Source organism: Trematomus bernacchii, unplaced genomic scaffold (genome assembly GCF_902827165.1).
Source record: "Trematomus bernacchii unplaced genomic scaffold, fTreBer1.1, whole genome shotgun sequence".
NCBI classification, from domain to species: Eukaryota; Metazoa; Chordata; class Actinopteri; order Perciformes; family Nototheniidae; genus Trematomus; species Trematomus bernacchii.
This window is the reverse complement of record NW_022987910.1, coordinates 4,207,170-4,279,258: the sequence shown is the minus strand read 5'-3', so window position 1 is coordinate 4,279,258 and position 72,089 is coordinate 4,207,170. Positions and strand designations below refer to the sequence as shown.

At 41.9% G+C, this 72,089-nt stretch overlaps 4 protein-coding genes across 4 annotated transcripts in view; 2 read left to right on the top strand and 2 right to left on the bottom strand.

The window, feature by feature from the left end:
- mlf1 (myeloid leukemia factor 1) overlaps positions 1-969 on the top strand; it is a 10,257-nt gene extending 9,288 nt beyond the window's left edge. The window contains exon 7 of the mRNA XM_034115080.1: positions 1-969. This exon is cut by the window's left edge and continues 128 nt beyond it. The gene's annotated coding sequence lies outside the window, so the exon portion shown is untranslated.
- A 967-nt stretch (positions 970-1,936) lies between these two features.
- On the bottom strand, positions 1,937-4,198 carry med29 (mediator complex subunit 29). Its single transcript, XM_034115079.1, has 4 exons — positions 3,832-4,198; positions 3,630-3,688; positions 3,439-3,523; positions 1,937-2,448 (listed from the first exon to the last, which is right to left on the bottom strand). Exons 1-4 carry the CDS (start codon positions 4,192-4,194, stop codon positions 2,221-2,223), a joined length of 735 nt encoding a protein of 244 aa, XP_033970970.1. The 5' UTR covers positions 4,195-4,198; the 3' UTR covers positions 1,937-2,220.
- A 1,839-nt stretch (positions 4,199-6,037) lies between these two features.
- On the top strand, positions 6,038-22,850 carry ppp2r1bb (protein phosphatase 2, regulatory subunit A, beta b). Its single transcript, XM_034115078.1, has 15 exons — positions 6,038-6,217; positions 6,866-6,956; positions 7,175-7,275; positions 7,682-7,914; positions 8,101-8,248; positions 8,354-8,509; positions 11,342-11,456; positions 11,592-11,662; positions 12,984-13,118; positions 16,247-16,420; positions 16,579-16,639; positions 20,545-20,699; positions 20,871-21,013; positions 21,115-21,206; positions 21,302-22,850. Exons 1-15 carry the CDS (start codon positions 6,140-6,142, stop codon positions 21,316-21,318), a joined length of 1,770 nt encoding a protein of 589 aa, XP_033970969.1. The 5' UTR covers positions 6,038-6,139; the 3' UTR covers positions 21,319-22,850.
- A 7,053-nt stretch (positions 22,851-29,903) lies between these two features.
- sik2b (salt-inducible kinase 2b) lies at positions 29,904-71,760 on the bottom strand. Its single transcript, XM_034115077.1, has 15 exons — positions 71,276-71,760; positions 67,927-68,043; positions 62,860-62,923; positions 53,665-53,839; positions 45,001-45,124; positions 44,428-44,551; positions 40,842-41,068; positions 39,824-39,976; positions 39,242-39,400; positions 37,271-37,502; positions 36,883-37,176; positions 33,796-33,953; positions 32,928-33,035; positions 32,586-32,671; positions 29,904-31,820 (listed from the first exon to the last, which is right to left on the bottom strand). Exons 1-15 carry the CDS (start codon positions 71,411-71,413, stop codon positions 31,220-31,222), a joined length of 2,760 nt encoding a protein of 919 aa, XP_033970968.1. The 5' UTR covers positions 71,414-71,760; the 3' UTR covers positions 29,904-31,219.
- Between the last annotated feature and the right edge of the window lie 329 nt (positions 71,761-72,089).

The window sequence follows — 72,089 nt, the reverse complement described above, 5'->3', positions numbered from 1 at the left end:
TGTACCCCCCCCCCCCCCCCCCCCCACACACACACACACACACTGGTTTCATCATATGGACAGAATCAGAAGGCACTGATCAAGATTTTAAAATCTTAAAGCCAATACATGTATGACCTTAATGCTGCCATATGAATGGCTGCCACCATTGCAGAGGACATGTACTCTGCTTTTTAATGGGTCAGATTTCTCCTTCCATGTCGCTGTAATATTTTTGAAGCACATCTCACACTTGAATTGTAAAACAAAGATGGCTAGACATATGACAAAATCAGGAATTGGTTGCGTGTTATCTCTGGAGCAGAAGAACTTAGTAATGTTATTCTTTACTAGTACTAATACTCTTCTATGCTTATAGAACATTTAAAAAACTTCCTTCCTCTTTCACAACATCCAGGAAACGAAAAGGCTAATTAGTATGTCATTACATGTTGCATTGTGGAAACAGATTAAGATAAACTCATACAATGTAAGAAACACATTAACATTTAATTAAGGGTAGAAGGCGCTAATCAAATCATAACAAATTAACAATGAACATTTAATTCATAAGATTTGGCATCAGATTAATAGAATTTGCTCTATGATTGATATTGTAATGATGCCATCTGTTCGAATGATGTCATTATCATAATGCAACGAGACACAATGCAGTGACTTCTTTACTGTTTGAAGTCCTCTAATGCACGTCTTAGACAATCTCTGAATTGTCTTTTTGTAATTATATTGTCTTTATCTGCTGTAATCTTTGTAAAAAAGAAAATAATACTCTTCCCTTTTTATATGTCACTTTGATTTCTCTTGTTGTTCATCTGATGAACTCTGTGCTGCGTAGCACGATATCTTGACAGCGTCGGGATTATTCTCAATAATTCTAGCTTTGTTCTTGTATATTTTTTCAAGCTTTGAAAACAAATGATGTGACAATGCAGACTATTGTCTGAAAATAAAAATATGACGATAACTCTTGTGGTTTGTCTTTTGTCAGTCCCATACACATCGTGAATATATGTGATTCTTATCTCTGTTTGTATGTGACTGTAGGCCTGCAGAGGGTCCGAGTGTGTATTGTGATGAAGCTTCGCTATGACTGTTGGTAGTGACCCACGGTAGTATTTTTGGATCCAAGCACTTGTCAGTAGCTCAGATTGGTCTGAGATGTTCCACAGCTGCAAGCCCACTAGGCTCCCCTCTCACATGCTTATGTATCAGACTTCATTAATATCTTAGCTTCAACATACAGAAAGGAGTGGGCTGAAGACCAATGTATAGTTCCTCAAGGATCCATGTGTCCTCCGTGTTTTTTCTTCTTAGTATGTTTATATAATATGGAAGGTTAACCAACTACTTTTTAGATTACGTAATATTCAAACTGGCGGATGGAGCATACTTTGTAATTGGTTAAAATAGGCAACATTTTAATTTGTAAGTAATTTATAAATGTAATGTAAGCTTGGGAAATAGTTTGCAATCCCTCATAACTAAATGTCCACCCTGAAAATTCCCCAGTGTGTTACCAGGTTACCATTTTGTTGCACCACTATATCAACACTGCTGCTTCAATAGTTAAATCAGATGCTTCTTTTTGTGAATGCTCCATGGACAAAGAGCCCAGCTATTACTCAATGCATGACTGCTTTTATTGGACTCTTAATTCTAATGCCTCTGTAAATTTCAAGTCTGACATGTTATTCCCTTGGGCCAGTGTAAATGTTTTGAAATGCACTGCAGACACATGCGATGAAATGGTAGAGTTAAACTATGTGTGGTATTTCACCTGCATAGTTGAACAAATCATTCTTTACTCATTTCACAACAGCTGATTTTGGTTTTTGATCGCATGAATGGAGCTCCAACAGTACACCCTCCTGATTGGTTGAACATGTTATTGACAGACAGGACTTTTTGTGCATGTTGAATAATGAGAAAACATTAGTTTCAGTACAAATGTTTTAATAGTCAGTACAAATAAGCTACAAAAGAGATGTGGATATTGAGTTGGAAGATACAACTCTGCCACCACCTGGTGGTCATATCAGAGCATGACATTTTGTTGGAAATATTTACAAGAAACATAAAATAAAATAACTATACAGGATGTTGAGAAATGAGACCGCACCTTAGGCCAAAACTGAGTTCTGAGACATTCCCATTATATGAAATTCTTCCACCTTCTGAAAAATGTCACCAGATGTAGAAAAGGATAGTTATTCCAGGTCATTACATGATTCCCTGAGGCTGTCCCTTCCCAGCTATCTTCTTGGAGCACTCCAGCAGAGCGTTGTGGATATCTTTGGCGCAGGAGATCTGAGACTTGATCATGCCGAGGTACTGGGAATAAGACATGGACTCCGTCTGCACCGTGTCCGGCTTGGTGGCTGTGGGGACCAGGTTGGGTGAATGTTTGGCGCTGTCAATGCTCTGGGAGAGACACTCATACGCCAGCCGCTGCAGAGAGGAGACAAATGTGAGTTTGTGGGGTATATTTTAGGTTTAGATACAGTACAGTAGCATGTTAAAAGAAGACTACTAAAGCCTTTGATGGCCCATTTAATCATACATTTATAATAGTTTATTCATATATTTAATTTGCCCTTAGTTTTCCTAGGCCCACACCTTTGACCCAGTTTGCCTGCAACCTTGGGCTGCTGTGCTCTCAGTGTTTTGTCTCCCTATTCCTGCCTGAAGGCGTCAGCTGATAGAGGTGTTATAGTTCTTATCTTGTTATGCACAATGTTGAACATACTCTCAGAACAAGTTAAATACAGGGGTCTGGGGTAGAGATCTTCAGAATTGGTTTGGCAACCACTGTGTCAACTCGTGGCACAGCACTTCTTGTGAATTCTCCGGCCAAAGCTCCAAATAAACCATCAGTGTTTGCCATCAAAGTTCCTGCTCTCCCCGTGTCTCTCCAAGTCCTGTCTCCATTGCTTCAGAAGATTCCATCACACTTAGTAAAGATTGTCATGATGTTTGGTATTCAGGTGTTTTTCTATATATCTTTTTTAAATGTGAGAACATTTTAATGATTAAAAAAAACAGGAACAGGGGCACGATAACTGGATTAAAAGTGTTCAAACTCCTTGCTAATTACATTTTTCCAAGCACTATCTTACTTAAACTGTATATTACGTGTATGTTAAACAAAGCTCTATTTCACGGCAGTCATGTTTTCTTTATACATGACAAACCCGCAGAGATGTCAGGTAAATGCTTAGATTTTGGCTGGCAGTTCCTAATATATTGTGACTCACTCCTACCATCTACTATAAAAGGGTATTCAACATACATAAACAATATATTGAACAGTTAAATTAATACAGAAAATGTAGAAGTTGTAGTGACCGGTGAACGCAGACATTAGTACTTAGTACATTAGTACACAAGTAGGCCTACTTCATCAATATTGTGGTTATGTATATTGAATTGAAGTCTTACCAAACACAGCTCCAGTTGATCGCAAAGAGCATAAAACTCCTCCAGGCTCTTGTCAAAGCGCTGAACTGTGGTGTCGCTGCTTTTGCTAGATCATTGGAAACAAAAAGAAAACGTAAACATGTGAAACATGGCTGACACTAACATCTATAAGCACTTTAGCTTTACGTATGACCCCCGACCAATTAACTTACATGCCGTTGTCAATTGTCGTGTTATGGGCCAAATTCAGGGATGCTATCTTCATAACATTCTGAAAATATAAAACACAAATAAAGCGGCATGTTTATTGGTGAAACACAAAAGTATAACGAGGATGAATTCAAATCAGGGTAAGTCATTGGATGTTTTGGGCATTTTTCCATTTCAGTTTTTAGCTCCATGCCGCAGAATTACCTGCAGACTCTCCTTCAGCTGAGGAATGAGCATCTTAAATCTGTGGACTGGGTCAAAGTCTTGCTGTTGGCTCAGGAGCTGTTGCTGCTGCTGCTGTTGTAATGAAGCTTGCTGCTGTAACCCGGGCTGAGACATTGGCCCGCCGGGCTGAGACATTGGCCCGCCGGGCTGAGACATTGGCCCGCCGGGCTGAGACATCGGCCCGCCGGGCTGAGACATCGGTCCGCCGGGCTGCGACATCGGCCCGCCGGGCTGAGACATCGGCCCGCCGGGCTGAGACATCGGTCCGCCGGGCTGAGACATCGGTCCGCCGGGCTGCGACATCGGTCCGCCGGGCTGCTGCTGCTGCTGAGACGCCATCATAATCCAATGAGATGATACCGCCGGAAGAAGAGTTAAATATCCGGTTCACTGTTTTTCAAAATAAAAGGGATTCTTTATCCTGGAACAATTTTTCATGGAGAAAACATTTGTTAATTGTAAAAGGTGCAGTAAATACATTTGATAGTATAAATAGTATAAAATTATAATAAAGTGTACAGCAATTAATAAACTGTAGGAAAAGTAAAGAAGGAGCATATTTATTGGGGTCTACTAAACTACTATACTAACTAAATAATGTAATAGTTGTAGCTATTTTCTCAGTTTTAAAGTGTTCTATAATAAACAAATACGTTTTGTAATATCCATAACAAATATTAGAGGAGGGTAGTCTTTTAATAATCTACACAGCTTTCAAAATGAACATTGATTCCAGTGAGCACCGCCCTCTTTCTGTGATGCACATAATCATCATTACATGTCACTTGTTAGACGCTTTTATCCAAAGCGACTTACATACTCAATACTGTGGAGTGTGGACAATCCCCACAGGAGCAATTTGGGGTGAAGTGTCTTGCCCAGGGATACAACGACATGCTGACTGCAGTGGGGTTTGAACCTGTGACCCCCTGATCCGGTCATCAGCACATCATTCCCACTATACCTGTTCATTGTACTACAAGGCTCCTTTGGAAATACATTGTACATACTACATAAGATGTGTGTTTTTATCCAGGTTATTTTGATGGTTAAAGGTAGGGAAGGTAATTCACTGACTTCAGAAACACTTTTTGTTATATTCCATGGAATGCTCTTAACATCCCGATAGCAATGAATATATTAAATGCTTTGACAATAAATACATAAAAACATTTCATCTGTGGAAGCCGTGGCGCTGTAAAAAGCACGACCAATTACTAGGATATAACTGGATGGCCTACCTGCCTGTCAGCCTTCCATCTGTGCACAAACTTATCTCGTGCCCTCATTGGTCATGTGCGCGTTCGTGTGTGTTGGAGGAGGGGCTGATTTTTTTCGGCTGCGTACTTTCAAATTCTAACGCACTCGAGCTGGTTTCTCCATTCTTACCTACCCTACCTTTAATATCTTATTCTCAGTTTTCTATATGTTGTGTTTTTCATTGTACACAGTACACACGTTGCAATTGCAATAACAGTGAGGCAATTGTGTCCGAACAATTGAAGACAACATAATGTAAAAATGTTATTTTGTAATTAAAATATTATAGTATTCAAATCAAGAAAGCATGTCACGCTGTAAATTAATATTAAACAAGTGGGTCTACTTTTCATGTAATGTTGATAATAAAATGTGTTAATATTATAATTGTTTTAATGTGGCTGTTAATAGATTATTTGAGTATTTTACTTCTGTAACAATTGGTACTACTTTATTTACGAAACAGTTAGCAATTTATTATACTTTCCAACATGTATAAAAGATTATTGTTTTTAAATATTAGCCCATTTGTGAATACTACTAATTTAAGCATTAATTTAACTTATTCAATTCATATATTTTGCTGCCCTTAGTAAAGAGTGTCATGATGTTTGGTATTTGTGGGATTTCTTTGTAAGAACATTTAAATGGGGGCATGACAATTGGTTTCAAAGTTTTCAAACCAACCCCTTGTTAATCAAATATTTTATAGCACTATCTTACTTGAATGTGTCATACGTCTCAATGCTCTATTTCGCTGCAGTCGTTTTTTAAAACATATAACAAACCCACAGAGATAAAGAAAATAAATCAACGTAATTATTCTTGTTTATTGGGCTGGAAGTTCTTTGCTATTTCATTTATTTTGAGTGATCTTTGTTAAATCAGGATTGTTCCTTTGCGGTTTTCTCGGCGGTGTCTTGAAGGCAGCAGCAGCGCAGTATCGGAGGAGGGAGGCCCTGCAGTCGCTCAGCTCAGAAACAGAAACCCCGTAGCACAGCAGCGCCATTCAGAAACAGTATCCAAAATGGCAGGAGCTGATGGAGACGACTCTCTCTACCCTATCGCCGTTCTCATTGATGAACTGCGAAATGAGGATGTGCAGGTAAAAACACTAGCTTTGACTTAAATCGTAATATGTATTGTTCTGCAAAATTGGCCCATTTTAACGTATTCCAGGCGCGCATTTGATTAGCTGCAAGCTAACGTCCCCGGGCCTATCATTGGATCCACTGGGCGCACCCAGCTTTGCTAACCTAGCTAGTTTGCGGTCATCATTTACTGCGTACATTGTCAATCTGGTAATGTAATTGTCGGTGATTGTATTAACTGAAATGTGAAGATAACAACATAGGTGTGACAGAAAAGCTAGCTAAGTCATTGGTTTAGCTGCTAGCGTTGAAGCCTCGTATCCCGGGATGCTAGCTAATTGACTACAGTTTGCAATCACAACAACTGGGCGTTCAAGGCCGCAGTGGGTAGAGCCGACTATATTCAGTCGGGCTATTCCTTGTCAATGGACGTTAAGCTATCATAGATTGTTAAAATGCTGTTTGCTAGCTAACTAGCTATTTGTTTTGATGACGCTAACCGTCACTGAGATTGGACGCTACCTGATGTACTTTTCTTGTGAGTCATAATACTTGAGCTAGCTGGGAATAGTACATGTGAAGCTTAAGAATGTACACAGTTCATTAAACGCGCTCAACCTTATTGTGAACGCCTCACTCACGATTGTCGTTTTTATGTACAGCTTCGTCTGAACAGCATCAAGAAGCTGTCCACCATTGCTCTGGCCCTTGGTGTCGAGAGGACTCGCACTGAACTCCTTCCTTTCCTCACAGGTAATAAAGTGCTTCATCTTGCCCATACAAATCACCTGATGTTCGACAAACAGAGGTTATGACCTCAATGTTATTTTACAAAGGGTCGTCACATGGAGAACGTCTGAGTGTGTTGTACTTTAAATCCTTCCAAGCTGCTGCCAAAAGTCCTCGTTTTATATTTTTGTTCAGACCTAAATTGATATGCTCACTCGTTTTTCCTTTCTGTAATCTCTTAGACACCATCTACGATGAAGATGAGGTGCTCTTGGCCTTGGCTGAGCAGCTTGGCAATTTCACCATGTTGGTGGGAGGGCCAGAGTATGTCCACTGTCTCCTGGTAAGTCACTGAAGAGTGGATTTTGTTTAATGCTATGGCAACATAGACGTAACATGTATATCATGCTGAATCATTTCATGTCATAGCATTCCTAGATTGTTGGTCTCTTCGGAGGAATAATTGATGAAACCTTTTAGCTTAGTGAAGTTGAGCAATCGATTTAAAAGCTTGCTTATTAGTTTTTTTTGTATACGATACTCGTGTTTTCACCTCTACATAGCCCACAATGCCTTTTTATAGATGACCTAAATCTGTAATATTGTCTATAAAGAGTATAAGCTATTGGTGTTATTGATGCTATATGTATAACATATTACATATACATACTCTTTAATGTCTTGTACTTGCTAATAGTTGAAAACATTTACCCTCGCTAACCTTTTTATGCTTCTTTTTTAATGCACAGCCTCCTCTGGAGAGCCTGGCTACAGTGGAGGAGACAGTAGTCAGAGACAAGGCTGTGGAGTCTCTGAGGAAGATCTCTCAGGAGCACTCTCCAGTTGACCTGGAGGTCCACTTCGAGCCTTTGGTCAAGCGGCTGGCCAGTGGTGACTGGTTCACTTCTCGCACATCTGCCTGCGGCCTCTTTAGCGTCTGTTATCCCCGTGTGTCCAGCACCGTCAAAGCTGAGATCCGCCAGTAAGTGGATTCTCACCAAAGACAAACACTTTTTACAGTGCTCTTATTTCAAATGTGTACATTATGGTTAAAAATTAGGCTTCTAACTAAATATTAAAGCCTACCCTTTGTGATTGTTTTGGTCATATAATTAGGTTTGGTCAGTCAGTTTTCAGTGATGTAATCTCTGTTTGTGGTTGTCTCTAGGCATTTCCGCACCTTGTGCTCAGATGACACTCCTATGGTGCGTCGTGCTGCAGCATCTAAACTGGGGGAGTTTGCCAAAGTCCTGGAGCTTGACTATGTAAAAAGTGACATCATTTCCCTCTTCACTGCTCTGGCCTCTGATGAGCAGGTACGTTTCCTTAATGTCAAATTAAACGGCTGTTGTATTCTGCTTCCTGCAGTCATCTGTTAAGCGTGATGAACAAAAACTGATCCCACTGCCTCTCTTTATCAGGACTCTGTGCGGCTCCTCGCTGTGGAGGCTTGTGTCAGCATTGCCACTCTGCTGCCTCAGGAGGACCTTGAGACCCTGGTGATGCCAACCCTGCGCCAGGCTGCAGAAGACAAATCCTGGAGGGTCCGCTACATGGTTGCTGACAAGTTCTCTGAGGTAAGCAGCAGACTCCTTCCTCCTTTCTAAGGGTGCTCCAATCTGTATTTTAATGCCTGATACCTGGAAACTGTATCAGCCTCACAAATATCGGGGGCTATTTGAAGCAGACAGCTGGACACAACTGACACGTTTTTGGAATAAGTACTTTATCAAAAAAACACAATTACAAAGAGAAGGGATACTAGGCTGTGGGAAGAAAAGGTGCCAAACAAATGCTGAAAGAAATGAGGTGCATAGTTAGAAAGTGTTGGCACATTTTGCTGTCGAAGTATTTACACTTTAGTGAGAAATATTTCTTATGAAACACATTAGGTGTGGGCTTTTGCCTCTAGTCAGTACAACTGTATCTGTGGTCAAAGTAAACGATAACATCTGTTACTAGTGAAGAAAGGAAGACGATGAAAGATTCTTTAATATCAGTGCCTATTTTGAAGCATTTTTAGGCTTTTATAAATGGAGAACATGCATCAAACAATCAATATGTAAACGTGTCTTTAAAGCTGTAATCTTTCTTCTTTGACGCATCAGGGCTTCTGGTTAGTAATCATTTCTTTTATAATCATATGCTAGGCTGTACAAATCCTGTCACAGACTAGGGCTGCACGATATTGGAAAAAACTGACATTGCGATTTCCCCCCCCCTGCGATATGAAAACATACAGGAATTGAAGAAAAGACCGTTTTTTCCCCCGCAAACCATCCTTTCTTGAACTTTAATGCTATACAATTGGTATTTTTTAACTATATTTAACCGGATGAAGGATTTTAGTCACGGACGTCTGGATCTTAAGTTATCAGAGCAACAAGCTGAGCTAGCTCGGTTAGCAGCGCCGAACTGCCCTGGAGAAACACATGAAACTACTTTATTCAGTGTTTTTACCTTTAATCACCGGGTCCGTTTTGCTTTGGAGATTTGATTGTGATTGGTGGTTTGCTGTGCATGCAGAGCCTGCATGTCACTCACTAAAGTACCCCTGACATGAGAGCCGCGCAAGTTTTCCTTTTGTAGCAAGCAGCAAAATAATTGTAACATGACGTGTTTGAGTTAATTTGCCTACTTAATATCGCAAGCCCTAAAAAATAAATTAAATCGCACGTCCACGCGATGTGAATATCGCACATGCGCATATCGCGATTATCGTCACGACAATCGTCACGACACATCGTGCAGCCCTATCACAGACCCAGTGGCGTTTTTATATGTACAAAAGTGGTGGGGCACAAAAAACGTAGATGTCTATATATAAGCTTCTGCAGTGCAGTGAGGTTCATGGCTGGTGAGGCACTGGCACTGACTCTTCAGGTTTACAAATATTATATTTTGACCTAAACCAAAATATAATATTATTTTCAAAAGCTTTTTTTGTCTGATGCTTCGATTAATTTTAAACAGACAGTTCAACAAAAGGATACCCAAAAAATGTAATTTTATCATTTAAATATTGAATTGTTCTCTCTTAGTAAGATCCCATTTTCAATAAAATTGCGGTCTTACCTTGACTTGAAGATGAAGTCCATTTGCCTATCCTTCTGGACAAACATGTCTATAACTTTTTTGTAAAAGTCCTCCTTATGTTCTTGTAGTTTCAAAAGTCTATCATAAATCTAATCCATAGATTTATGATAAAAAAAATTATAAAAGTAGGGTAGACATGTGGATGTTATCCGGCTGATCAAAACGTGCATTTATCTAACAGGTACGTTTCCCACAGATCTTATTTCCAGCTATTTTCTAAAATCCTCTGGAGAAATCTCATTGCTTTTTTGTCGAGGGAAGCCATGCGCAGCTTACTTCCTGGTTTTAGGACGCGTCACTGCAGCTCTCTCGTCTCCTCTTCACACACCACACTTTTCGCGGCACACGTACTTACAGCCAATCAGCTCTGAATGATTTGAGATGACGTATGGTGGGGATGGTAGCTCCATGCCCCTCTGGTCATTATTTTTTTGCCACACACATTTCATTACAAAATACTCTGAGCATGCGCAGTGTAGTTTTTACAGTCACCGTTCACTTCACAGCGAGAGGGAGGGGCATAATCAGGTTTTGTCCCACATGGCTCTAAACAGCTCAATAGGCACACACTGTGACTGTAGACACACTAATTAGAAGAACACAGACTAAAACAGCAATGTACAGACGAATCAGATGATTAAACATGATCTTAAAATATATTTTATATATATATTTTTTTTTTTTTTTTGCATTTTTGTAATCATTATTTGTAATACTTTCTGCTGACACTAGGTGGGGCTGTGCCCCACCTGCCCCTAATGACCAGTCGCCACTGCACAGACCCAACTCTGAACTCATTCCACAGAGATTCAATGTATTTATTAAATCAGTAATTTGACTGTTGGTATGACCAAAAAACATTTCCCAGAAGTCACTTGAGTTTTAAGGAACTACGTTTCATTTGTTTGTATCTTTCATGTCTGACGCAGGAAATTAAGTATCGTGTGATGTGGAGGGCATTTCAAAGATATTAGGAATGTTTAGCTGAATGAGTGTTCAGTCGTAAAATAATGTCTTTTTAAATGTTGTTCCCATCAAGCATTTAATGTGAATTTTTTGAATGAATTGTCTCAACATTAGTTTGTATTAAACCTGACTTGGGCAAGATGGTTAACCCCAAATTGCTCCCGATTGGATGTGTGGCACCTTTTGATATGATTTTTTTTATGAATGGGGACTTTATTGTTTATGTGCTTTGAGGGGTTGTCAAGACAGAATGTAGTCCATTTACCTTTTTTTCTGACTTTTTGAATTGAAATGTTCACCTCATGTTTATTTGGATACTGACTCGTGTTGATTCTCTCCAAATGTAGCTCCAGAAAGCAGTGGGACCAGAGATCACCAAGAACGATCTGGTGCCGGCCTTCCAGAACCTTCTGAAGGATTGTGAAGCTGAGGTCCGCGCTGCTGCAGCAAACAAAGTCAAAGGTCAGCAAATAAAGCCTGAATACCAGAAAAATACTTCTGAAAATTGCATGAATTGAAGGGTTAAAAATGAACTGGCTTTAGCTTCTTGTCCTGTCCGTTTTATATTTTATTGACGGTTTCCTTTTCCTTTGATAGAGTTCTGTGAGAACCTCCCAGAGGACAGCCGTGAGCAAATCATCATGACTCACATTCTGCCCTGTGTCAAGGTAAAAACAAAATCGCATTGTGACATTTTTTTGCTGCTTCATCTCAGGTTAACAAACTCTTCGCTATTAAGCATGGAAGAGGACTGGAGGCGTGTCTTTTGATAGTGTTCCCCAAAGGGTTTCTGTAGACATGTGGGGGTGTAATATCCGCTCAAAAGAAAACTGGTTTTTGTTTTACAATTTGGCTATTCTTTTTTTTCTTTTTTATGTTGTCCATTTTCACTGATAATTTAGTAACTTAATAGCTGATATGAGTCCAACAGGTTTTCAAAATGATGATACAAACACAGTTAAACAATATTACATATACCATTCATTCGGATATAAGAACAATTGTGTAAAAATGGTAAAACTTGGCTTTGTTTACAAGCTGTTTTTTCCCACTAGACTTAAATGCCCAAGATGTCCAGATTTAGCAGTAAAGTAAAATATCAGTATAACTAAAAAAGCAAGTATCACGTTTTTAACTGAAATCTTTTAACAAGATATTGGATGAAATGGAATATGGGCACATTTCTAGGATTATAAATATGTGTGCTGCTCTTCAGTGATGACCTGTGCCTTTGCTTTGATGGCTCACTACCACCTGTAGAGACTGCAGACACTGAAACACCCTAAGATGCCCTCTAAGATAACCCTAGCTATAAAATGTTGGCACTTGTATGTAGCACAAGACAGTAAAAACACTTTCTGTGCCAGTGTCTGTCAGATTTTGAACAGCAGGTGGCACTGTTGTGTTTTCTTCCACAATGAGTTCAGTCGTGGAGTCTCTTATTGAACATTCTTATCATTGCAAGCTTTTTTATTTACTTAAAGTGGCAAGGGTTAACATTCAGTACAATTCTTGGATTTACAGACTTGTTTGTTATAGGTAGACAGTGTCACATAGGGTCATTTTGTTTATCCTCTTAACATATCAACAGTTGAACAAAGTAGTACTGGCGGCAACAGACTGACACACAACCTTTAGAAAGCTGTACAAATAAAAGGTCCTACAAATCTATAGTGCATATTTCTTTTAATAAAATCTTACATTATTTTGATATAATCACTGAACATGTTTGAACTTACATTATGCTATTCCTGTCTTCATCGTACTGTAAGTGATTCCACCTTCAGCACTGAACTGCATGACTGTTTGTCTGCGCTAGTATCACTGCTCCCACTTTGCTGCATATTTACACACAAGGGGATTATAGCCTCCCTCTCAGCAGTGTGTTGTGATTATAACCAATAACAGTGTTCTGGATGTTTGTTTACGTACTTTGTGTCTTAACCATTTGTTTGTGCTGACCTCTGTCTCCTCTGTGTGTCTGAACAGGAACTGGTCTCAGACACCAACCAGCATGTGAAGTCGGCCCTGGCCTCCGTCATCATGGGCCTCTCCACCATCCTGGGCAAGGACAACACAATCGAGCACTTACTACCTCTGTTCCTGGCTCAGCTCAAGGACGAGGTAAACCAAACGCACACTTGTAATAGTAGGCCTCCATGTCTCTTCAGGGTGTCCGCGGGGTCTTAAAAAGTATTAAACGTTGATAAATCAATTTAGCGAAAATGGGGATGGGGGAAATGCAAGTTTGCGTCCAAATGGTTGGAAGATAAGGAGGAAGGACAATCAATACTGTATAATGTGAGGTAAAGTGTGTCGCCAATGTAACCGGTTAAAACTCCAAGTGGCGATGAGGTCTTAAAATGTATGAAAAGGGTCTTAAAAAAGGTCTGTCCGGCAGTGGCTCAGTCAGTAGGGGCTTGGACTGGGAGCCGTAGGGTCGCTGGTTCAAGTCCCCGACCAGACCTAAATATGGAGTGTGGACTTCTACTTGGAGAGGTCCCAGTTCACCTCCTGCCCTGCCGTGGTGCCCTTGAGCAAGGCACCGGACACCCCCCTTCCCCCCCACTCCCATTGCTCCCCGGGCGCTGTACAATAGCTGCCCACTGCTCCTAGTACTAGACTCCTTGTACTAGGATGGGTTAAAAGCAGAGGCCAAATTTCACTGTGTGTGCTGTGTGCTCTGCATGTGTGACCATTAAAGAGGGTTTCATCCCTCCCTATTCTATTCTTCTTCTTGAAATGTCTTACATTTGACTACAGGATTCCTGCATATACCCTGCTCTTATATATTGTTCACTCCAGGCAGTGATTGGTTGGGTAACATTCACAGCTAAAACTTAATGTGAAGCTCCGAGTTTGTCCAACTTTTTTGGATGGTAGTGATCCTTCTCAGTCAGTGTAGAGCCACTTAGGTGTAGCCACCACATGTACCTGGCTGAGTGGGAGGGTGAGTCATTGGGTTGGCAGCCAGACTGCGACTTTACAATTAGAAGATTGAATTGTTGTCTAGAGGGAAGCATAATGAAAAGCTGGACACCCTGCAACTAGATACGTCTTTGCTAGATACATTTTAATTGTATTTACCTTTTTAAGTAAGTAGTACATTTAATCAGAAAAAGGTCTTAAAAGGTCTTACATTTGACTTCAGGATTCCTGCATATATATTTCCCAGCTGACCATGTAGCACATACAATAGTTTTGAAGAGTAATCTGATACATGCTTTCATGCATTTCAGATATGTTGTCATTATTTTAATGATGTGTTTCTGGATCAGTTGATTTAGTTAGTCTGCATGAAGTTACAATGGGCTGGGTTTTAGGAGAAGAATGTACAAGAACATTCATCAGCTGACGTAACAGGTTCATCTAGAACAACAATGGCTCGGTCACATCTTGTCCTATGAATACATTTCCACGACATGCATTTACATATTGAGATAAGGCAAGAGTTTGGCAGGTTGGACACAAATGTATATCCATGTTTAGGGAGGCTTAAGGCTGTCGGTCCTTTCTCTGCCTGCTTTAGTCCTATTTAAAGATGGCCCCATTTCCTCACAGCTCCAACGCAACACTAAGAGTGTCTAATTAGATTTATGTCCGGACTGACAGCTTTGACTTGCACGTTTCGATAATTCAACGTGCGTAGGACAGCTTAAAGAGAGCAAGATGGAGACATTTGCAGATGTGCTATTCATTTAAAAGTTCAATTATTTTAATTCTTACCGTGCCTTCTTGGCTACTTCTCAGTTCCCACTCTAACAACCCTGACTGAGTATTTCAAATCATTGTGCACTTTAGGGCTTCTGTTTTAGGAATATCAATTGTTTTGTTAAGCTATTCCAGTTGTTAACATGTTCAAACTTTAACTAAAGCAGATGTCCTTTTAAGGATCTTTTATAGAAACCTGGGTTCATATTTCTAGATGAAACTTCTTGGACGTCTAGTTTGTTGATAAAGACTCGAGTGGCTTCGCTGGAGACAAGAAAATGATAGAGTAGAACACAGTGCGAGTTGTTCATATTAAGCTCAAACACTAATTAATTTCGATAACCTGTTTGAGATCGAAATATTAGTTGGAGTCGGGGGTGTAAACGCTCAGATAGCAAATGTCCCTACAATGATTGGAGTAGTTCCATAGTCAAAAGTGGATGGTTTGAAGAAAAGTGAAGTTTCTAAGGAAGCGCAAGGGCCCATCATATAAGACATTACTTTGAATGAAAAGCAGGAGTTGAAGGACCTTCAAAACAACTGCTACAGTTGTTTGGGATTCAGTGAATAAACATCAACTCCTACAGGTTCCTCTAGTGCAGGGGTCGGCAACCCGCGGCTCCAGAACCGCATGCGGCTCTTTAAGCCCTCTGCTCTGGCTCCCTTGAGCTTAGACAAAAATAAGAAGGAAATAAAATAAAGATATTTGTAGGACTATTTCTATTTTGTTGCACGGTTGAAAATGTTTCGTATCTTGTATTTTGAGGTGATACTGTGACACATAAAAAAAGAAAACGGTTTTAATTAGGTCAACTAAAATATGCGTCATATCCTCTGCGTGGACAGAGTTATATGCTTTCACAGCAAACAATGCTGGCTTGCCGATGTGTTTGATATGTAGAGAGAAGTTGTTAAAGGTGCTGCAGCCTTTACGTATTGGAGGGAAAACACGGAAGAGGAAGACAGCTGACGATCTTCAGTCATAATTCAATCAGTTAACTCTTTTTAGGGTGCAGCTATATGTTTTATTTATTTCAAAGTGGGCCCATTTTAATTATATTAATTTTCTTCAAATGTGCAGAGGACTCCCCAAGTGCTGTGTTAATTTATTTTAAAGTGGGCCTGTGTATTTTTGTTATTCTCCTTATAAGAGTTCTTTGTTTATTATTAAGGTAAATGGTAAATTGTTGGTAAACAGTTTTCTACAATGTAATAAATGCATAAAAACTGTAGTTTTTGTCAATGATATATACAACTTTATAAGCTATCAAATATGTTTTGCGGCTCCAGACAAAAAACATTGGTGGAAAAGGGGGGAAAATGGCTCTTTTGGTCAAAAAGGTTGCAGACCCCTGCTCTAGTGTGATCCTTAGAATGTGAATTTGACTTTATTCAGCTTCCATATCCTCTATTACCTGTAGTATAAGGATTGTAATAACCCTCATTTTAAACCAATCATCTTGAGTAAATCTACTTGGACAGCAGACAGTTTGTTTTTTACCTAAATACTTTGCTGTGATTAATGCGTGTTTGTGCCACAGTGCCCCGAGGTGCGCCTCAACATCATCTCCAACCTGGACTGTGTGAACGAGGTGATCGGCATCCGTCAGCTCTCCCAGTCTCTGCTGCCGGCCATCGTGGAGCTGGCAGAGGACGCCAAGTGGAGGGTCCGCCTCGCCATCATCGAGTACATGCCCCTGTTGGCAGGACAGCTGGTGAGTCTAGGAGTCTCGGAGCACAGATGACACCGTTTAGTCAATATGTTTTAACGGTCTTTCTTAACTACTTCCATGTATAGAACCAGAGCTTTTAGCAATGTGCAGACAACAGACTGACATCCAGGAAGTGCTCTAACTCCACTGTGTTTTCTCAGGGAGTGGAATTCTTTGATGAGAAGCTCAACACCCTTTGTATGGCCTGGCTGATTGATCACGGTAAGGCACTTTTGTTGTAAGACATATAGGCTATCTTTTTCAGATATAACAAAGTGGACAAAAACCCACTTTCTTTTTGGCACTTGACAAAAATGTTTGCATAAACTGGGCTGCTTGCATAAGCGACTTTTATGGCAATAATTTGTTCGGTCAATTACAAATAAGTCCAAGTATTTTCCATTTTATTTCCTTTATGTTCTCAAAGCACAATAACCTCTGAAACATCCCCAAACCGACTTCCTGGAGAAGGATTCCCAAAGCAGCTGCTCCTTTATTTTCCTGTTGGGATCCTTTCATTTGTCTTTGCCCTCTGTACTCTGCAGCAGCCTGATGCTCGAAGTCAAGACTGTTCAATTTGACTATCAATGATTTGCCTGTCCTGCCTTAACCTGTTAAGCCCGAGAGCCCCCTGTACAGGGGGCTGCGGGATGTTTTTTCACGAAACTGTGTCTCAGGGCTTCTTAATATTTAAAAACCTATTAATGTGTCATTTAAACTCAGCTAACTGACTATATGAAAACAAATTACCGAAACAAAAGACAAGTCTCACAAGAAGCGTCTAAATGAGCCCTGAGCGAAAAAATGCTAACGCACTTAGCTCAGAACTCAAGGTAAAAAATACCCTTATTACTTATCGTAACTGCACATACAGATATCAGATTAAAGCTGAGATTCCACAGATTCTATAGGTATTGGTATCATCACTGAGCGATCAGAACTCGCGACAGGGGAAGCAAACACAGACGTCACAACACGTAGCACTACGGAGCATTCACGGGAGATCGTCTCACCTTAGCTGTTATTCTGATCAAAAGTCGTGTTCAATGGCATTAAAACTATAAAAACGCTGCTGAAGGTTAATCCATAGGTTAATCCAATGTGTCTGTGTCACTTTGAAATGATTACTGATAATCCATCATTCCATTTTTATGTCAAAAACGGAGATTTAATATTAGCTGCTAATGATAGCCACCAGAGTGTATCGCAGCTTCGGGTTCCGGGGCAATCTGGCTGCGCATCACTCATTCACCAATGGGTAATGTTTAGATGGATTTTAGGAACTTCCCCTCGATTCTATTGGCTAACGGTTAAAAAGAGATGTCAATCATCAAAATCGAACGAGGGGGGTCAGAGATATGAAAAATGCACCCAAATGACCCCAGAAGTGAGTTTCTTTTTCTTCTAAATCTCTCTAAAAAGGTCAAATTTCCCTTGTTTTGCATCAATCTTGATACAGGGTACTTATTATATGTTATAGTTTGGATTCCTAAAGCTTTTAGTCTACTATCCCATCATTCAAGGGTGGTTTTCACTATAAGTAATGTTTTACTATGTTCAATCTGAATTTACTTTAAAATTTAAAAAATCTATATTGATTCTGACTTTTCTACATCCAACTCACAGGTTTATCATTGCTTTGAGAAAAAAGATTATTAATTTACCCCTTTTAGAAGTGAAGATATAGTCATTTGTTCTGGGAATGTCATTTTCGAGCCTGAGACCTGAAAAACAGGCTCAGGGCTCAACAGGTTTTAAGAGCATCAGTGCCCTTATGGCGCATTTCCACTACAACGCGGAGCTCGCTTTAAGCGTGCCGAGCCGTGCGGGGCCCGTTTTTGGTTGCGTTTCCACTTAGCGTAGTACCGGCTAGCGGGTACTATTTCACAGTTTTTCTGGCCCCATAAAATCGAGGTTCTTTCCGGGCCAACAACCAGGCTGAGTCGAGCTGAGTATGCTAAACTAGAGAGAGAATCGCTGGCAAGGGGGCTACAACTACAACAAGATGAACATATTTGACCGTGATTTAATTGTAATACACGTTTCAAAATGATGCCGAAGTAACAACATACTGATACCGGTTAGTAAAAACCATGAATTAATGCTTTGACAAGTCTGCAGACAGACGGCAGGGGAAAAGCCTTTTAAAATGCTTGTTGTCTAAATGGAGATCGGCTAAGCTAACGTTGTATATGCTCCGACCGTCCACTCACAACAACGGCCTATACAGACATAAATAAAGCAGCGACTGTATTCACCATGACACAGACAGTCTGTGGTTTGTACTTGTTTAACTTTTGTCTAGTTTCTGAACAGATATGAGGAGCTGTGAGCTCTGAGTGCTAACAGCTAACGGCTGATGTTGTTTTTCTGGGGTTCTCATTGAAGATGACGTCACGGCTCCGCCTACACTGCGTTACTATAGATACTACCCCAGCTACTAAACTGTAATGGAAATGCGCCATAAAGTGAGCCAGTCCTAACGAGGCCTAGCCATGCCGAGCGAGGCCGTGTAGTGGAAATGCGCCATTAGTCACCTGAGCCCGTCCACTTGGCAGACAGCTGTCCTCTTCTGAAGGTGAAAGACCCCTACAAACTGTACTACAATGTTTTTGACATCAGAATGATATAACCAGGGCACAGCTGCTTCATAACTTCTATATGCATTACTGAACATACTTCATTCAACCCTTTTGTTGTAGGTCACAATCTGCCGTTCATGTTGTGGCTCTAGCTGTGTTTAATGGAGTTATAGATCCCAGTTGGGTCACTCTGAGTGAGTTCATAACTGAGCTGGTTTATCCTGGGCCCTTCTCTCTACTTTGCACTTTGAACGGGTCTGTTGGACGTCACACCCTGTTCCACCTGAGAACCTGGAGCACTGTCTTTTGCATGAATTTTCACTCTGGGTGTTTCTCAATGTCAAGGAAGGATGCTTCAGAGCCACTATTTCAAGGATGCTACGTCATCGAGTCCCGCCGAAGGACTGTTCCAATGTCCAGGCTGCTTGGAATGCTACCGAGCCCGGCGTCCTTCGTAGCGAGAAATTTCGAGGCTGTGTATCCTCCGCGGTCTTAAAATCCCCACAATGCTTTGCGCACGGACCAATTTCCAAAATCTGTGGCGGAAAATGTAAGGCGGGGCCTCTCATATGACGCACACTTGCTCGCCTGTTCCATTCTTCGTTCTCCGAATGCCAGGAAGGATTCTTGTCGAGCTTCTGAAGGACCTGACTCGGAAGACTTGTCCTACCAAGGAAGCGTCCTCGACATTGAGAAACACCCTCTGAGTGTATATAGTGTTCTCTGCACATCAAGTTCCAATTACACACACACACACACACACACACACACACACACACACACACACACACACACACACACACACACACACACACACACACTCACCATTGAGAACAAAGGGCCATCTGGGTTACATCATTGGAAGTGTGTGTGTGTCTTTAGCTGGGGTTAAAGCTGTGACACCCTTACAGCTCTTCAGTGAAGGACTTAACCTTCCCTCACTTTATTAAAGACATCTTAAATCTTATATTTCACATGTCAATATAATCGTGACTTCTGTCTGCTCTTTCATCTTAATGACTTCTCAGTTTTTACCCAGTATACGGAGTAAGGTCTTTTTTAGATTTGTCAGACTTTTCATCATAGGAATATTGTACAGTCTACGCAAACTGTCAATGTATATATTTTCCTTTATGATCTGTAAAGCATACAAAGAGTACATGAATACATAGGAAAGCACATTTAGGGATAATCCGCTTATATGGATCAAAATGCTTGAAACATAATTTTCACACAATGTCTGGAAAAATCATCCACTTAAAGCAATCCATCGGTCGGCTTACAGTGTTCGGGGAAAAGGCAGAAGTAGCAGCGAGCCAGTAAAAGCAGAGCTATGAGTTTAAATACTTTTATATCTATGTAACAAATGCAAATGAGATGTTAATCTGCATGAGAAGTAAATAAAACAGCAGGGATTTCCACTGTTTATGAAGCGAATAGCAGACAGGAAGTGAGCGGTGTGAGGTCCTCTGTGCCATGGAGACTTGGAGAAAGATAAACCCGAGCACACCGTTAACCCAGATTGTTGTCTCTCTCATGTTCCAGTGTACGCCATCCGGGAGGCAGCCACCTGTAACCTCATGAAGCTGGTGGAGAAGTTTGGAGCCGAGTGGGCTCAGAACACCATCGTGCCCAAAGTGCTGGGCATGGCCAACGACCCCAACTACCTGCACAGGATGACCACTCTGTTCTGCATCAACGTGAGTCTCAGCTGACTTTGACCTGCTCTCATGTTCAGAGCTTTGGAGGGACTTCATTGTTCAATAATGAGACACATTTGATCTGTTTTTATCAGCTGCTAAAGCTATATTGGACTGATTCATTATATGCCAATGTTCACTGTGAGTGACCCTCTGTATGCTGTGTCCCAGGCTCTGTCAGAGGCATGTGGTCAGGACATCACCACGAAGCAGATGCTGCCGGTGGTCCTGAAGATGTCCACTGACCAGGTGGCCAACGTGCGCTTCAACGTGGCCAAATCCCTCCAGAAGATCGGCCCCGTCATCGATAGCAGGTATGTGATTTCGGCATCGGGCGTTTTTTAATGGATCATCTCACTCGACTCAAGAACCAGAAGGACAGTTGGTCTGATACTCCCCCCTCTCCCCCCCACAGTGCCCTTCAAACAGAAGTGAAGCCGGTGCTGGAGAAGCTGGCCACAGACACAGACATGGATGTCAAGTACTTTGCCCAGGAGGCCATCAGTGGTAAGCTGTTCTCTCTGCTATCATTATAAATGTATATGGAATTTACATTATATTGAGTAGCAAGAAATCTTATTCTCGTTCTCTCCCTTCAACAGTTCTGGTCCTAGCATAACCACCCCACCATGGCTAAACCAGACAAACTCCCAAGACAACAACGCTTTTACGATATATTTATTGATGTTCAGGAACAACTGGTAAATGTATAGAGAAAGCTGTTAACAATTGTTTTATTCTTTTTCTTTTTACTGTCCAATAGTAGACCATGTCAGCGCATAGCACAGGCTTCTTTCTTAACCTTCCGCTTTGCTGTAGATGGGTGCTTTATCAAAGGCAAAGTGTCAAATAAATTGCATTAAGTGGTGCATGCTGACGAATGCGCTACTGTACTAGCAAGACATCGCTAACCAGACCCCCCCCCTCACACATTCCTCGCCCGATGTTGTACCTCCACGACCGCTTACCAAGTGTCCGTTTTCGCTACCTAGCGCTATGCTAGTTCTCTGTGCTGCTGTGCTTTTCTCACAATGCTAGACACACACTTTGAGCAGCAGATGGTGCAGCAAGCTGTTTATTTTGCTACGCTTCCTCCCAAGTCAGGCCTTTGATCGCGCTCTCTCTTCCCTGAGACACTCCTGTGGCCCTCTGCAGAAGAAATGTAAAAGTCTGTGCCGGTCTACTAAGCTCTCTTTTTTTCCCACCAGAGCAAACCTGTGTCTCCTCAGTGCTTCACAGGATTGTTCTGTAATAAGCTCTGACAAAGTATTAATAGGGTGTCCATTACTGCAGGAAATCTGATGAACTCAATAATAGCATGTACTTCCAATGTACGGCCAGACAATGAATTACCCTGGCCCACCGTAATGGGGACCATCTTAGCAAAGTGTTGCTGGTAATTATCCCTTTTACAATTCCTCAGTGATGTTGATGTACTAGGGTGGGAAGTGGTTGTGATTTTCTGCAATATGTTCTCGGCATTGCTCTTAATCTTTGTGCCAATTACTTTGATAAACTGTGGTGTTTTATTTGAGTCTGCCTGGGTAAACCGTTTTCTCCTGTTCTGTAAAAAGACAACAGTGTGCTTTCTCTGTAAGGGACACTTTATTACGTGGACGTTAGTGTGATGGTAAAACTAAATTGACTACATCAATAAGGGCCGTTAACCAAACACGTCACTCTGTGTGTCCTGGAGCCCCCCCCCAGGCCCCCTTTAAATCCAGGCCAAGTCCTCCACTCTACATGAGATTGTAAAAGCATAGGGTCAACAAACAAAGGCCCACCCAAGGATTCCTGCTATGAAGTATCTGCAGGATGGAGAACAAGTGCGTGCTTTCAAAGAACGAGTGACCGGGGACAGGAGAATGTGTACGTAAGGGTGCATAATGTTTTATTATGGGGTGGGGGCTGGGGTGGTTATGGGCGGGTTGAATAAATGTGTCTTCTGTGCTGATAAAAGAAACTTTTGTTTTTCCCTGAACTACTCCCGCTGTTCCCTTCCCCCCCCCCCCCATTCTGTTCTTGAATAAACCCTGATTGTTGATTGTCCTGTATCACGAAGACTGCTTTTATTTTTACTTTACATTTTCTCCACATTGGGATGCTGTACTACTGTATCTTGATCTGAATAAAGTAACACAAACAAACTGATGTAGTCTGCTATTTTATTATTAGTTGACTCCAAACATTTAATGTGAAATAGAAAAATATAATTTGTATAGTTTGACATGAGAAGAATTTCTGACAATAACATTTGACTTGATCATTATGTGAAAAGACTAAATTGTTTTATTTGCTTATTTTTTTCAAGCAATTCCAGTTAAGCTTTGGTTGTGTCATTTCCTTCCTGGGAAATACCAAGTCACTGTTCTCCTGCAGACGTTCCTTAAGGATTTATCTATACCTGCATTTGTGATGTGCTTTCCAAAACATGTTCATGCAATTTTTAAAATAAAGTATTTTAGTCTCAGTAGACCATCACGTATCAAAGTAATTCACTATTAAAAATGTCCTAATTATCCCCTCTGCCTTTTGCGGTGTAAAACGTGAAGTTCCAGAGTGGTAAGTACTCTGTTGGCTTTGTAACATATCCCTTCAAAGTGAGGAGTATAGCTTCTCAGTCCGTGAATGACGCAAGAAAATGTGGGATTAATTTCACACGTTCCTGGTCTGTTATTTGGTCAGCTCTGACTGAGTGGGCGTCTGCTGTGGAGATGAAAGCGCAGGGGCAGGGTCTGCAGCTGACCCCTGCCATCACCCCGACTTCTGCTGGGGAGTGGAACGCCGTGAAATAAGGGCTGGGCTGAGAAAGATTTGTACTTCTCGAACATGTGAAGTTGGGTGTATGTACGCTCTACTACCGGCAGCAGACATTGTTCCGTTAATTCCAAATGTGTAATTAACAGAAGATAAAGGTAATAAATCACATGACGGAGATCTTTATGAGAACCTTCCTTTTTTTAATCTCCTCAAATCCCGTCAGCCCTCCTTGGAGCCATGTGTCCTCCCAGCCCTTTGACTGTATAAACCTCAGCACCATTAAGCACTTATTCTGTAATATACATGTAATTCACAGGTGCGGGCGCAGCTGCTGTGTCAGCACATTCTGCTACAGCGAGACCACCTTGAGAGCCATTGCTATACATGAGGTGGGAGGAGGATGGATTGTTAACCTCAGAGACGCATAACCAAAACATACTTTTCACTTTTTTCACAAGAAAATATGTTTTACTGTAATTTTTCCTTCAACTGGAAATCTTCATTAAAACACGATTAGTTGAGGGCGAGGGCTAATCCGCCCCCCCACCCGCCTAAATCTACTTGGGTTCACAAGGCCGTAATGAAACAGCAGCAACCTATTTCTTTCTATTTCCTTCCCGTTATTTGGGGGGGGATTTTCAGCAGCCAGAGCCCTTGACAGCGCTGAGAGCCCTGACGTCAATGCAGCTGCCTCCCAGGACTGTGTCATATATAATGAAAGGAGTCATGCAAAGCCCCCACACAGCATGGTACACACACACACACACACACAGAGTGAGGTCAGATGCTCTCACTGTGACAAATGACAAACATCAGTCGGGGTAAGCAGAGCGCTGGCAGACACATTTTCCTTAAGTCACCTTGTCACTTCAGCTCCCCCCTCTTTATTCTGTCATCCTTCAGCGATGCAGCAGGGGTTTATAAACCGCACAAACTTACGACTCCAGATAATATCAGACCAAGGATAGCTCAAGAAAGAGCGTGTGACTCTTGGCTCGGCTGTAACATCTAGCCTCGAGCCTGAAGGAGACAGTTTTTTCAGGCACTTCTGGGTCATCTGTACTGGGATGTTCAGACTCTGTCCATCTGCCGGCTGCATGTGTTCAGAGACTCAGGACTGAAGCTGAATAATGGGGGACACACGCTTATGACTGCTGTACGACCTTCAAGGAACACCTGCATTTATATAAGAAAACAGAGGCCAAGCAGAGCGTTTTTGAATGTTTTTGTGCTTCGCATTGCAGTGTGTTTCCTTCTTCACTGAGAGCGTATGTGTTTGTCTCCAAGCCTTTTTTTCTTTTTACATTAATTAATTTATTTTCTGTGCAGCTCTAATCCTGAACAGTGCTGTGATCTCCTGCTCTAAAAAAGACGCAGTAGGATGTTGTCATCCACCCTCCTCCTGTTGTCATAGCAACCATTGATGTCATTACAGTATACTTTGGCCTGATGAGTGAATAGGACTCGGATATTCTGATATTTTATTGAAGAAAAAGAAGATTACGGCTTTCTTTTCTCTGTCTCTTCCCCTAAGAGTGTCTCTGACAGACTGAAGGTCTCAATGGCAGACAATGCCACGGAATACATAGACCGACTATAAATAACTATATTTCTATGGAAATCGCTGCTGTCTGAAAGGGACATTTTCTACAAGGTTATACTTATCAAAAATAGAATGGCAGTGTGCCAATAGCCCTTCACCTTTTATCTGGTGGTGTTTCTTTCTAGAGTAGGTGTTGAGCAGGAAGGAGATTTGTTTTTAATGGGATAATGGATTGATCCCATTTTGTTTAATTTAAAGCCAGTCTCGCAGCCCTGTTCAGTGTCAAATTCACTTTGCATTGAAAGCAACAGATGCTAAATGTGAGGCTTAGTTGACTGACATCTGATCAGTATGAGTGTGACCCATCCCATGTTTCAGATTATCAGTGTGCACATGGTCTGATCCCAGGAAAAGAAATGAGACCCTGGTTTCCATGAAGCCCCCCCCCCCCCCCCCCCTTAGCTACTCTGGTAGTGGATTAGCTGGATTAGCTGTCCTGTGTGTGGGTTGATTGGATTGAACGTCCCTCTTCATGATCCTTTCCACACAACAGGGACAAACCTCTGCTCTAAACATCATAGAGGCATGCTTTCATTTTGTAGCAGCAGTATTCTGCTCTGAATGTATTCCCAGTCTGCAGCCTTCTTCACAGATGTGAAGCTGAGGTCAACCAATCAGAGCTCGGCTCAGGACAGGCCTCCTCCAGCTGCACTTTACTATCAGAAAGAAATGTGTTTGAGTTTCATGTAGTTTGATAAACATTGGCAGGCAGTTGCCATGGAGGTGATGTCAGACCAGAGATCTCAGCCCCCGGTCAGGGCCTCGGTGCTTATCAGAGGAGATTCATTATTCAGTCCCTCCTCCCGTCTGTAAACACTCCGTATAAAAGCCTGCAAAATGCTGCAGAGGCTCACAGCTAGCTGTACAACAGGGACGTGTGCTTAGTTGTCTGGAAGATGCCTTTAAGATGAAAGGTGTGTTTCAGTCTAGATACATCATGGAGTTTTAAAGGGTTCGTTCGGTATGCCCAATTTGTAAAAAAAGAGCAGCCAGTTTAGTTTTTGATAGCTTTTGTCCCTGATGGCTCCCAAAAGATTGTTGAAATCCACCTGGATTAATCTTCTTATTATAGACACATGCATTTTCAAGCATTTGGACTACCTATGTTGCAAATATATTATTTTTTTAATTTACATACCACATCTATTGCATGTCAGTCAGTCCTCTGTTGCTCTCCCCAAGGTTTCTTCAATGTTCACCCCCATTAACTGCGGGGTTCCATAGGAGTTTGTCCTTGTCCAATGTGAGGGTCCAAGGACAGAGGGTGTCATATTCATATTCTTAACAAACTCTAAAGTCCACTGAGACAAATGTAAAATGTGTGATATTGGGCTATATAAATACACTTTAAAAGATTGATTGATTCTCTGTCTCTGAGATGTCGTCTTCTTATTTGCTGCTTTTGTAGTTCTGTGAAAGTGCTGCTGTGAATTGTTCAGCAGGGCAGCTCTGGAAACACCGGATTGTTCCACTTGATGGTGATGACGAGTTGATTGACACTCATTGCTGCTCTTTTGTCTCCTCACCTGTAAGTCAGAACAGCTGGGTAGAGCCTTCTGCCTCGGGGTGATTCACTCCAGGTACGCTGTCATTCACTGACGTGTGAACATTTATAATCTATTAAACTCTTGACAACTGATTATTTTGTTGTGATCGGAGAACTACACATCTGTCATCTCCTGTATACTTCACTGGAGATATATAACCCATCTGTGAGCAGGACTGTGATCACATTAACCCTGCCGCTAAAAATATTTGTTTGCAGTTAAAGTCAAGCTTTAGAGAATACATATATTTAAATGACGAGTCGTGTACTGCAGCTCCTATAGTTTGTCGGCCTCGGGAGCTTCTGGTTGCAAAGACTTCAGGTTCAGCTGTGACTCAACAGTTTATGTGGAGCACTTGGTGTGATATTTTTCCAGGTCATTAACCCACGCCTACACCATGACACCCTGGGGTGCCATCACACAGCTGCAGTATGTAGTTACAGGAAAATGCCCTTTTGTGGGGAAGGTAGCAGAGTGTGTGTGGTAGGAAACACTTCAATAACCAGGAGGACCACAAACAGCTGAGTATTATCCCAACACACAAATAAAAAAACACAGACAAAAATGTTATGTTCAATAAACCTTTTTTTAATCTCAACAGCAAGTTAGCTTATGTATGGTCAACATCAAAGAAGGTAAATATAAAACTGTTTTTTTATCGATAGATTGGTGTTTTTGTTTCATCAGCTGGAGGTGAAATGATACTTGGAAACACGTCCACTAGAATCTTCAGGACTTTATTCTTCAACTAGAGAAATATTGCTATAATACTTTTAAATGGCATACACTGATTGACCAACAAGAAAAAAAGCACGGTAGAGAAGCAGACAAAAGAAGCTCCAAAACTCCACACGGTGGGTCGTACAGGGAAACTTCTGAGGGACTTTGGTTTTGTACCTTTGTTAAAACCTGGCTCTACTTTTTTTTGGGAAGAAAAACAAAAGAAGTAATGAGAAAATAAATGATAAAAAGGGTCCAACCAGACATAATGGTGCTATTTAAAATCTTAATTCAGATTAAAAATAGGAAAAAGTAAAAAGGCACACTGAACACTTTTCACGTTCAACACAAAATTCACCTTGGTGCACCGATGAGTCACTACACCACTAATTTATACAAAGATCACTCGGCGTAAACTGACAAATGTTTCTCTTTCTTGGATTAAAATAAACAATCAGGTAAAGTGTTACTGTGTCTGGTCTTTCTTTGAAAGAAATGTGTTTTGTGTCCATTATTGGTGGGGAAGAGAGAGAGGAGAAAGGGGTTTCCTACAGATTAGGGTTGGTTTGATCTGCCAGGAAACAGCAGAGCGAAACAAACCTTTCCCTCCTTCTCCTCCTCCTCCTCCTCCGCTCTCGCTACATCTCTTCTTCCCCTTGTTGTCAAAGTGCTCCAGTTTTCAACTTCCACAGATCCTCTTGTAGCTGTTCTAGCCTGACCATTGACAAAATGAAAGCAAACAATCACATTCACTTAAAAGGCAAAATCCACCCTTAGATACTTTTACACTGCCATGTATCGACAGTATTAGTGTTGTGTTCTGTAAACCCCGTTGTATTCGAGTTCATTCCATTTCTAACATGACCAAACTGGGTGTGAGCTTATTCCTGTCATTAAATATGGGTGTATGTCCGAATAAGCATTTTGCATTGGTACATTTTAGGGTGGAACTATTAACGAAACCACAAGACCTGTTTTTCAGCATGACTGCAGCGCACTCTGGTCTGTCAAGGCCATTGTCGTTGGGTGATGAGTATCTATGCCATTTTGACTTTTAAATGTCATGGCTAAATGGTGACTTACTAAATCTCAATGTGATGGATCAATCAATTATAGAGGATTTAAAAAGTACACCACTGAAGAAGAAATGCAGTAGAGCTAATATAGGTAGTCATAAAGTAATTTGGCTACCATATTGTTCCTTCTTTCTTCAGTCTTTGCCAAAAAAAAATCTTAGCCTTGGGAAAAAAACAAACATGGTAAACTACAAATGACGGACAGTTGGTCAGATAAAACTGAATATGTTCATTTGAGCCCTGAGAAATAAGAAAAAGGGGTTTTTCTTTTTAATGTTGACATTTTATAAACCTAATTGATACATAAAAAGTCAACAGAACATGTGATCATTGGTTGCTAGGTTAATTAGTTGTGAGACAGTGTTGAAAGCATTTTAGGGTGGATTTTTCCTTTACGTCACGCACAGGACTGCAACCACAGTTGGTCCACATTTCCTAGCCATCATTTAAGACTGTTAACTATTGGAGGCTCAGAGGCAAACTCGTCACACTCTGGTTGTGAACTCTCACTTATCTTTAGTCTAGTCTACAGGCTGAGAGCAACAGTCTTGTTTTGAAGGCTAATCTGACAAAAACACTTGAACAGTTTAACCCACAACCGCTGAAGGTCGGGCCGTCTGGCAGATGGTCGCAGTCCAATAATCTCATCCCAACCCTCTGACGCTGACTATCCTGTTCTTCCAAGGAAAAGCAGTTGTTTTTAAGAACAAATCATCATCTGTCAGAGAAGATACATATGTGCGCTTCAAGTAGATTGAACACAGTCTATGTTCTGTAAAAATAATTAATTAAAAAAAATCCCTCATCATGTTTCGCTGTCAGTCAGAGAGCGGCGGTGAGCCGGTAGTCTAAATCCAGTGTCAGGTGACTGATGTTCGGCCGGTCTTTGTCTCACAGCGGCCTCAATGTCAGAGAGGAAAACATTCTTTCATGAAATCTAATGCAGGGGATCTTCAACGCGTCATTATAATAAACATGTTTCATTATTAAAACACCACAGAGGCATGACTGGAGCATGGAGGATGTAAACCAGAATTCATCTAAAAGCTACGACTGTGCACTGAGTGGAAAAGCACAGTTTGTGTTATATGTAAAAGGAGACGTCAATACAGTGTTTGTCTTTTTCCAAGAAATGATGTGATGGAGGGAGCACACACACACACACACACCACACACAAACACACACACACACCCACACACACACACACACACACACACAAACACACACACACACACACCACCACACACACACACACACCACACACACACACACACACACACAACACACACACCACACACACACACACCACACACACACAATCACACACACACACACACAACACACACACACACACACACACACACACACCACACAACACACACACACACACACACACACACACACACACACACACACACACACACACACACACACACACACACACACACACACCACACACACACACACAACCACACACACACACACACACACCACACACACACCACACACCTTCCAGGGTGAGGGAGAGTGGGGGGGGGGATTATCTCCTGGTTACATCATCGGCTCAAGTGATGTCACTGCTGATGACTCAGAGGTCCCCAGGAACCAATCAGAGTTGGCTGTACAGGTGAGGCTTCCATTCATAATCCCTCAACATTAAGGATTAATATTGCTTCAGTATTGCCACAAAAATAGAATAATATCGACTTTCTAAAACAACGCTACTTCTCAACCAAACACGTTAATTACATCAGCCCTCATTTATCAGGCAAACGCATGACCCACAATTCAACTGGTGTATGCACCGTGTGGCCATTTCATCCCCATGAGACCTGGCAGGCGTGTGCAATTGAATGTACAGGTGGGGGAAAAAGCAGTTCAGTAGTGTAGGAAATAACTCAGGATCAGTAGTTACAATTTATAAAAACACAAAGAAAACCAACAAATATTATTTATGTCCGACGCCTACACAAAGTCTGAGGCAACAGAATTGTGCGGTATCTATTATTTTCACTCACCATTTTCAGAATTTAGCGCTGTTTATAGCAAAAGCTTAACATGGTGCCAACCTGATGCTTCTATCTGCATGATTAAGGTATTTGTTTAAGCAAATGACAAAAGAGTTACCTGATGATTGTTAGGAGTAGTAATGTATATGTTAGTGTTGAAAGCTTGAATACGGCCATGACATTAGCCTTGCACTCACATTAGTTTGTAAAATCATTTGTATAAAATGGAGAAAAAAACCACTTGAATTTGCGGCAATATTCGTGGTACCGTGATAAATGAGGGCTATTTTCTGTTCAGTTGTTTTTTTATCTACTGAAATAGAAAAAAAGAAATCCACAGAAGTCTTTTTAGAATCAGTCTACTGTTGGTGGTGTCCTATTTAAATACAAAAGCACTGCCAGCCATTGTCTTTATGGTTGTCTGACAGTCAGTCCTAAATGAGTTCACTTCCAAAACATTTCTAGGAGAAATGCGGCGCTCTGGCAGGATGTGCGGCGTCACTCGGCTGCACGACGCAGTCTTCACGGGCACGGCAAAGCTCTCATGGTGCCAGATATCGGACCTGCCTCACAGAGCAGAGGAATAGAGGGAGAAAGGAAGGTATGCTAAGGGAGGGGCGTGGCAGAAAAGGTTGTCTGACGTTCATCACCACTAGGAAATGAAGTTTGTATTAATCATACAAAAATGAACACTTTTCCTTCCCTGTTGCTACGCATATGGCCTCCACTTATATCTCCATTCTCTCTGCTCTTAGTGCTGTAAATGTTTGCTTAATACTGCTTTCTGTTAACCTTCAGCTGGCGTTAGTTGACCAGTACAAAGCCGTGCTGGGAGTCCACGGTCTCCATCATCTCACTGTCCAGGCCCTGCAGACCCAGGCCCTCCGTGTGCCCGGGACCCCCCAGACCCCCGGCCTCAGCGCCTCCTGAGGCATGCAGGGGCAACAGGGCAGGGTCCAGCAGGTACTCGGACTGGTCTGGGTGAAGCCCCTCAAAAGAAGGCCCCAGGACGTGCTGCTCACAGCCTGCAGGGTAGCTGAAGCCCAGGCCACTGGCAGAGGCATCGTGAGGGAGGGGATGGTGGAGCTGGTGGTGGAGGTGGGCTCCAGGGGGGAGCTGTTGGGTGTAGTGGAGGTGGCTCATGTAAGGATCATAAACCAGGCCCTGGCCCGGCTCCATCAGGGAGCTCATGCTGTGGGGGTGGCTGAAGGGGGGCGAGGGATGAGGACTGACCTGCTGCTGGGGGGCTGACATGGGGGGGCCCTGAGGGGGGCCCTGAGACCCCGCTGGGTCCAGGCCAGGGCCCCTTGGCGGGTAGGATCCTTCAGCTATCTGCATCTGGTTGAAGTAGACCGGCAGCCCCAGGCCCTGGGACTGCTGCAGGTACATCCTCTTCTGGTGCAGTCTGTGGGGAGGGCAGCACACCCCACTTAGAGAAAATCACTTTGATCAACACATGAGGAATAACAAACAGCTGGCAAAAACTTGATATTTCTGCATGTTTCGCATACGTGGACATAATAATAAGCCTGGTCCCACACCACAAAGGTGCTGTCAACATCACTAATCTGTTTCGTGATCATTTATTGTTGAAGAAATTGTCGACCAATCAGAGCTTAGTAGATGGGAGAATTGGGGCAACTTCTTCGCACAGAGATAGTTTCCTACTGGTTTATATCCATCGAGAAAAATGAAGAAAAGCGTGAATGAGTTTGAAGCAGCCATTTACATCTTTTTTTAATAATGAAAATGTTGACTACCACAAACTGTGACTATAACTAAGTCAAAACATAAACAAATAACCCCCTTTTTAATATAAATCAGCAGAAATTAAATGAAAGACTGATGTGTTCATGTATAAACAGTTTAACCTTATCCTATTGTTATTTGAATGTATACTTTTTCTATCATTTTGTATTTTTTTATTCTGATGACTACATTTCCTTATGGGCATTAATCCTTTATCTCTTTTCATCTTATAACTAATCTTTCTAAATTGGATTCATTTCAATTTAAACAAAGGCTTTTTACTCAAAATAAAATGTCCCAGCAGTGAAAGGTCACTATAGCTACAAGAACACAAGAGAGAAAGCAGTGAAAGTATTGAATGAAATGAAAAACAAATAAATAATAGATAAAGCAAGAAAAGTGTATTTTCAGTGTGAGTTACCTGTGTTCCTGCAGCTGTTGCTCTAAAGTTCGAGTGTCCTGACAGAAATGTTGGCAGCTAGCAGGACTGTTAGCCAAGACGTTGGCCTTTGGGGCAGAAGAGAGATTGGGACTGATAACTGTGTTCAGGGTAATCACCATGGTAACAATGGCTACAAGCCATTTCATTACTGTTGCATCATAGCAGATCTGATAATCCTTAAATGTCCAAACAATATCACTTAACGTATTACTAAGCAGACATTTGACCTTGAAGGAGGAACACAGGTCCGTATCAGGTATAAAACTACATGTATAAACTGTATAGTCATTAAGAGTGAGTGTCATTGGTGTTAGACTGTACCTGGAGTCTATGAGTGAGGTATTGTGTCTCTAAACTCTGTCTGCGGGACAGGAGAGGCGGACCACCTTGGTATAAAGCTAGGCCCTCCTGCTGCTTGGATGCCTCGCCCTTCAATCAAAAACAAAGTATTAGAAAAGGGCTGTTCATGTATACGCACTTACTCTGGACACACGTATCCCTGTGGGCTCATAAAGCTGTGTCGGGGTCTGGGGGCTTCACGGTGTGGTCTAAACTGGATTATTGATGCTGCCTGCACAAATGCCTGTGTGGTGGCTGATCAGTCAGATGCCTTTCTCTAAATGGCATGTACCACAGCGATTACACAGCAGTTAAATGAAATGAAAGCAAATTAAAAGGATGATGGGTCCCCAGCATCATAGCCAACAAAGAGCTGTGTTATTAAATCCTGAAAGATGGATAAAAGGAAAACAACTAGATCTTGTCTGCCTTTACAATTGATTTTATTTGGGTTTTCTTAACCGGAAAGCCTGCAGATCTTTCCTCAAATGGTTCCCCTTGCAGTGTGTCTGTATCATTTTGTGTGCCCATCTTTGTGTGTGATTGCAGCTTGGGCCTATTGAGTGCCAGTCACTACTATGGGTAAGTCTGAGTGACTTCAACAATGGATGCATTCACTTTGGCCTAGGCTCCAGGCCCCAGGGGAACTGGAGACAGTAAACAAGCCACAGTTGGCTGCCTCTCCGGGGGTTACACAACAGCCTGGGTGCCTGTTTTTTTCTTCTGGGCAACACGAGGTGAGGGTAGGAGACGAGGTGAGGGTAGGAGACGGACTGAGGCTGAGAACAGGTTTGGTTAGAGGACATTTTTAATGAAGGATGTATTTCTGTGATTATGCAGTAGCACTGACCTCCAGGAGGTTGTGCAAGTGGTGCTGTGGTCCCAGGGGGCCCATGGCGGCCCCTTCCCCGGAGCCCATCTGCTCCACCAGCATCTGGACTTTGTTCAGCTCCAGGATACCTTTGGTCCTGGCCAAGTTCTGCAGGTGCTGCCGAAACGCAACGAGACCTGAAAGCATAAACAATTCGCCACAATACATAGTCAGTATTTATAATACATCCATAGAAGCATTTCTCTCTTCTTTACAGGATGTCAAAAGCAACAAGTCTGGCTTAATCCTCAGTGACGTTAGCAGACCGGCTGAATGGTTAGCACTTTTCATCCCCCCCCTCTGACAGTGAGGCTGGATGTGCGTCATGAGCTACTGTGGGTATGTGTTTGTGTGTACACATGTGACAGTTTGTGTGTGTGTGTGTGTGTGTGTGTGTGTGTGTGCGTGCGTGTGTGTGTTCAACAGCAAGTAGCTCTGATAAGACCCATCCAGTGGTGACGAGCTGTGGCTGTGAACGATAGGACCTGACTCACTGTGATGGTGGGAGTTATTTAAAACCAGAGTCAGCAGTCTGACGCAAAAGAGTGCACTGCATCAACACCCTCCAAAGAGGATTATAGAAAATATAAATATTTAAATAACTACAAATAGAACTGTGGGGCGCACTTTGGCGGCTGTCAATTTATGACACATTACACCACTACTTTTTATCGCATACATTTAACTTTTTTTACCCAACAAAGAGCTATGACTTTCAATTACAATTTTAATGACATATTATACTATACCTTATTTTAATGAAATTTCAATCATTTGTTCTATGGCTTTCTTGACAATTTATATCATGACATTTCTTCGTACTTTTTTTTGACAAACTTTACTATTACTTTATAAATATGACACCATTTATTTTGTGTTCCTTTTTGACATATTATATATTATGCTTTTTATGATTTTTTAAATGTCATTTTAGGGTAGGTAGGATTTTCATTATATGAGCTACAGTTTCTAGCTACAATCTTCAGGCCTAAACCTACATAGTAAACATTTTACATGTTAAAGGTAGGGTAGGTAAGTTTGAGAAACCGGCTCGAGATACACTTTTTGTTATATTCCATGGAATGCTCTTAACATCCCGATAGCAATGAATATCTTAAGTGCTTTGAAGAAAAATCCATAAAGAAATTCATCTGTGGAAGCCGTAGTACTGTAAAAAGCACGACCAATCATTTTAGCCGGCCCGGCTAAAATGACTGGATGGCCTACCTGCCTGTCAGCCTTCCATCTGTGCACAAACTTATCTCGTGCCCTCATTGGTCACGTGCGCGCTCGTGTGTGTTGGAGGAGGGGCTCTGTAAGGAAGTGGCAGATTTTCTCCGGTTGTGTATTTTCAAATTCTAGCGATCTCGAGCCGGTTTCTCAAACTTACCTACCCTACCTTTAACTGTCGGATTTTAAGAGCATTTATTTATTTAATAAACATCTAGCAATTAGTACTTAGATCTTGAGAATGGTCTTAAAAATCTACCAAGAATACAGTACATTTGAGACTGAGAAACTATGACGTTTAGAAACTGAAGGAGCCCCGATGTAGAGCAGGGAGGTAACATTTTTAGGCTTTATTATAGTTTTTATACTGGTCCAAAGCTTTGGTGATTTACACCCATTCGGCACAGAAAAATGTGTCTATGAAGAAAAAATGTACCAAAGATTGAATCTCGCCTGTAACAGACTGAAACTTTGATAAGATAAAGAAAAGCAATACAGAAAATGAGCTTGGAAAGACGGAGAAGGAGAGTGATTGAAAAAGAGAAAGAGAGAAGGGGGAAGAGAATGAGATATGTGGGCTGAAACCTTCAAAAATATCTGTCTGTGATTCATAACATGAATCATCACCATCACTGTCGTCAGAGAGGCTGGAGAGGATGAGAAAAGGGAAGAGAGAGGAGGAAGAGATGGTGTGTAAAAGAGAGAAGACGAACCAAATGAAAGAGGGAAAGAAGCTTTTTTTTACCCGAAGGCATGGATACATGTATATATGTGTCTATAAGGGTGTGATGGAGCAGCTGCAGCAGGGCGTTTCGTCTGTGTCAATGCTCTCTCTCCTGACTGGTGCTGTGTGCATCCCAGAGCCTCAGACATATGCACATCGACACTTATATTTACACGCAGCTGGTAGTGAAGGGCCTATAAGATTACATGTCGATATAGAATATAATACAGTATATATGAGTGACCTGTGATTTGAAAGCATGTTTCTCAACCTGTTACGTTCACTTCCAGCATGTTCTATGTAACATTATATCTTTCAGCAATCTGTAAAGAGCATGTCTGAACTTGCTGCTTTCAGATGTGTAGACAGAGCAATAGTACATCTAGGATTCCTAGGATGAGATGTCCAAAAATCTGAAACCATACTGCATTAAAGAAAAGTATGGTTTAATTCAACAGTCAGACTTATGATGGACATTTTGAAAAAAACAAGTAAGAAGGATCTATTTTATGCCATGCATTTCCCACAATGCAACTCAATCAACAACAGTTCATTCGGTTCAGGTTCTCTGATCTGCTCTCTCTCGACCAGCGCCACACACACCTGGCAGCGGCTCACACTCTCTCACCCAGCAGCGTTCTTAAGTACCACAATGCGTCACTGATTGATTTAATGTGGATCAGCACTTGGTGGTTCCAACGATTAGTATTTTAAGGATTTGATTAGTATCCTAAAAAGTATAGATATGACTACCTAATCCTGTGCCTGCAGTTTGGATCAGCTCCCCTTTAAAGAAAGATTTGTCTATTGCAGGCAGTTAGCAAGAAACATCATCATCTTTCCATTTGCAGCCTCCTGTCACATCGTCCATTTAACTACACTCAAAATGCAATGTGATAAACCCAAGCAGTCAAACTTTCTATTAAGGTGACAGAGTGGCTTTGTGCATTTTGAGGTTGGCCCTAAAATGGAGTTCCTGGATTTATTGATGAAGATACCTGACACATTAAGTCAATGAAGTCTGAGTGCATATAGAGAAGTGGGTAATGTGTGAGAGTAATCAAAAAGAAGACTGAATGGATTTGGAGCAAAGTCAAATTGGTGGTTCTGACCTTGGGTGAGGGAGGTGTCGGAGGCACGCCTCCCCTCTCTGAAGCTGATGGGGGAGCGATTGTGCGCCTCCCTGTGCTGGGACGTCAGGACGGCCATTGCTTGGTTTGCGGGCCGAGCGCTCAAGAAAGGAGTAGGCGTAACGCCGGGGGTAGAGCTGTTGCCTGGTACCAATTCACTGAGAGAGGAGGGGTCCTCCAGCAGGCCGAGGTCGCTGTGCATGGAGCCCATGTCGTAGCCGATGTCCGAGTCCATGCTGCCCATGGAAGGGTTGTGACCAAGAGTGAATAATTGACCTGGGGGACACAATGCTTTAGGTTTAACATCTTTGTTTTAGCATTACATACTTGTGACAGACTATAGTTGTGTTTTTGAACAGTGACATCATACCTTGGTTTGAAGGCCCCGGCTGATTGGTCACCTCAGAGAGGGTGTGTCGCCGCTGGTTAAACCGAGCTGTTTGATAGGCCGAGAGCAGGTGGGCCGGATCATCTTCTGTATCGGGCTCCTCCGTCTCAATGCCCTCATCAATCGACATCTCCATCATGTTGCTAGGCGACGAGGTGGAGGACTTGCGTAGGACAGTGGGGGGAGGCAGGGGATCCAGCAGGCAGCCGTTCACCTAGAAAGGGGGGAGAAAAGAGGTGAGACAGGAAGAGAGAACGATAACTATACATTAAAAACTGAAAAATAGGCAACCAGGACACACTGTTGGTCAAACTAGGCGTCACACAAGAAAATACACACAAAGACGACCCCCATACTGAGAATGAGAGCTCTTTTAGTTACTCTTCTTCTGTTTTCCTTCTGTTCAACATAGTTTCTCATACTGTGTGTTTGTGTGTGTGTGGTGTGTGTGTGTGTGGTGTGTGTGGTGTGTGTGTGTGTGGTGTGTGTGTTGTGTGTGTGTGTGTGTGTGTGTGTGTGTGTGTGTGTGTGTGTGTGTGTGTTACAGCATGCAGGACTGTGTGTGTTGGCGTGGAGGGTGGGGATAAAGGAATGTAGGGACAGGAAGTGAGCTTAGACTGAAAATGCTATGTGACTGACACAAACACACGCAACCACACACACAGACAAAGATCATCTGCATGAGTGGCGGCAGTAACCGGAAAGCCTGGTGTTGGTCTAGAAAGAGCAACTTTGCCCAATTCCCCATCTGCTTTCTGAAGTGTGCTGGGATAGGAATGCTGTTATTCAACCGACAGACACACTGCACACAGAGACACACACTGCACACACACCGCACAGAGACACACTGCACGGAGAAACAAACTGAAGACAAGAGGGGAAAACAACATTGAGAAATAGATGATGAAAAGGCGTGGGGGTCATTGGGGGAAAGTGAACTTAAATGAGGACGAAGAGAGAGAAGAAGCGGCTGAATGCAGAAGGAAAAGGAAAGCCAAAACTAAAAAAGAAAAAGTGCTGTTGGCTGATGGGTAGGGGGTCACGGCGGCTGACGAGATGTTGGAGCAGTGCAGCAGCTTCCTGTCCATGTGTGTTCACTCAGCTTCACATTAGATCACATCATCTTCATCATCATCATCACAGGACCGCTTGCATAACCCAGCTCTTTTCACACAGATAACGCACACTCTGTCATTGTTCTGCTTTCCAGACACACACGTTGCAAGCACACACACAAAACAACATACACATCCCTCTTTACAGGAGCCAGGAGAGGGGGTGGGATGGAGAAGAAATCTTGAAGAATGATACTGCATCGATGCATGTGTGTGTGTGTGTGTGTGTGTGTGTGTGTGTGTGTGTGTGTGTGTGTGTGTGTGTGTGTGTGTGTGTGTGTGTGTGTAGCCCTGTGGGTGTGTAAGGCTATCTACTCAGACCAATGGTGTCTGTGGATTGTAATAGTCAGCTTAACAACAGGCCTTTAGGAAAAGGTCGCTGGTTGGCATTGGAAAAGATAGAACAGAGAAAGAGCGAGAGCATTGTTTGTGTGTGTGTGTGTGTGTGTGTGTGTGTGTGTGTGTGTGTGTGTGTGTGTCTAGAAGCCATGCAGGACAGGCGGCTGTCCTGTATGATGTGTGTGCTGGCTGAGTTCTTACATAACTGAACAAGTCAGCTGCACTCTGGCAGGTTGACGGAGAAAACCAACGCTCGAAACCTCAAAGGGGTCTGACACATACACATCTGATTCACAGTGAGATGATATGACTCTCAAAGCAAATGACTGTCAAGCTTATCAGGATTATGTTTCAGGACATACTTGTGCAAGCCGATAATGACAGTAACAACTACAACTTCCATAACTCAGAAGCCGAATGTGACAGACAGAGGACAAACACACACACAAAAAAAAAGACACTGAATCCTTAGGCTGTTTTTACTGGTAGTTAAACCTACTTTTGGCGTGTTGACATCCTCTACCATGAAATTCTGCTCCAGGGAACATGCAGTCGGGGGGAAGGTGAAAGCATCTGAGGAGGCTTGGGGCAGAGCAGGGGAGCGCAGAAGACGAATACCCTGTGAGAGCAAACCCACCTGGGCTGAACCACTGCTCGACTGCAGAGAGGGAGAAAACACAGACTTTGACATTACATCAAAACATCCTCTCCAATTCATTGCAACATCCTTAATAGAAACGCAATTACGAATTGGACTTTGTAATCCAAGCCAGACAAAAAAGCCAGATCGTACATGGTGAGGGGAAATGAAAGAGAATTTGTCCCTAAGGAGGGACAGTGAGCAAAGAAAGGAACATGATGAATAATGTAACCGAGGGAGACGCATTAAGATCAAGGCTGGGCGGAAAAGACTGAGAGAAAGCAGGTGAAGACAGCCGGATAAATACATGAATGGATCGTGTCCCTCCGTTTGTTTGTGGATGCAGGTGTGAATAATGGAGCTTTGATCAGGGAGGCGTGGATGGTAACCTCTGTACACATTATTCAGGACCCCCTTGTTGCTGTGACGCCCCGTGGCTACCTTGGCGACCGTCTGTTCGGCGATGGTGCTGGGCCGGCGCTGGCGGGCATCGAGCCGCTGTTCGACGGGGAAGCTGCAGCGATGGGCCTTCAGACGCTCCACCAGCAGATAGTAGATAGCAGCAAAGTGGTTGTAGCTTTTGTTCTGCAGAGACTGGAGGATGAAAGACAACTTTAATGGCGGCGTCTGTAATTGAAGATATAATTGAAGCACACCTTCTGTTAAAAGACTTCATTTTGACAGCTCTTAAGATAGATGAGATAATTCTTTTTTCTTTTGAGTGTAACAATTGGCTATTGAAGCAGTATGAGCATACTTTAGATAAGTGGATACATGTAATTGTTACTTTAAAATCAGGGCTTAACAAAAAATGCACATATAATATATATCATTTTGATATTTTGCTGATCATGTTAAAATGTCATAGTATATTATGCTATAAAAAGTCACATTAAAGTATGACACAAAAAAAAAATAGGGTAGTATTATATTTAAACATCAACATAAGGTGGAAAAACGTTATAGTATTGTAGAGCAGAAAATCTGTCAAAGAATAATATTTTAGTAGTATTAAATTGTCATAAAATAATTCCTAGTAAAATGTGTGATTCAAATATAATAAAAAACTCAAAGTATTGTATGCAATGAAAAAAATCATGAACAAATGTCAAAAATGGTATGAAGTCACAGTAAAATGACAGAACATGCCAAAAATACTTAAACTATCATTTAAATGTAATTAAAACGTCACGGTTAAATGTGTAGCAGGTCATAAAGGTCTTTGCATATTATAAAGTTAATAATTTAAATAAAAGTCAAAGTAGTATTTTGTCTCATTAAAATGCCCAAAAAGCTGTCGTATAGTGAAGAAATGTCATAGTATTGTGTTTAATGAGATATACATCATAGAAAGATAATAAAGAGGATCCACTCGAACTGTTATCTACGTCACAGTTTGACCTTTAAACCTGACCTGTTCACACCCCTGTTGAATAAATAATGGCGGCAAAGTCCTCACCTCTACAGTCTTGTGTTGGTCGATGCCGAGGCTGTGCATCAGCCTGAGGACCTGCTCGCTGTACTCCCCCACCCCCGCCTCGGCCTCATCAGACAGAGGCTGCTGGTACAGGACGGGCCTCTGCACCGGGGCGTACAGAGCCATCCACTTGTGCTCCTTGATCTGAGCCACAGACAGGCGCTTCGATGGATCGAGAACCAACATCCTGCGGATCAGGTGCTCACAGTCTGAGGGGAGAGGGAGAGAACAATCATAGAGGTGGTTTATGTTGGATAGGACTGAGAACTTTATGTATAAGCTATGATAATGCAAATTAAGTCATAAAGGGTCATGTCCTTATCAAAAAAGCACAGGTGAGAAGGCATAAATAACTTGAAAGAGCTTAAAATCAGCTGAATTGTGTGCTTGGTTTTCCTGCAATCACTTCTGAGCAGCGTGTCTGCACTCTTTTCTTCCTTCCTCCCCTCCTAATGAGAGCTCCTCACCTCTAGTTAGAGGCTAGATGAGTTTGACGTCAGACACAGCTGGGTTCTTAACGGGATTACAGTTCCCCTGGCTGTGCCGCTTTGGCCTGCCTGCACCCCCACTGCGTGCACTGCATTCCTGCCCACCACACGCATCTTTACTTTATACCCTGCTGCTGCAGTGCTAAAGACTAACCACTGTGTCCTTTCCAAATGAGCCCTGCAGATGGTCATTATTTCTCTGATCTTCAATACTTTATTTATCAAGGAGGTTATGTTCTCCACTCAATTTGTTTGTCTAGCACAAAAGGGTGTTGAATGGGCCAAGTCAGAACCTATTACATCTGGATTGGATCCAAATCACAGGGCAAATACATGCATTATGGTTCACATCTCTCAGCCCTGACGTCACAAGCATTCATGGAAGGGACTGGGCCATAATTGCTGCAGCTGGCCGTGCTACGCTAACAACAGCAACAGTGCTCACATAGCTAACAGCGTTAAACTGGGGGTGGAATGGGAGTGGGGTGATACGCTTCTGCAACAACGCGGTGGGTTCAACAGCATTTTCAGAGTGAGCCTCTCTTGAACGCAGTGCAGAGTGAAGCGAAAAATCGAGCCAGTGGATATAAACAACCAGTAAACAAAGCAACAAGTCTATGATTACACACACACTATATCCACTATATCTTCTCTACACAGCAGATGTTCTGAATGTCGTTTACAGAACTTCCATGCGATATGTTGTTTGGTCTTTCATGTGCCTTTGCAGTTCAACATCAAATCAATGCTGCTGCTCTGCTCAAGTGACTAAAGTTGTTCTCTTTTGGAAGAACATTTTAAAATATATTTACTTGGACACTTTGGAGGCACTGAAAATAAGCGACACTCGTCATCATTCATTTAAGTTAAGTGTTATTCAACTTTCAGAGTTTACAAAGAGTTGAAGTAAATGTTTACACATTGTAGCAACATTCTTCCTTCATTCTCCTGCTCTACCAATGTCCACAGATATCCGGTCTTCTGTCACAGAGTTAGGAGACAGAGCAGTTCATAAGCCCATGTCCAGGCTGCCAACAGTAACTCCCAGCTTCACATTCTTCCCAGTTGCCGTGCTGATCTACTGATGTCTGCTTGAATCACATTTTTCCTACCTCGTGCCTGGTGGTTCAGCCAAATCAATTTTTTCCCCGTTATACATAACCAGTCTGCCCTTCCTCGCACTTTTACCGCATTCTTATCCCTGGTGAGTTGCCAACGTTACAACATGCTTCATATTCAGTTCACTACAATACACTTTCGTTGCTACAGCCATGTTTATGGCAACAGTTGAAGCTAAGCACATTCTTTACAGCTACGTACCACCAGGGAAGGCTGGACTATATAAAAGGGCCAGCACTTCGTAACCGTCTAGTTGTCTGATTGATTGACACACTGTTCATAGCCAGTACATTACACCACAATGACTAAACCACAGAACCATCCCTGTTAACACTTGCAATGTCCCAGTGGTGTAGAGTTGCAAAAAGTCCCCCAATGAAGGAGTACAGCAATCTGTTGCAAGACTTTGAAGGGCACTGTGGTTGAGTTTATCTTATCTATTTTATTGATCAGACCAATAAAAAAACAGACTATAACCCAATATGTAAAAATGTTACCATGATGCATTCATGTGAGCATGAGCATAACCCATAATACAGACATTTCTAAATAAAATGCAATCAAAAGATTTCAAACATCACTTGATTTGACTTAAACTTAAAAAATGTCATTTCAGTGCAGTAACTTTTACTTCCACAATGAACAGAAAAACAAACAAAATGCCACAGGCAGCTACGGAAGCAGTAAGCATAATTCCTAATGTAATTAGGGCTGCATTAGAGCTGAATAAATTGGCAGATGAATCAATTTGTTGATAACAGAAAGCTTTTTTATTTATTTTGTCATTTCATAAGGCCAAAATGAATTGAATAGAGATGTTTGACGCACATCAACCATGGACTTACAGACTTTGTGATGGCCTTTTGATAACGTGACTCCAGGCTACTCCATGTAACTGTGTTCCTGAGAAAAGCTATAAAGTCTGTTATTATTTATTATTCTGTAGTACTATTTACCAGATCTGTCTGTGTAATATAAATCATCAGGGGTGACATCAGACAACATATTATGTTGTTATTAAGTGAGTTGGGAGTAGACAACAACATCCACAGTGCTGAGATTTCGTCGTGAGCGTTCAGTGTGCGGTACTAGGCTGTGCTGTGTATCACAGTATTGGCCTGTGAGAGGAGCAACAGGAGATGAGATGGACTGTTTCTGGAGGAAGAAATAAGCACACTCTGTTCTCCTTTTTCAAAGAATAGGGGCTGGGTTGGGGGTGGGGGTGGGTAGGTGGGTTGAGTGTCAGTCTGGCCATGCAGCTGAGATTATACTCCTACATTCCCCTTTAAGTCCTAATTGTTTCAAGGTCCTGAACAAATCTGTTCGACTCTCTCACCACACCCCCTGTGGAGAAAGTGCTCGAGACTTGCAGATGGGTCCCAGAGAAAAAAGATGGGCGACAGACAGAGGAAGATGCTTCACAGATAGCGAGCGTGAGTCAGACAAACAAAACAGACAGACAGGCAGAGTCTCCTCAGAGAGACAGACAGGCGACCTGCTGGAAGGCTTCACTGGCTCTTCCCCAGGTTACATAAACAGCTCCAGCTCTAGAGTTAATCTGCTGCCAGCTAGCTAGCACAGCCGCTAACAGCAGGGCTGCTTTGTGACAGTTAGCCAACCTGACTCACTCTGCAGCCTGCATGCACACTGACGCACGTATACACATTACAGGGGACAATGACAGAGTGTATTGTACCGTATCCCCTTCAAATGAGTGTAATGCTCTCTCATTAATGAAATGACCCCCTGAGTGGTTGCGGAGACCAATCACCAGTATGGTGACTCAAATAGGAAGGTGGAATCTATCCTTCTGACTGGAAGTGTCTCTTACAGGAATGTCAAGCCTTTTTTACCTTAGCTTGAATTATGCATCTCACAAATGTACAGTAACGCAAGGTGCGGAGGGGTGGGGGATAAGTCTCTCATCTTATGTGTTCAACATCCCAGGGGGGCTTTTTTACCTTCAGTCATGAAGTAGGGGATGCGAAACCTTCCTTCTAGGACTCTCTGTCGAAGTACAGGCAGAGTGGGCCCATCGAATGGCAGCGCACCACACACCAGCACATACAGCACCACCCCCATACTCTGTGAACAGGGAAAGATGCACAAACAGAGAACAAGGTCAGGTCAGAAGCTAAATCAATCAGAGGGGGCCTGGATGTAAATAAGGTTTTAAGATTATTATTTCTTCACACACACAGAAACACATACATTTGGTAAATGATTGCTATTTACAACAAGGCTGCCAACTGTGGCAGTGGAATCAATACCATATCACAGAAACCAAAGCGTCTGCCTTAATTATCAATTCTTTGTTTTCATTGTTACATATTTATATCAAACACTTTACCAAGTATAGCATTATCTTATTTCATATGTAAGTAAATAATAACTTGCAAACAAGGAAGGAGGTTGATACTATTGGCAGGTAAGTTCAAAGTATGTGTTCATTGTTTTTAGTGAAACATTCGGGTTTTTAGTAAAAAGAAAAGATGAGGTACGTTTTTATCTACTTATGCAATCACTTAACTGACCCAGATGTCCAGCTGTGGACCCTCATACTGTTGGCCCTCGAAGACCTCTGGAGCAGCATAAGGCGGGCTGCCGCACCATGTGGCCAGAGGCTCCCCGGGCTGGAAGAAGTTCCCAAATCCAAATCTACAAAGGAAAAGACAGCAGTGGGGTAGTTGGGTTGGGTTGTGAGGAAAACTACACATTCATTTCAAACATTTAAGTTGATTAACAGTTCAAGCCCTTGAATAAACCCTGTGCAGTAAAAAGGCATCCTGTAATGACTTATGAATGTAAAAAGGGAAGAGGTCAGGGTCCAATCTATCTGCTAGTAGTGATGTGTGGAAAACGTCAAACAGTTGAAGGAAGAAATCCAGATCAAAGGCAGGTTATGTCTCATGACTCAGAGTTTATAGAATAAGTGTCTCCTTGGGGTCAGAAGGTTTCGCATATTATGTTATCCACATATTTGTACGTTGAGGTCTTTGCATGAGGTAATCTCCCCAGGAGACTGGAATGAGGTCATCAATGCTTTGCTCTGATTGGTTTTCTTGAGAGTCACTTAAAACTCAGATTGGATTCTTCAGAAGAACAAGAAAGTCTAACTTACACTTGCATAAAAACACAAAGTTACGTATGCCTTTCATTAAAATCAGAGCTGCAGTCATATCTGCTGAATCCAACAGAGCCAAGTTCGTATCATTCTTCCTCCCTCCCCTCCCCCTCTCTCAAACCTTCTCCAGTGAACACGGCATCTACTCAGCTAACTTTATAAGACTTGCTACTAGTGTTTACTTCTGTTGCTAAGATTAACCAATTAGTGCATCCACAGAAATGTCCTTAATCACTATTTGAAAATTCATTCATCTTTGTAAATGGAATCTTTTCAATGTGTGAAATTTGAGAATTTAAAGGATTAATTTAGGAATCCAGAAAAGTGAATCAACAGATAATAAAAAGGAAGAATTATTCTCGCTTAGTTTTCTCATGATCATTGTGACCCTTTGATGTTGTCATGGGACCTGAGAGCTACAGGATCAGACAATCAGGGTCACTTACCCCTCCACCCCCACCCTTTTTCCAATAATTTGAAGTTCAATATACACACACACACACACACACACACACACACACACACACACACACACACACACACACACACACACACACACACACACACACACACACACACACACACACACACACACACACACACACACACACACACACACACACACACACACACACACACACCACACACACCACACACACCACACACACACACACACACACACACACACACACACACACACACACCACACACACACACACACACACACACACACACAACACACACACACACACACACACACACACACACACACACACACACACACACACACACACACACACACACACACACACACACACACACACACACACACACACACACACACACACACACACACACACACACACACACACACGGAACAATCGACACACTGAGCCAGCAGCCAGACAATCTCACATAAAGTGAAGCTTCCTTCAGCAGATAAGGTAGATGGTTTATTTTATTGATTGTGTAGTGAATAATATCATAGAAAAAGATTGAAAACTAAATTTTTAAGAGCACAAATTGTCGATTTCCAAAAACCATCAAAGAAAACCAATCCAGACAAAAACACAAAGACATGCTCAGTTTAACATTTCTGAAGTACACAGCAGTAATGCTAAATGATAGTGCAGTATAATATCATAGTCATGCATAAAGTCTCTCTTTTTTTTTTAAAGGTTTGAGAGGCATCGAGTCCACTTTATAGGAATATAGAGTGCCACAGTGACGCGTCCTAAAAGCCGGAAGTAAGTTAGCATTTTACCACTTCCGGTTCCTTCGACAAAAACCAATGCAATTTCTCCATAGGATTTTGGAAAATAGCTCGAAATAAGGTCTGTGGTTGACACAAATTGAAGAGACAGATCACGTTTTGTTCAGCCGGATAATATCCACATGTCTACCCTACTTTTATAATTTCCGAATCATAAATCTAATCAATAGATTTATGATGGATATATTTATGATTCGAAAATTATAAAAGTAGGGTAGACATGTGGATATTATCCGGCTGAACAAAACGTGGTTTTTGTCGAAGGAACCGGAAAGAGTTTACTTCCGGGTTTTAGGACGTGTCACTGTGGCACTCTATAGGAGTCTGCAGTTAAATTGCACTGGGTTAAACAATGATGTGTTTATGTTATTAAGTCTACCTACGTTGACATACATTGGGTTGGCAAAAGTGCAGGAAATGTAAGTTCCCAGGGAATCACATCTAGGAATTAGCTTTGAGAGATTGGCACAAAATCCACCTGAAAAGGAAAATTGACACCAAGAATGTGAGTGCATGTATTCAATCCATCTAATTACTGCAGTGCAGTAAGCAGCAGGTGTGGTTGACATAAAGTAGAGGGTAAATCAGAGCAACATAGTGGGTCTTATTACAAGTATGTTTACTGTCTGATGCTGCTGTGAAGGTGAGATGCAGACGGAGCAGAGCGGAGCAGTGCAGTTGGTTTATCGTCAGAAGCTGTGACCCATTTCATGGAGCTGAATACTGAGTAGACTGGTTGACGTCAAACGCTCCAGCACGCTGCAGGCGACTAACAGCACTCAGAGCTCAACAGGAAGGGCGGGGTTGTGGAGTGTGAGTGTTTAACACAAAATGATTAGCATAATTTTAGCCTAAACATGTCATACCGCAAATACCCTTAAGCTAAAAGCTTGTTTGTGGAAATGACATGAGTGATATCATTGTGAAGCATTAAGAGGAGAACATCTAAAAGTCACAAATGTTACCAGGTCTTTTCTGTATGCTCTGAAGATTGATATAGTTATCTGCCCTGGATTTACTCTTTTTACCCGTTTCTCACAGTTTTCATCACCCTAAAGGCCCGGACACACCAGCCCGATTTTGGGAGTCAGAGGCAGTCAGAGGCCGTCAGAGGCAGTCGGGCATTCGCGGCGCCCTACTCAGGTTTGTGTGTCCCGCACCGTCGTCTCTTTACGGCACCTTTTCACACCTCCCGACGCCGATTCAACATGTTGAATCGGCCGCGGGAGGTCAGAGGTCAGAGAAAGTCGGCCCAAGCAATCACTCTGATTTGCTGTTCACACTACCGCTGCCTGCTGGTAAGGACAGTTATTGCCACTCGTCGACTGAAGTATTTGCGGTGTGTTCGTAGGCGGGCGGCGTAGCGGGCGACGTAGCCGACGAAGCTGACGTAAAAGTCGGGACGCCTTCGGTACGCGTTCTTTGGTCTCAGGTGGGTGTGTAGCGGCCTTAAAACGTTCTTCTTCTTTCTCCTAGTATTCTTCAGGTTCCAAAAAACCTAAGCGTCTATTCTTGTGAAAAATTACATTTGACTGATTTAAGTGAGACTATGTAACTTTAACACATGAATAGTTCAATTTATATGCAATCAACACAAAATTGCTCCATTAAATATACCAGTACAGATAAATATCTTACTTGGTGTCTTGTATGAGTCTACGGTGGCTAATGTTATCAACATTTTCCATGTAGAACGGATGTGACTAATTTGACTGACTGAATGACCCTTTTTTCTTACACTTTTCATCATCCTAAAACTGTCTTCTTCTTTGTCCTAGTATTCTTCAGGTTCCAAAAACCCAAGCGTCAATTCTTATGAAAAATTATATTTGACTGATTTAACTATGTAATTTTAACACATGAATTGTTCAATTTATATGCAATAGAACACAAACTTGCTCCATTAAATATACCAGATAAACCTTACTTGGTGTCTTGTATGACCCTGAGTCTACGGTGGCTAATGTTAGCAACATTTTCCATGTAGAACGGATGTGACTCATTTTACTGACTGAAGGACTCTTCTCTCCTTGCTTCTTTTGCACTTTATTTAGCATTGACACATCATTGTCACATGGTGCCTGTTTCTTCTTCTGGGCGGTCTTAAGATGACGGCTTGTAATGCTTGCTAGGACAGGGCAACATCTAATATGTTTCTATATTACAACTTTGAATCATCTTCCTACCGAAAACGACTTCCAAGTAGTTTTTGTAGTTTTAGAATAAGAAACTCCTGCACGTGTGTTTATCTCTGTGCTCTTCTAACTGGTTTGAATGGGGTAGGACTCAGTTGGAAAAGTTGATGTTGGATCAGGATTTTGCAACGTTAAAAAAAGATTTCACTGTCAATCCAATTGAACTAATCATCAAAGCACATCTACACATTCCTTATGAAGCAGAGTGGATGTGTTTTTATTTATTTACGATTTGCAATCAACTTTATAGAGGTTTTAAGTATTTTTCATTTCATTAAACTGTCCGACCCGTGTGATTTCCACTATAGATTCTGTGTATACAAAAGGTGTTTTTCCAACAGGTGTTTTTGATCTTGAGATTGTTTATACCATCTAAATCATTTAATTAACCATGAAACACCTTGAGCAATGACGGGTGGGTGGTTTCAGTCAAAAGAATAATAGTTAAGGTATAAATGCCCTGTACTAGTCTGGTGATCTGAGAATGTAGATTTTGTTTTTGAAAGAGATTTTCTTTTTAACCACACACCTAAAACATGGACCATATTCCTGATATATACACAAAGGCTGCCTCCTCTCCTTCTCTGATCCAGTGACACACTTTTGTTTTTTGTTATTTCTTCTCCTTCCTTTCCATCCCCTTCAATCTGTCAAATGCAATGGGGCTGTTTGAAGTAAAACATGAAGGCCACCCCCCGCTGCCTCTCTCCCTCTCCTCTGCAGCCACCCTGAGCCTGACCTTTCTTTAACTGACCGCTGCGGCTGCCTGGTTAAGCTCCATAGAGACTGACCAGAGGTGGCCTTTAGGAAGCAGGGAGACATCATTCAACTGGAGGGAAAGACCCAGAGGTATCAGTTTAGAATAAACTATTAGCTGATTAATTGAAATAAGACTATAATTATGAACTAAAAGACAGAGGATGACATCGCTAGGGGGTGGCTACTTGGGCTCATGCCCCGGATGTTTTCTGAAAAGCCCCGAATGTTTCACTTAAAGCCATTTAGTTTTTAAAACGTCTCGTGAGTAATGTGCAGTACCGGAGTCCAACAGAGAGGCAGCAGCCTGCGTACTGCGTAGCAGAGTCCTGCAGGTACCCGACGGGTGACCCGCAAAAAAAGTGATTCGCGGGTGGTATTTTTTCAAACGCTTTTTTCCGGGTTCGGTTCTGGGTAAAAGATGATGCGGGTCGGGTCGCGGGTGTTGCATAATAAATATATTAAAATAATAATAATTTAGTTTAATGTTTAAATCCTCAGACCTCTCCCCCGCGGGACCGCGCATAATCATAACCTCTGCAGCGCATCAATCTGCTGCTGAGCGTGCCACATTCGAAATGGCTGAGGTGAAGCTCTCTAGCGGAGAATACAGCATTTTCAATAACACTTCCTCAAGAGCGAAATCCAACGTCTGGGAGGCTTTTGGTGTCATCCTAGATGGAGAAAATAACCAACATCCCACGCTTTTTTAGACAAATATGCAACTGCGTGTGTTAATAATTGCACGTTTTCACTGCTTTTATAGGATATACGAGTTCGGGTCGGTTTGCGGATCTTGTGCCGACGGGTCGGGTCGGTTTGCGGAACTAATTGGCAATATGTGCGGGTGGCGGGGCGGGTTCGGTATTGCACGTCGCGGGTGCGGGGCGGGAGGGGGTCTTGAAAATCAGACCTGTGCAGGACTCTGCTGCGTAGCCTTCCCTGCCCTGAAGAAGAAGTGATCCTTCGTTAGCGTGAAGAGTGTGCTGTATGCGCTCCGCAGTAGCCCCGCTGCGAGGCTCCGGCGAGTTCACAGTTCATGAGCGTGCTCCACTAGGCCCCCCGGTCAACAACATCAAAATTCTGGGCTTAGCCCCGGATCGCCTATAATCCTAAATCCGCCACTGGACGACATGCAAGCAAGGTCTGCGGGTCAGATTTGAACCTAAAACCATTGGTAACCCACTCCAAATGGCATTTAAAAAAGGTAACATGTGAATTTTTTTTTTTTAATCCACTTGTGTGGGTTCCTGTTTGTATGTGGTATCAACATGCAAATGTCAGCTGTGTCACAGTTTACCACTGATCTACAGATGGCGGTGATGTGTTCCAATATGCAGGAATGCGTCAGCAAAGGCAAAAAAGATGCCGTTTTTTGTGTTGTCAACATTTTCAGGTTTGAGTAAGGGAATGCATTCATCACATTCATGAGATCTCAATGATATACACAATTAATTTAGTGAGTAACACAACTTTTGTTTGTTTACCCAGAGGGCACCTTTAGGATCTGAAATAATCAACAAAATTAATAAATCATGAAGATAACAATCGGATGCAGATTACAAAGGCTGAATGGATGGCTGATCTTAAATGACACCATTGTTACTGATGCAGAAAGAACTTTGAGGTGAAGACTGTCTTTCACATGTACTGTACATATCTTAACTTCATGTACCTTTAACCAAAACATGTCTGAGCGTGTTGTGGGTAAGTGAAGCACAGAATGTATCTTGCTGCTGATGTCCTAAACAGAGACGTGTTCTATAATCACAAGCCAGGTAATGTTCTGTTCATTGTATTCCTGCTTCAAACCTAATTTGCAGTGCAGGACAATCGGCTGTGAGTCAGACATGTTTAGGGAAATTACTGCTGGGGTAATAACTTATCATCTTGGACCCTTCTTAGAAACATTTAACAGGATGATGCAAGTTTAATGCAGTTGAAACGCTCTGTCCTACGTCAGTTATTGTTAGGTTCTGTGTAGAGATGTCCCGATCCGATCACGTGATCGGGGATCGGAGCCGATCACGTGATTTTCAAAAGATCGGAATCGGGAGAAAAAAATCGGGGATCGGGATTTTTTTTTTTTTTTTTTTATAAAATATTTTTATTATTTTATTTAATGTTACAAAACAAAAATGACCATGTTCACGTCTTAAAGTCATACTGAGGCCTTAGTTTTGGTTTAAAATTACACAACATCATGTATGTGTTGCTTCTTTTGGGCTTGTTTTCATAGACCTGGTTGCTTATTTCTCTCAAATCTGGCAACAGAGTGGGCAGGGCGCAGTGTCTAATAGTAGCAGTAAGCTAACAAGAGGCTACGTTCAGCTGGTGACTCGGGACAGAGAAAATGTCAGGAGTTTGGAAGTATTATAAAATTGAAAGCGAAGGCAGTGTAACAGCCAGATGCAATGTTTGCAAGGCGGAGGTTCCGCGTGGTGGAAAGAACAGAGCTACGTTCAACACGACCAATCTAATACGCCACCTGAGAAACAAACACCAACAACAACACGACGAGTACACAGCGGCCACTCAGGAAACGGCACTGAAACAACTGACACTTTCAGAGACTTTTAAAAGGAAAGAGAAACTGCCCCAGAACAGTGAAAATGCCAAAATTCATCGCGTTGGATGACCAGCCGTTATCTGTTACCTTTTTTTTCTCTTAATGCATTGCATAAAGATCGGATCGGGAGAAATCGGTATCGGCAGATTGTCAAAATCAAATGATCGGAATCGGATCGGGAGCAAAAAAAGGTGATCGGGACATCCCTAGTTCTGTGTAATTCTTTCCACATTTAATTTAACCTGAAAGAACAAACAATGAAAACTGGCCATCACTTGTATGAAGGTTAACCAGGATGCTCTTCTGTCATTTTTCCCTGTGACACTTTTTTCTGACTTTATTTTACTTTCTCAGAATCAGAATACCTTTATTCGTCCCACAGAGGGGAAATGTACATTTGTTCCAGCAGAAAAAGAGCCAAAGACAGCTTAATGTTTAACAAGAAGTATGCATACAAAACAGATAAAAACATTGCAGATAAGATATATATTAAAGATAAGATTCTTAAGTCCATGACAGAGTCCTTTGAAGACAATATACTGTTTTTCCTGTAACACACCTTCATGCTAAGTTTCTCTGGTATATTTGTATTTTTGGCAGTCCACATGTGATTTGCTCACCTTTTAGTATCAGTTACTAAAAGCCTAAGATAAACTTCAGCTCCTTTAGATTGTTGTCAGAGCTGCCTCCCTGCTATGCAGCACTCCTTATCATTCTCCCTTCATCTTTTCACTGAAGTAGCCAATCCAATTTATCACCTTTTCTAGTCCTCCAATTAAACCCAAACTCTTCCCTCCACCCACTTATATTCCCTCCGTCTCCCTGCCATCCTCCCTCACTCTCGAAAACAGAGGTAGAGTGACATTCTCACTAGCTATCTCTAAATGTCAGTTGCTTAATAATCACACTTGGAAGCTTGTACTACAGACCTCAGGCTAAGTCTCAAAATGTATTTCTGTGCTCCATCTATAATGCGTCTTCCTCAAAAAAGAGGGGTACAATGGGAAATGATGTTTGATCTCCTCTGATCAAAACTATGGAAAATGTTCTACGAGACTTTGGATTGTTGCAGAGATTTCAAGATCTGGCATCGTTCAGCTAGCAGATATCTCGCAAGCAACCTCGGACCACTTCTCAACACTGTGCAAATGGCCTGGGCAGGTAGTTAAGACATTTCTGAGCTGCGCCGGCACTGAGATCATGGCAGGCAATGGATCAAAACTAAATTATTCCACCCTGAATATCTCATCCATCAAGGAGTTGATGGGTTTTCTGCACCACGTTGTTACATTACCTGCTATCTTGATGTTCATATGGCCGTCCAGCAGCAGATTTTCAGCCTTCAGGTCCCTGTGGACGATGTTGCGGTTGTGACAATACTCCACCGCCGACAGGATCTGCCAGAACTTCTTCCTGGCCTCTAGCTCACTGAGACGGCCATGCTTTGCCAGGTAGTCTGCAGACAGCGAGAGAGAGGGGAAACAAAGACAGTTGAGAGAGGTCATGTGTCATGTTCGAAGTAAATGCAGAGAATATTATACATTCACTTATATAACATGACTCTTCAGGTCTTTCAAACACAGTATAAGGTGTCCCCTACTGTATGTTAAATCAATGAAACATTCTTTTTAACCGTCCAAAGGGTTAGTGCTTGTGTTGAAACTATCATTTACTCTTGATGAGGTGCAGGCCTGGTGTCAATAGTTTACAGCATGCTTTGTAAACGGATTCAGGTCAAGATATACAATGCTATTTTTCACTGTGAGTGTGTGTGTGTCTTTAAGTGAGTGTGCGTGTGGAGAGAGAGAGAGCAGGCAGTGGTTGACAGTGGAGAAACTGTGTTGTCATAGCCGGAGGAGGAGAGGGGACGACGAGATTTCTGAGAACTGGACTTCTGTTACATTATGTCTACACTAGTACAAGTTGGAGCAGGGTGTGAGTCGGGGGTTAGTGGGAGGTATATGAGAGCAGTGCACATATACAAACTTGACATTAATTGGGAGAAATCAAGACCCAAGTGTAAATATGAACCTGGGTTTTTACCCAACGAGAAACCAAAACATCTGATTGATCTGTTATGGGCTGAGCACAAGCTGTGCGAGTGAGTTTGTGGTTGTGGAGAAAGAAGCATATGCATTCTTCGCAGGGCTAAAGTCATAAATTGCACTGTCTCCAGATCACTGACCTTTTCTCTTTGTTGGCTGCAACACCCCCTTCACTGTTTTTCTAACCTTTCACACCCAATGTTCACTAATCTTCGCATAGTGGGCTGACAGACTATTCAGGATGCATGTTTTTTTTCAACCCTGTGAACTGGAAAAGTGTTTGTTGCCGTCGGCAGAGTTCCTCTTCACACCTCTCTGTCCAGATAGCTTGCTAACTCTTCATTTCACACTCTGTGGAAAACTAGATAGGACACTGTGTTGGCTTTCCTACAGCTGGCATGGATACAGACGACCGACTTAACCTGATGACAATGCACCAAGACCACAACAAACCTGTTAGACAACAACAAAACTTCATAGGAGTAAACAAAAACATATAAGGAACGCAATTATCTGAAGACCCTTAAGGTCATTTCTATAAAAGAAAATGTTCCGTCACAAAGGAGACAGGGACATTTGGCTTAGTTTGCTTAAGATAAATAATTAAAAAATATATATTTATTACTTTTTTTACAGAAGTAATATTGTTATGATTCTCCCTGTGTGCACACATTTACTTAAAGAAAATATCTCTTACAGCCTTTCAAACTAGGCTTCTTTCAAGATGCACAGAGCAGTCACACTAAGCCAATTTCACAACCCAACAAACCACATAAAACCTATTTAAAGTACAGCAGCTTATATCCTGAGGAGAGCGACATGCATCACATGGTAAACACTTCATCTCAACAACTCTGGGTCGTCTCAACTAACTAGGAGTTGACTGAAGGGTCAGCTTTGTGTTGAAACAAAGACTGTTCCATAAAAATGACTAAAGGCCATTAACGCCATGAAGTTTCAGGGATATCATGCTGCTGTGGTTGATAAATAGCTAACACCTGACCAAGTAAGAAAACCTGATTAGATAGTGGCTGTCAAATTCCACAGAAGAGGCCGTTCAGTGACCAGGGCAGCTTTCATGCAACGCTGCTAATCAAAAAACACACTGGGGAGGGGAATGTGTCAAAGACATCCAAGTATGCACCTGGCAGGAGAACATGACTTTAAAATAATAACCGTTCTGGGATCAAACCTCTCAGGTGTCAGTATGATTTAACTGAAGAGCTTGTTGGAGGGGCATACAGCAAAAAGTAGTACAAAAGACAAACTTTAGATTCAAGCATATCCCCAGGTTGGCCACATCTGACAAAAAATATAATCACATTTGCATTAGTAGTTATTTTCTTACGCCCTGCATGACTCAATATAGCACGGAATAATCAATCATTAAAATTGTTGGTGAATAATTTAAGTCAATTGACTATTTGATCGATCAACTAACACACACACAAAAGCACAGTTTGTGTTATTTGTAAAAGGAGACGTCAATACAGTGTTTGTCTTTTTCCAAGAAATGATCACATGATCACATGAGAGCACACACACACACACACACACACACACACACACACACACACACACACACACACACACACACACACACACACACACACACACACACACACACACACACACACACACACACACACACACACACACACACACACACACACACACACACACACACACACACACACACACACACACCACACACACACACACCACACACACACACACACACACACACACACACACACACACACACACACACACACACACACACCACACACACACACACACACACACACACACACACACACACACACACACACACACACACACACCACCCCCCCCCCCCCAGTGGAGGGATGAGTAATCCACTGATACAATGTTGGCGAGGGCAAGGGCCTCAGAACAGAGAGGGATGCAGAGCGGCATTCTGGGAAAGCGAGCAGAACCAGAATGAATCATAGGGGTCTTAGGGAAGAGCTTAACAACGGCTGTGTTCTGCTTCTGCTGAGAGCGTGGTGAGGACCGAAGTCTCCCAACAGCTGCTCAGGTTTGGAGGGGACAAACATCATGAGTCAAAACTCATGATGTGGCTTGTTGGCGAGACCTCTGGCTGGACTTCAGACAACACCATGGGGCAGCATGGGGAGTGTGAGTGTATGTGAAAGGGACAAGGGGCAAACACACACTCTGTTCCCACATCAGTAACAGACACCCAAACCACTTAAATACAGCAGACACTTTAATGTCACATCGATGTGCGTGTTGATAGACGTTGGTGTAGATTTAATACCGACACCCTCAGGCAGTAAATTGGGCTGGAGCCAGCGGGAGAGGAACACTGCCCTTTCATCCAAGTTATATCCCTCCAAAGATCAGCTGCAGCTACTGGTTGTGACAGGCCACTTCTCTTACATAAGGACTCATTCAAAGCGTATTCAGATATAAAAAATAAATCCTGAAAAACAAAGCTGCTAACTTACTCCTGCATGTTTGAGTCACTTATTAGACCATTTCCATTTAACTTTTGGGTTATATTCCCCAGCATCTAGTCAGTGCAAGGTTGAGCAGTTTATAATATCGCATTGCCGCATCACTTTGTAAGTGCTACAGAAAGGTCTGGATCCACATGGTATCACTCTGGTATAGCGAAAAAAAACACTATGGCTTGTTTATGCTTGTTTAGACCAATCACAATTGTGTTGGGTGGCACTAAGCACAGCGATGGTGCCCTGTCAAATAGATAGCTGAGATAGTGGAAGGGGAGGAGAATTCCTCTTGGAAAGGGTTACATGTCGGTTTCCATGACCAACTTCCGAATATCTATATGGTTGGTGAAAATACTCTATCAAGGTATGTTATAATCCCATTATCACATTTATTTTTAGTGTGTTAATACAACAGTGATTAAAGTGACAGCAGGAGATTACACCCCCAACCTCAAAGTACTATGACTTTAGCACTACAGCAAACACCACTTAATGAATACACTTAATGAAGTTCTGACACTTGAAATGGTTCGGCCTACCAGCTTACGTAACATAGAGCAGAGCACATTACACCCTTACCTTTAATGGATGATTAAAGCCTACACAACTGATTAAGGAATATAATTAAGAATTAAATGGCATGCTACGATGAAATTGGAGGACTTTAACATTCAGATTTAGTTTAGCTAATACTGTAGGACTGATGCTTTGCAGATAGGAAAAAAAACACCACATTATTTAAACATGTTTTATGTTTCACTAAACCACTACACTGTTTCCAAATATCTGCCATCACTGGAGAAGATGAACACAAATGACCTCAGCTCAAACTTAGACAAATATGTCAGGTTTATTCTCGCATAACAATTTCCTTTTTGCAATTAATCTTTCATCACGTCGATACCTGAAAGCTGCCATGTAAGATGCTGCCATGTAAGATGCTACATGCAGGGCCGGTCCTTGGCATAGGCAGTATAGGCGAATGCTAAGGGTGCATCAACCCATGGGAGGCGCCAACAAATCTAAAATCTTGCCTAGGGCAGCAAATTGGTCAGGGCTGCATGCAACATTTTTTTTAATTAATAGGGAGTTAGTCTATTATTTTCAAGCATCAACAACTCATTATAGTATCAACTTAATTACTTAGAATTAAGTTAGTCATAGGATACAATTATACCGGTCATCAAAGTCAATGCAACCACACCCTGCTGACTAAAAGATGGGCAGGAAACTTACCCAATCAATATGCAGGACGGTTTATGGTGAAATAGTATAGACAGCCTAAGTAAATAAGAATGTGTCTCAAAAATCAGCCTGAGTATATCTTTGAAGTCAACAGTGTCCCCGTCTCATTTCCTTTCCATCAATTAGACAATATATCTGTATGAGTGGTTTTTCTCACTGCCAGCTATAACACTACCCTCTTTCCAGCAGTGCTTTCTTAAATATGCATGCCCTACATTTCCCCACCACCTTCAAATTCAAATGGATGTCCCCTGCTCTCGCCTCTATTCTCTTCTGCCTCCTCTCCCCTCCTGCCTCCGCTCTCCTCTCTGCAGTTTTGCTGTATTTGTGGTTGACCCAATTTCCAGGTTTGATCCATACGGCGGTGTTGAAGCAGACTGTGGAGCAGCATACTGACTGACAGGCAGACACAAAGGCACATCACCAAACTGGCAGGGATGCCTCTGCTGTGCCCATAACTGTGCCCACCCACCCCTTTGTGAGCATGAACTCATCACTCTCTGCCTCCTTCTGCCAAACCAAGCTCCGCTTCTTTGTCTTTAGGGCTCCAGACACACACAAACACAGATACACAACCCCCTCACGCTCCACCAAAAGACTATTTACTGTTTGGTCTGAATCGGTTCATCCATTGTCTCACTATTTCACGGTTTCACTGTAACAGGCTGGGCTGCTGAGCATCCTCAACAACTAGCATCTTGCTCTCTTTTCGTAACCTATGGCCAGGAACAGACCTTAGAAAATTCATCATGTCAGAAAAGCGGAGGCAGCTCTCTGGGGGGTGGTTGTGGAGGAAGAGGCTGGTGAGCTTGCTTGGCAGCTTATCCATTTGTCTGGGTGCATCATGACTGAAAGACTTGATCCATCTCCAGAAGACGTATTTGGAAATCAGAAATGATTGTTGAATTTAGTGAGATTTGATAGTGTAACACTAGTCTAGTGCTGCAGCTACCAGTCACTGTCTGACTGGCTTAGCCAAAGCTGCTACTGCTGCAGCTGGTGATGACATATAAATGTTTTACATAACTACATTACATTGTGCAATCAGAGCAGAGGGGTCTGAGGAATCAGGACACAATGGTTTTATAATACTGTGAGATGATCCAGGAGATAATCTATGGCAGGAAGATTAGGTTAACCAACCAATTGGTTATTTATTGGAATAGTTTGACATTTCTGGAAATACGCTCAGTCGATTTCTTGACCAGAGTTAAAGAGATGATGTTAGCTTAGCTTAGCAAGAAGAATGGAAACAATGGGAAACGCATACATAGATCTGTGCGGAAACAAAATGATCTCACAAAGTGGTATCTTAGTAGCATATTTCATTTATCAAATCTCTCCTGAAACGAAATATAGAAACAATGGTTGACATTATTTTTCCTGTGCGCAGAAAAAAGACTAGCTGTCCTTGCTGCCCCTTGATTCCAGTCTTCATGCTTAAATAAGACACATTTTCCTGTATGTAGCTCTATATTTAACAGACAGGAAATACAAAATAAAAAAGCATTTTGCCTATATTGCAAAACCTTTCCTTTAAGAGTGTACTACAGTATACAGTGCGAGGCTAGCAGAAGCTTCTGCTTGGTCCAACCACAATTAGTTGCAGTAGTTGTCACATATATACAGATACAGATGAGTCTTTCTGTTTTATCTCTGCGCATTTCTGTACTTCCTTTTCATTTTCAACCACACTCTCTCATTAATTTGTACTTGTGTCTGCCTCACAGCTCTCTCTGGGTCACAGGAGCAGGAGTTGCTGCTGCTGAGTCAACATCACAAGTGGAACACTGGCCTCAGAGTTACAAAGACACGCACACTCACACGTAGACTATTAGGTTCACCGTAGACTATCGCTGGAGTAATCCTCTCAACATCTGCGTCTGGAAGTAGGCAAAGTGCAAACATTCTCAGACTGTCTAATAGGTGAGACCAAAGTGGATGATGAATCCACAGGATTGCAGGTTGTCCACGTCAGACGGGTTTATACTTGTGTTATTAATGCTTGAAATATTTGAATGTATGATTAGTTCATGTCTGCATGGTCACAAAAGAAAGGATTGAAGGGTTTTTATTAGCTTTAAAAAAAAAAAGAAGAAAATTCTGCGATTTGAAAATAAAAAAATAATACCTTTGCAATTAAAAAATTTTTTTGGGGAGCCTATGTCCAGTTTACTTGAGATTGCAGTATGTACACATTTTAAACATTGAGTTTGAGTGTGTGTGTAGTAGCGATAGGTACAGGATATATGTTGCAGTAGATGATCATTTCGTATCTTTATGTAATATTTTTTATACAGACTGTCTGTTTTACTCTTACGCATTGTAAACCACTTCTACAGTGAAAACAAATTATTGTTATTGTCCACTTGGAATCTTGAATCGTGTTTTATGAACGTCTGAGCCTTCTAGGTTATGTTTAGGCTCTTAAAAACCTGGTAAATGACTGACTGGAAATTATTTTCTTTACTGAAAGAATCACCTCCATCTGTCCCAAAGGTCCAAAATGAAACAGGCAAGGTGTTTTTTCTTCTCTGTAATCTGCTTCTGCCAAAATGACAACATCTGGTCCTTTTTAGTCATTTTTAAATCATTATGAAAGTCCTTCAGGCAGCCAAGATGAATCATAGAAGATTTATTTATGTGACATCTATTTGGCTCCTGTTAAGACTACTGACGTTGAGCCGTTCTCTGTTCATAATGTGAAACAGGTTACCGTTTAAAGATGCGATTGCATTTTGGAAAAGAACAAATAAATATATAAATAACAAAAATGTTTCGCAAACATTACAAATAATGAATATAACATTAAGCAATGTATTTCATGGTTCCAGCTTTTCAAATGTGAGGATTTTGTTTTTTTCTTCTGTGATAGTAAAAACACATTTTCACTATCTTATATAAATATTATACAAATGGTTGATTAACCAAGAAAGATCAAATCACTTAATTTTGAAAATGACTAATACATTTGCTGCAGTCCTACATTTTAATACAAATAAATAAATAAAGGTTAGCTACACCAGACAGTCAGCATTACCTGAGAGTTGGGGTGCACAGATATGGAGTGCGATCAAAAAATGTTATAAAGAGTTTGCTATTGTCATAAAATCTTTAAATAAGGTGTTTCATTTATCCGGAAGATTTGATATTAATAGTTGTAATGCAATAATCAGGTTTTGGTACAGCACTGTTTATATAATGCCTCATGTTTCCTTTACTTTGTTAACTTAATTTTGTAAAATTATTAAAAATGTTCCTACACTTCCCTAGGTGTATTACTGTTGTTATCAGTTATGCTGTTTGTATAGTGCAAATAGAAGTAAAGTAAACTGAACAAATAGCTGTACCTGTCCAATTCAATAGAGGTTTCTCATTTCTCTAATTTCCCCTCCTCGACTCCTCGAATCCTCGGTCCTCCGGTAGTGACCCGGAAATGGATTTTAGCGCGCCATGTTGAAGGACATCTAATTTCTCTAAATGCACATCGAGGACCGAGCATCGAGGAGGCTCTCTGGAGGAGCTATAACCGAGGATACACTGATGGATCAATACATCCTCCGCGGATGTATTTCCGGAAACAGTGATGTTTAAAAGAGTCGTGACGCACGGCCGGACTTATCTCAGCCAATGACAGCTCTGCATGCATCTCCTGGACATCCAGTCTTTGATAGTGTTACATTATTATGAGAGTGCTCTCATACTTTTTTGATTCTGAAATTGTATATATATATATATATGCGTGTGTGTGTATATATGTCCGCACCTGTAGCCTGTTATTGTCTCATTATACCGCACTGTGAATTAATTAAAGTAAATATATAAGTCGTCATGAACACATCTGTCCATCAGACCTCTGTCTGATGGACAGATGTGTTCATGACGACTTATATATTTTAGGCTGCTGTGCCTCCTGTCATCATTAACGGACGTCTCTTTAAAATGACTGCTCAGAGGAGAGGATTTCTCATTTCTCTACACGCCTGCTGCTTCCACTCCTCTCTCCTCCTGTGGGCGGGACTAAGACACGAGGATAGGAGTCGAGGAGGGGAGTCGAGGAGGGGAATTAGAGAAATTAGAAACCTTCAATGTCACGTTTGTTTCTAAAATGGAGGCTCAAAATATGGGCCTTTTTCATTTTATTTGTGCTGATCGGCTCTTAAAAATTATTACGTTTTAGGTTGAAAGACAGAAAAATAGTTTGACAGTATATATTCAACATATAATCAAACTCCCATGTCAGTGAAAGTGGAGAAATGACGTAATTGGCCAGCATGTTAAAAGTAATCTTGCACAATCTGAGTAGTACAGTAAAGCAATGAACAGAAAGTGCTTCTACACCACATATGGTAATAAATTAAACCTTTTCTCTTTGAGGCTGCCCCTCTGCGGCCTTCTCAGTGAGATCTTTATATGACAAGTAGGCGGTGTCAGCACATTGAGCACAGCAATCATGAGCAGCACCTGACAAGGGCCCCATCAGGATTATGCCGTCAATCATATGACCTTTGAGATTGGGAGTGTAAGACATTGTTACTTCCTTGTTTGTCAGAAAAATTACTGACACAACAGTTCAGATTTTGTGCAACCGAGATAGGGAAAATGTGCATGAACTGGGTGTGGGCAATATTTTTTAAAACTGCGGACATACTGATCTTGTGTTTAAGAAATAATATAAAATCACTCACCAAAGATCTCCCCATTCTTGGCATACTCCGTGACCAAGTATAGCATGTTCTTCGTCTCCATCACCTGAGATAAGGAGAGGACGAAGGAACAGGTGCAGAGAGAGGGGAGAAAAGAGAGGGAGAGTGAATCCAAACAGCAGACACATTTTCAATAGCTATCTCACTAGATAATTTAAAAGTCTGCTGCATCAAGAGATAATTAGAGTAAGGGAAAAAGGAACCAAACAAACAAATAACCCAAGGAACCAAACAAACAAATAACCCAATATAATGCACAATTGTCCACATTTCTCTTAAGTAAAACCACAGTGCCTGGCCTCCACAGAGAAAAACAAAATGTTATGAATGGCACAGGGTCTAAAAATGGCATCCATGTAAGAGAATGGAGGTGGACGGATGGTGAATGGTACTTAAAACCTTTCAGCCCTCACACCGTGCTGTGTTGTGTAGGAGGAGGAGAACAGATTTAGAAGCAGAAACACTCTGGAGATGAACAGAATTAAATGCGGAGGGGAGAATCACATGGAGAGAAGAGGATGAGTCAGACACAGTGAGCCAGACGTTCACACTAGAAATCCCACGCTCATTGTTTATGATCAATTTTCCATCTGTTACACTGACCGATTCATAGATTTAGGAAATTAAAGCCAGTTTTTTTTTTGGTTGGCCCTGGTTGTGTAAAAAAAACACATCTTGTCCTCTCGGTGTTGTCGAGCTAGAATCCAACTGATTCAGCGATAATGAGGAGCCTACCCATACCGGGCTTAATTCATCAGTCAAAACAAGTGGCATTGCGTTTTGACATACAGCATCTATTCTGGGGAATAAACCTTCCTCACAGCGGACATTTTGACATGTCACAGCAAGAAGAGCAGATGAGTAACTAATGGTATTATCAATGGTTCTGTTGAGTGTCAGTAAACCAGCGTGCACAATAGCAGGGCCCTGGCACACCTGAATGTAATGCAGCCATTACTAATCTACTTAAGTTACATCTGTGTTTGACAAGATAGGGATCCACATTCAGAGACGCATATTTTTATTTTACAATAGATATCTTTCTATCATTTTAGTTCGTACAGACAGCTAGACTCCGAGTAGATTTATATGTTGTCTGTCCATCTGTTGGCAATCCTAAACTGATTATTCATAAGTTTAAAACACCATTCTGGCCAGCATTGGCCAAACATCAGGGAAACAGCAGATGTTGTTGGTAGAATTTTCAACTTAAAAGGTCACCGATTATGCAAAATACACTTTTTCATGTCTTTTAGACATAAACAACAAGTTTCAGGAAAAAAGATGAACCTGATCCATTTATATAAAAACCTGTCTGAAAATGAGCTGATCAGATTTTGGCCACTTTATGATGTCATAACGATTTTTTGGGTTGTGTAACCTTTAGCCAATAACCAAACAAGGTAACCGCCCCCCCCCGCCCCCTAATTTTTTTTCCAACTAAAAACAGAGTCAAATGAAATATGAATACAATTTTAACAGCGAACTGTCCTATGTAAAAATTAGACATTATTTGTTAACAATCACTGCAATTTCCGTCTGATATACCCGATTCTGCAGACTTACGGACCGTCCACACAGCAGCGTTAAAAAAAATCTTGAAACGCTTCTGCCCATTCACTTTGAATGGGGTGACGTCACTTTCCCTCACTTTTCGCCGAACTGCATTGTGGGCAGGCGAGCGGAGATTTTCAGGATTTTCAGGATTCAAAGTTGAGCAATGTTCAACTTTTGAGGCTGAGGTGGAAGCGTCAGCCAATCAAATCCCGTGTACGCAAATCTGACAGTTCAAGCTCTAGCCAATCAAACGGCGTGTATGCTGGGAGAGACATACCGCAGGTCATTTCCTCATATTCCAAAAAATGGAGGAGAAATTAGCGGTAGGGAATCACCCGGTGCTTTATGACCAGTCCCTATTTACCTACCGGGATATAAACCGGAGGAGCCAGGCATGGAGGGAGGTGGCAGAGACAGTGGTATGTTTTCACCTGTTTGGGGAGTTTATATCCAGTTTACTTCAAACTTTTTTGCTTCGTATGTGGGGGGCGGGAGATTCATGTGATTGGTTGTTGGTGCCTTGCTCGCAAAAAATCCCCAAGCTTCAGATACGCCCACCTCCAAGATTTTTTTAACGCTGCTGTGTGGACGGTCCGTTACAGTATCTCGTTGTTACCTAAAAAGGTACGGAGGTTTAATAGACAGCCCTACATATATATGATCATTTTCTGTGTTTCAGATTTTACTACGGAACCCTGTTGCTACACTGTAACAATTTTTGAAACCATTTATTTATCATGTCTGCAGCTGCTAACTAGTAAAAGCTTTCCTGCACCATTAATAATCTCTACACCAATTCAATAGAGCGGATATAATACATTAAGTACATATTATACAGTGCTATACTGAAAGAATACAGTATGTCTGGCTCCAGATTGCTTTGACTTTGAAAAATCGTTATGGGGAAAATAACTGAAGCTAAATCTGTGTAATTTAATAAAAATAGTCCGAATTCCAGATCCCACGAAATGCAAGCTGCACTTTGTGATTAGCTCGTTATAGACTCTGACAAAAGTACTGACAGACAAAACTCTGAAAACAACATTAAGTGTTTATTTTGTCTGTTTTAAATTGTTGTACTTGTAGAGAGAGTAGAGTATGCAGGAAGGTGGGAAGCTGAACACTCTGCAACTCAGAGGACGGTTAGAAAATCAGGGCACAGGAGTGAACTTCAAAGAAGACGCCACACAACACATAACAAACTAGAATGGGGTCCACAGTTGGGTTTTCTGTGTTTTTTCATTAGCCAAGGATTCTCTTTGAGCAGACCAAACTTTACAAAACTAGAAAGGAAATCACTAATTGACCTGAGCTGATTGGATGGATGTGCTGTTGGAAATAATGATACACACCAAAACACACAACAGAAAACTGGAACGGTGCCAAATGGTTGTGTAATGATAATGAACACTCATTTACTTTCCATAAACAGACTAACAGGACCCCAAAGGCTTATGTAATACGACTAAATCACCAACTTTTTTGAGTTATGGAGGGTAGGCAATTAAAATAGCACAGCAAGATTATTTTTTTTATTAGCCTTAAAAAAAAAAATGTAGGCACATTTCTGCTGCATGAAATAATATCACAACTTAAAAAAACAGTTAAAAAAACATATCCATTATAGATAAAACACAACCCTCTCTCTTTTCCTCCATACCCAAATCTCTAAAAACGGGGCTGCAACGGATCTGATACAGACTGATCCAGATTTGAACATTTCTCTGACGTCAGGACGGAGGAGCTCCGCCTATCAGGGGAATGAGAGGTTGCCGTGGCATGGTAACAGCATGGTAACAGCATGGTAACATGACCGTAACTCGGCCCCCTCCTTTGCAGGGGGGCGTGGTCAGCTGCAGCCATGCAAAGACAGGGTGGAGGAGAGCAAAATAGAGCGAAATGAGGCATGGCTAAAATGCATGATCTGTTTGGTATTTTGAAAAAGAAAACGTATAAATATACCTTATATAGGTATGGCCCTACAATATATTATTCAAATATAGCATGATAGGTCCACTTTAAGAACAGGTGTCACTAATAACATAAGCTCCGTTATATTCACATGTCCCTGTAAGCCAGGGGTGTCCAAACTTTTTTCATCGAGGGCCACATACAGAAAAATATGAGAAGGGCTGGGCCACTCAACAGAGGTGAGGTGTATTGCCTCATAAGTTAAGCTATAAGTCAGCTAAATCAATCAAATGTATAGGTAAATTATGCTTGTTACTTGAATATGCTTTAAGAAAAAACAGCCGTGTAATATATGTTTACATATATATTTAGGAAGTACAATACAAGACAAGTGTAATAGAATCTGAAGAGAAGGGGCACAAGCACAAGTTTCATTTGTGGGCCATATTTCATTACACTTTCAGAATTGGCTGAGGGCCCAGGCCGCAGTTTGGACACCCATGCTGTAAGCCATGACAGTGTGACAGTGAGCCACTGGCCGTTTCTCAATGTCGAGTACAACTGCTGCAGAGCCACTATTTCAAGTATACTACGTCATCGAGTGGCGCCGAATGCTGGGCATTTAACATGCATTTAAACAGTCCTTCGGCGCCACTCGATGACGTAGTATACTTGAAATAGTGGCTCTGCAGCAGGTTTACTCGACATTGAGAAATGGCCAGTCACAATACCACGAACCAGGATTTCAACATGTGTGATTTTGTAACTATGACATTTGTGTTTCACAGTACCAGTTTATGTTGTTTCTGGCAACAATTTAGTTTGTTTTTTACTTATAGAAACACCAAATTAGTGGAAATTCTTTGCTGAAATCTGACCTAGTCCTCAGACAGGTAATTTCAACATTAAGTCTGGAGGCACTGACAAGAATGAACAGTGTTTACCAAGCAAGCAGTCCATTCTTAAATAGAGCTGGATGCTGTAGTACAATAATTAAGTATTTTATTAATATAATCTTGTTTGAACCCCACCAGTAGCATGTTCACACGGTGCAGAATGTCAGTCAGTTATTTACTATGCTCTCATATCTTAAAAGTATCCGGGGGTGGCAGGTTCTGCTAGGCAGCAGTTGTTTGCTAATGCATTAGAGAATGACCTGGATTAATCCTGCGGGTCAACACCCTGACCCTAAATAACGAAAGAATATCAACAAGAATTGGTGAATTCTGCTTGAAGAATCGCATTTGTTTTTAACACGCTCAACAGGTTAATATATGGCATCCACTGCAATGTTTGTTGCAAATAATATTAGCTCAGCTGCTTTCTGAGTGGCCCCTTTAACCAGGGAAAAGATGACCCAACTGCTGTTTAATTTTGTAATAAATTTCCAAAAAAAACATATTAAAACCCAGAATAAACCTTTTATAGACATCATTACAACATTGCAAGCAACAACTTTTAAACCCAGGCCGAGTTCAAATCATTATGTACTGAAGTCTACAGTAAATCAGTGAAAGCAGATAGAGGGAAGCTGCATCTCTAAAATGATGATTCATTTTGTGAATCATGTTTCAGACTCACCTGGTATAGCTTGATGATGTGTGGGTGGTCCAGCATCTTCATAATCTGAACTTCCCTGTAGATTTTCTCCAGGTTGACAGCATCCAGTTGGGTCTTGTCGATGATCTTGATGGCCACCTGCAAAATGATCAAGAATCGACGATACAAGCTTTATCAGTCCGTTTCTCAATAACATACTCTAGATAGAAACACTACCAACACTCACACAAACACTATTACAGACAGTAATTTAATATTATCCAAGAAGCAAAAAGACAGTGTGTTCTTTCTAGAGAATTGCTTCTGAGTCACAACATAAATACTTAAATACAGCCCATGCTGAAACCTTCATAAACACTCTTAAAATGTGCACCAAGATGAAATATCACATGAAGGTAAAGCAAAGGCAAACACAGGCCTTGTTGAATATACACACACACATATGACACGTGTAAATCGCAAACTCACAACTTCAACACTCTTGGCTTTGATTAATGATGTCCGGTGGGTAACAAGGCAATATTAACATATCTCCTTCAGACTGTCTCATAAACAACATTTCATCAGTGTGATCTGAAGTGTTTCCAAGCGTCTGTGAGCCAAGCTGCAGGAGTAAACAACAGGAGATCCCAGTTCCCCTCTCAGCTATCGCACCACACAGCTAGATGTACTTAAACAAAACTCTTACTGAGCTGGAACAATCGTTATATCGATCATTTGACCTACATAAAAGGAATCTGAAACTATATTTATGATTGATAGTTTTATTTGTCTTTTATGATAGCAAAGATATACTTTATTCTACAGACTTATCTGGTTGTTGCCTAAAAAGGTATCAAAAGTATCTTTGACTTTAGGACCATTGGTTGGAAAAAGCAACCTATTTAAATATGTCAACTTGGGTTTTATGGAAGATATGAAAGTGTTCCCTACCCAAAAATGTATCAATTAAGAAACTACACTAATCAAAGATGAGAATAATTGTTGTAACTGCAAACATTGGTAAGATAACAAGAACAGATCTAGAAAGGCGGTTCTGAGCAATAGATCCAGTATTTTGAAGGTTTATCCAATGCCAAAATGGCACAGAACCTATAAACCTGTTGGTGACACAAGATTTTCCAGTGAAAACTAGTGACCTTAATTTCAAACTTTTCGATGCTAGATATCATTGTATTTTTGGCTTTGTCGATGCAACTGTATTATTTAAATAGTCTAAACACTGTCTTATATTTGGATTTAATCTTGAGGTGTAGACACCACCCTACTTGCGCCATGTTAAATCCTGTTAAACATTATGAAGTTAGCACTTACAGATTTGAAGTAATGGGTGTTTCGATATGTTAAACACCCTTCATTATAATCTCCTTACCCACGGTACAGACCGGTATGAAATTTGGCATCAAATCTTATGAGGAAATTCTTAAATCGTTTAATGGCACTCCAGCAGCAAGTGGAGACCTCAAGGGCATAACATTTAAATCGCTAACCTAGTACAAGGATTACAGGCTACTTAGCATGAAAAGATCTGAGACAAGCAACTGATTACATTGTCAACAATACTAACCCAAACACAGACACACACACATACAAACACCGTATTGCAACGCTGTGCTCAGAGATGGATAAATGTAATAAATGTCCGTCCCACTGACCTGACAGGCAGGACCACATGGGAATGGGCCAGCACTATGTGAACCCAAGAGCTGCGGTATGTAAATAATGAAATCAATGGATCGGTATAATAGCAGGAGCTATGAGTAGAAGAAGTAGGTAACACACACACACACACACACACAGGTACACCTTTCTAGGAATATGCACACAGAGACTTCTTGTTTCATGAGTCGTTCAACTCTTGTTTTCTTTACACACACCACCTAGGCTAACATCTCTTTTGCCCTGGCAAATTCCCAAGGCAGATGGCATCACATAAAGTTGATGACCTGCCTCTCCAGCTGACCTTGGCCACTCTAACATACAGCCTGGCCATGGGCCTGACCGGGTCAAACTGCTGCAATGGCTCTCTGTAGTGACCAGCGCAGAATTACCTCTACCAAACCAGAGACAACATGCACGTTTTAATCCAATACAACACCTGCTGAGGGAGAGGTGCAGCCACTTAGTGAAATCAACTGGTGTAGTGTTTGGCTGAAATTAAAACCTGCATTCAAATAGCTGTTAGTGTTACATGGTTGCAGATTACCTGGCTAGACTTACGCTGTGCCACTTCACTGGCTTTAATAATGACACACACACACACACACACACACACACACACACACACACACACACACACACACACACACACACACACACACACACACACACACACACACACACACACACACACACACACACACACACACACACACACACACACACACACACACACACACACACACACACACACACACACACACACACACACACCACACACACCACACACACACACACCACACACACACACACACACACACACACACACACACACACACACACACACACACACACACACACACACACAACACACACACACACACACACACACCGCACACACACCACACGCACACACACGCGCACACACACACGCACACACACGCGCACACACACACTACAATAGAAAGCCATGGTACTCATTGGTACTGGTGAAGAAAGACCTCTCTGTATGAAGCTGAAATAAAACTAGTCTGACAAATCCAAGCCCTGAACATTCTGCATCATGTCCACACTAACTGCAGACCCAGGAGCAGTGTCAGTTGGTCTCTGTCTGCATGCATGCGTGCAAAACACTTTGCTTTCCAATTACAGAGCTCTGGCTGACATATCCTGCTCCTCACAAAGCTCTTGGCAATGATGGGGCACAAGAAACCACTAAATCACATCATTATTTGGATTAGATAATGGGACCACCGACCCATGCTGCATGCCCCAGATACAGCCATGTTTACAGCACCTAGACTGTTGAGATGGTACACGGTGGCACTGTCTGGGTCATTACCAACAGGAGTGCAGGTGCATGATGCTGGTGTGGTGGAGCAAAGACAGCACCCATGTTTACAGTGTGTGTTTCCCAGCAGCACTGGTGGTCAGACCTCACTGGCAGTGATGTGGTGTGAGGGGGTGACCGTGCAGGGAGTCGTTGCTCCTGTACCTGCAGGTATTAAAACACACCAGCTGTTGCTGGCCCTAAGCCGCCAAGTGACCGGTAGTTACCTGATCCAAGTTTATATTAGTGCCTGATGTGGACAGCATGTCGGTATCTGCTATGAATATCTGGAGTGTCAACTAGTGCATAAAAAGTTATGTAACTCATTCGAACAGTAGCCTAAGTTAGCTTTCTGGCTAACTAGTTTACAGACACACTCACCTCTGTCTTGGTTATGCGGTGTCGAGCCAGCTTCACGACAGCGAAATTGCCCTTTCCTAAAGTGCGCTCGATGTCGTAAAAGCCCACTCGGACCGGACCCCGGATCAGCGGTTTTTGGACAGTGTCAGCCATGACCATGCTGTTCTGGATGGGACTGTTTGTGAGTAGGAGGCAGCCAGACGAGCAGGGGACACACTGGGGGCTCACAGCTACAGATAAAGACGAAAGGAAAACAAACCGCCCGCCGCCGCCACCACCGCTGCTCGAAGCGTGTCCATTAAAAATAGACAAAGTTGATTTCTGTGTTGCCCTGCCAGCTTGATCGCCAGTGTGGCGATACTCTCCCGTCAGTGCAGCGATACGAAGCAGGCCATTTGCTGAACCCGGGGGCTGTCACACCACGTTCTCCAATACAATAGAGCTATAATATTTCAGTTCGAGGTGCCTCTATCAGCCACAGAGCACACGAGTTGACTTGCAAAGAGGCATCATGTTCTCTGGTTGACGTGTATTGACGTCAGAGCCATAGGGGTATTTGTACAGGGGGCGGGGCCACCGGGCCGCTCCACACTTCAGTGCCAATTGGTTGCCAAGACAACCAGACCCACCTCTTACGTCAACCGGTAAAATTGCTATTCTGAAATCTGTTTGCTTGCCTGCCCTGCTTGATTGCACGCTTAGGTAACTTCTAAGTTTCGTGCTGCAGGTGTTTGTTAGGCTTTGAGTCGGCAGAGACTCAAATAAATGATTTTATTATTAAATCTTAATAGAATGAATTCTAAATCCGCCTGAAACTGCACCTTTACTTGTTAAT

Coding starts and splice junctions, on each gene's coding strand:
- med29 (XM_034115079.1), bottom strand. CDS start 4,194: ATGATGGCGTCTCAGCAGCAGCAGCAGCCCGGCGGACCGATGTCGCAG. Junction 3,689..3,831: donor AGCTGAAGGAGAGTCTGCAG/GTAATTCTGCGG, acceptor TTATATTTTCAG/AATGTTATGAAGATAGCATC. Junction 2,449..3,438: donor ATCAACTGGAGCTGTGTTTG/GTAAGACTTCAA, acceptor TCCTCTCTGCAG/CGGCTGGCGTATGAGTGTCT.
- ppp2r1bb (XM_034115078.1), top strand. CDS start 6,140: ATGGCAGGAGCTGATGGAGACGACTCTCTCTACCCTATCGCCGTTCTC. Junction 7,915..8,100: donor GTCAAAGCTGAGATCCGCCA/GTAAGTGGATTC, acceptor GGTTGTCTCTAG/GCATTTCCGCACCTTGTGCT. Junction 16,421..16,578: donor CCCTGTTGGCAGGACAGCTG/GTGAGTCTAGGA, acceptor GTGTTTTCTCAG/GGAGTGGAATTCTTTGATGA.
- sik2b (XM_034115077.1), bottom strand. CDS start 71,413: ATGGTCATGGCTGACACTGTCCAAAAACCGCTGATCCGGGGTCCGGTC. Junction 45,125..53,664: donor ATAGCAGGTAATGTAACAAC/GTGGTGCAGAAA, acceptor TTTCCTTTGTAG/ATTTGGATTTGGGAACTTCT. Junction 31,821..32,585: donor CAACAGCTGCAGGAACACAG/GTAACTCACACT, acceptor CCCTCCCCACAG/ACTGCACCAGAAGAGGATGT.